Source organism: Bactrocera oleae, chromosome 4 (genome assembly GCF_042242935.1).
Source record: "Bactrocera oleae isolate idBacOlea1 chromosome 4, idBacOlea1, whole genome shotgun sequence".
NCBI lineage: Eukaryota > Metazoa > Arthropoda > Insecta > Diptera > Tephritidae > Bactrocera > Bactrocera oleae.
In genome coordinates this window covers 31664623-31736711 of record NC_091538.1, presented here as the reverse complement: position 1 = coordinate 31736711, position 72089 = coordinate 31664623, and the positions used below count along the sequence as shown (strand labels likewise).

Below are 72089 nucleotides of genomic sequence, written 5' to 3'. Positions count from 1 at the left end.
AGTAATTATGTGATGGGCAGTATTAGGGTGCGCCAGTTTTTGCCGAGAAGAGTGGTGTGTTTAAACACTGAGGCTTAGCTCTTTTAAACAAGCAGGATTGCGCAAAATAAGTGAGCTAAAACAAATTGAAAAATTATATAAAAATTCAACGATAAACAAAAAAAAAATACATATATGCACGGTTATAACAAATACAGGATATGTTTATTCCGCAAAAGAAATTCGTATATACATAGATACACAATTTGACCAATAAATACAGGTAAGTTCATTTAATATGCATACGTATTTATACATATAAAAGTTTTCAAAAAAATTAAGCTATTTACAAAGAGATCAGTTGATCCCTCAGGTGGCAGCCCATCGACTTGGGAATACTTTACGTTAACGCCACGAAACTGCGGAAATTTCCCTTCTCTCTAGTGCAGGAGAAGTACAAATTTTTCCTGATAAATTAAGAAATTTAATTTTAACATTTTGTTATGATAAACAAATTTTATGTTTAAATTAATTATTTTGTTCTGGATCCGATTGCCCTTGTGGGCAAGCGCTTTCGAAATTCTTTTGCAATTGCAACTATTTCGTATATATGCTGTTATTTACAAAATTGTGCAAGACGAAAGAACATTTTTTTCTTCCGTATCTTTAAATTCATTTTTTTAGCTTTAACGTTTTTGTTAATATTTAACTAATAGTATCTTCATCAAGAAGAAAACAAATACAACATCTTTGAAAGCTGATAAATCCAATTTTGTAACACAATCAGTTTGTTATTTGACTCTCAATAAGCACATTAACTTACACAACGTTTAGAATTATGTAAAGCAATAAAGGATAATATTTCATTAACTTACATATCTACATACTAAGTATATTATATTTTATATACTTTTTGCATATACGCAACTAACCAAGTTATAAAGCGAATCATTTTTTTTTACATACATACACGAACGATACGAAAACAAAAGTGCATACCTGCACCTTATCAATTTTCTTTTCCCGCGTCCTTCCTACAGCGAAACTAATAAGGATATATATACATACACACGGCATAAAATTTGACTATGTCTGTATACCCTACATAGAGAGGGTACAATATTTAAAATTATTCCTAATAATAATAAGCCCCTTAAACTCAATAATAACAAAAAACTAACCGTTGCGGTACATATATAGGAATTATTAAAATTTTAAATTGAAATAAAATTTATTCGAAGAAAAGAACAATCGGTTTATGCAACAAAAAAGGAAAAAAAAATTAGTTATACTTTGTGCGAATAGCGCTTAATTAGTGGTACACACACAATTGTACATATATTCAAAGTTCATATCGGCACGTTTCTGGCAATACCCCTATGCAAACAAACCCAACGCCAATCCAACCACCAAGATCACACCACACATGACTACACACTATACACCAAACCGAAGGAAGTAAAAGAAAAAAAACGACGAGCGACCACCACCTCTCTTGCGCAACGTCATCAGATACATACGCCATACACGACACCCTCTTTACATCCGTAACGGCCTTCCTTTTGTACTCTCGGAACATGTTGCTACAGAGTATAATACAACAGTTTTGTTCACCTAACGGTTGTTTGTATCACCTAAAATTAATTGAGTTAGATAAAGGGTTATGTATATATAAATGATCAGGATGAAGATACGAGTTGAAATCCGGGTCTCTGTCTGTCCGTCCATCCCCAGATGGGCGTAACCGGACAACTGTCACGCCCACAAAACGCCAATAATCAATAACAAATAAATTGCCATAATTAAGCTCTACAATAACACACAATACTGTACTAAGTAACCCCCACTAAACTATATTAACAAAACTCATTAAGAACAAATTTTTTTAGCACCTCTATCGACGGTGTGAAAATGGATGACGGTTGGCAACTCCGCCCACTCCTCATAGAACGGTACTGTCAAAAACTACTAAAAGCGCGATAAATCAATCACTAAACTCTGGGACGGTATGAGATGATATTCTAGGAACCGCATTCAAAATTAGTCAGTGGGCGTGGCACCGCCCACTTTTAGGTGAAAGCCCATATTTTAGGATCTGCTTAGCCGATTTCAATCAATTTCCGTAGATAACATTCTTCCCATATTTCTATATTTTAGCGTGAAAACGAACGAAATCGGATTACAATCACGACTATTTCCTATCTAACACCATTTAGCTTCCATCAGAATTTTTCACTTTCCACTATGCAAATCACGCAACAATGATTGTATCATTCACTTTGCGTAAATAATGCGTTTAAAGTATGCCACCCTGTGACCAAAAATTGCCTAAATCCAACCAAAACTGTTCAAGCCCATAGGTACTGAATATGTGGACCCCACTGCCTATAGTTGACTTTTTACCGAAAATATCGGTCAATGTGTAAGATATCGTATTAAAATGATTATAATAAAGTAAATAAACAAAACTCTCGATAATAGTATGTTTTTGTGTCAAAAATGGACACTTGAAATAATTTCTCAGTCTTTAATCCTTGCAAGTTGCAAGAGTATAAAATGTTCGGTTACATCCGAAATTAGAAGTTCCTTACTTGTTATAAATATAAGATAATTATACTAGTTTCTTTTTATAAATAAAATTGTGAACTCCCTTTAAAACAAAAAAAAAAACTAAATACAGCCCGGTTCGTCAGTGAAGGTTAAAATGTCTACGGTGAGTGGTAACAAAGGTGGTGTATAATATACTTGCTCTTATAGCACATGCTAAGGTTTTGCCCAACCCTACTCATAAGTAACTACATTAACATGGGAAGGATCCATGTTTAAAATACGCCCATTAACTTGTGGACTCACAGGTGTAGTTGAATATTCTGCACCAAGTTGGGAACTAATGTTTTTTTTTTGAGAAAATTTCCTATTATAGTCCCTGTGGACTTTAGAGAAAGGTTTAATTCTCCAGCAATTAGGACATTTTGATTGCACAAGTCAGAAGTAAGAACTTCTTGAAAGAGCAGAATTTCTGTATAGAATCAAAATATTAATATTTACACATTTAAACAGAACGGCATCTATGCGGCCTGAATAAATTTTCTTTATAACCTTTGATTATACAAGGTGCGTTCCAAAGTAAACAGTAAAAAAGTAACAAAGTAAACTCTAGTGGCGCCATCTATATGTCGACTAGGGTATAGAGCTAGCAATACCATACTTGCATATATTATTATAATGCTTTGATTGCAGTTGTTTGTCCCCGTGCTATAAAATTATCCATAATGAAGAGTCCTTCTGCAATAGTAGCACGATTACGACATACATATATCGAAGCTCTAGGCATTCTGGGTCGAGTATGAACTATATACAACATTTTATGTGGCATCCTGACTTCTATGAATAGTTATTCCCTCAGTTGGAATAACTGGAAATTGATTTCTTTCAATTGAAATTTGTTCATTTCTTTTATATTGAAAATATTTCAAACCTTTTTTAATTGGTGGCCAAGAACTTTTTAGAGGATGAGGCTTCTTTGATCATGCTATCAAACCAACAGAAGGTTCAAAAAATTTAATCCACAGAGTTTTTGGAAAGGAACATTGGAAATCAATATGCATAAGTTGCCCAGTTATTCACTGTAGTCATATTTTTGGCACAGGTTTTTAATGTCAACTCATAGGGCAAACCCTGCGCTTGAGACATTTTGTTTCAGTTGGGATTCGACTGAGCTTAAGGGCATTGAAATTATTTGTCTCTTCATTGGACCAAAATAAATGTGTTGAATTTTGAAAACGAATTTTTGAATTGTTTCTGTAAGAGGTAACAATATTTGTGTTGAATTCATTGGTGGATAAGGTGTACCAAAACGATAAAACTGTCCTCTTATTTCCCTAGTACAAGACCGACTGTGGTTATGCTTTTGATAACACATTTAATTTTCTAAGTTGCTATGTAGAAATATAATTGTCAATGAAACTGTTGACACCAGGAAATGTCTGAGGATCTTGAAGGTTGATCCTAGGCGGATTATTAAGCCAATACATGAGGGAAACCGTTGAAACTGTTGAAACTCTACTCCCCAGTAAAAGGTTTTAAAAGAATGCTCTCCAAAAATACCGATATGATCTTTAAATAACTTTAAGATTTTTCGATAGCGGTAGTTAAAATATCTTGCTTAAGTAACCGCATCTGAATTAAGAAGATGATACCTTTCTTGAGTTGTTAAACTGTTGACTTCCTCTTCCGAAATATCTTTAGAACCAACAGTTTTAGAGAGAATAACCGAAAGCTTAACACACTCAAATTCAGCAGCTGATAAAGTGATAAAGAAGGTTGGAAGCCCAATTTGGCGAATCATAGTGATTGCCTTTTGTTTCTCAGCTTCCCACTGCGCAGGAGAGGATCCAACGCCTTTCAAAAAAAGAAAATTAATATTTAAAAAATCGTTTAATAGATTTTCAGCCGTAACTTTGATGTAACCTGAAAACTTGTTCCAAATGACAACTCTTCGGAATTATTATCTTGAATAATGTCAATTGGTTTTTATCCTTCCCCTGACGCTATAACTAAACGGTTATAGTCCAAGTTTTCCACAGAAATATTGTCCAAAAGGGTCTCTTGACCGTGCGAATATTATGGTCTGAGGGATTATCATGGGAAGTCTGTTCCGCTTGAAGAGATTGAATCAATCTGGCATATTAAATATAATCATGGATATATTCCAAACGCCTTCTTAAATGAATTTGTATTACATGAGGCTCATCAAAGGACTTCGGTAGAGATGTAATAATATTGCTAATAGAAATAAGTATATTAACAACAGCACCTTGATATCTGAAAGGACGGATTGTCATAAAAGGCAATCTAGGCATTTTTCAACTGGGGTTAAATCTTTTAAACAATCTAGTATTTCAGGAAAGTCAAAACCATTTCCTAAACATTTCTTTGGAATGATTTTTTTGGCAATTGCATTTTTGCAAGTTGCACAAAAATTGTAATTTCCATCTTTAGAAGAAAAATTTTGCATTAAAAAAGGCGGATGCAGCATTCGGGTGGCATTGCGCAATAGTTTCGAAATTTAGCTTGCGCACTTGGTGTGAAAACCATAATCCACCTCCGTTGCATTCCTTTCCTCTTATTTCTGAATATCTTCTTGCATGTTCTTACTGCGTTTGATCAGACATGCGCTCTAAATTCCTATACTCGGGATTTCTTTCTCAAAGTTCTCTACGACTTCGGGTATCTCTATGTCACTCTACTGTAGAAATGTATGAATTATTTAACCAGTTGTCTGGTATTTAACAGTTTTTTTAGTTTTAGGTTTCTTTTGTGTTCATCTTCTTTTCTTTTTCCTTTGAAATGAATTTAAAACTCCTTTTGGTCTTCGAGAATTTACTGTGTTTTATTTGTAACAACTAAAATCTACATAACGAAGTTGTGAATTTTCCCTTCTAGTCACACAACAGTATTTATAATTTGTTCAAGAGACCGTACCGCCGGATTTTCCCGCCTAGTTCTATGATGAACAGTATTTTTACTTTGCTCAACAGACCTTATGTCGGTATTTTCTTGCCGAGATCTATGTTCACGAGTATTTCTAATTTGCTCTTCAGAGCGAATTTGGAGATTTTCCCGCCTAGTCTTATGTTGAACAATATTTATAACTTGGTCAATAGACCGTACCTTTGGATTTTCTCTTACAATCCTATGTTAAACTGTATTTACACTTTTCTCAACAGACCTTACCTCGAAATTTTCTCGACGAGATCTATGTATTTCTACTTTGTTCTTCTTCTTCCTTGTCCTAAGTTGAACTTTATTGATATTTTGTTCGGACCGGCGTACTTCGGGATCTAATCTGCGATTAGCATGGCTTTCAATATTATGAGCTTACTAACTCTGTACAATGAGTTTGCCCGAAGAATTCGCATCCGTCTTTGATTTTCAAGCGACTTAGTGCAATTGATTTTTTACTTAACCTAGGCATTATTTATTTTTAAAAAATGGCTTACCAAAATATTTAAAATATAATAATTGTTTTCCGATTTACGATTTTTTGGATCCGTCCGTTCAGATGTTAAAAGTATGATTATACGCCCGCTCTGCTTTTGAAGTATTTTGATCCTTGTTATGGTTCTGATATTGCTCAGCTTGAACCCTTGTTATCGTGCTGTTACTGCTCTGTTGTCGAGGTTATTGAACCCTTTACATTGTTTTGACACTATCCGGTTACAAGCCGTTTTAGCCGTAAATCTTATGTCATAAACACAATATACAAGTTGTATATTTAATAGTATATAGTAAAACTGTTTGAGTAAAGCTACTTCTTTACTGCTTAAGGTATCTAACGTAACTAAAAATGTATACTCAGTGTACTTATAGTTATGGTATATGTATACACATGAACCTACAAGTATGTACAACAAACAATAGATATTCTTTACCATAATACAATATATAATATTTAGATACATATTTTTCTTAGAAATTTGTAATTTGTTTCATTGCATTGCAACTTGGAAATTATAAGCTGGGAAACCCCTTCCGTAAATTGCATTTGTTTAACTCTTTCTAAAACAGTGACAGCTACCTATTTTGGAACCTCTTCCCAGGTCTTACGAATATCTGCTTGATACATATAATATGTACATATGTACGTGGATCATGTACTCGTATGTATGTGTATTTACCTAAACTAACGGCGCTAGGTAAACTCCGGTTTTTCTTAAAAATCACAACAAAAACTTGTATTCATCTATGTGTTTACATACGAGTATATGTACACGTTTGTATGAATCTACTTAAAAATGTAATTTTGTTCAGATAAAAGTTCATTTCATGAACTTTATATTATAATGCGTCGCAAAACTGAAATAATTGATTATAGCATTTAAACAGCTGGAGTCACAGTTTATCTATTAACACATCTTAATGTGGAGCTTTAATAGGGAAAGTACGAGTATTGACCCGATGTAACCACTTTATGCCTTCAGGGCACAGTGATATCATTAAAATATCTTACAAATTGCCCGATATTTTCGGTATAAAGTCACTGCCCATATATTGGATATCTGTGGGCTTGTGAAGATACTTAGAAGATACTAGATCGATATATTTGGCATAAAGTTAGTATAAAGTATAATAGTATAAAGTCTAAAATATAATAATGGAAATCAATATGTATGCTATTTGGGAATCGCTTTTACATATTTTCTGCATTAAACTGAAGTATATCCAATATTATATGTTGACTTAATTTAGCTAAGATATCATACATATCGACTTATATGAGCCAATTATAATGCACGACTTCTTCTGTTAGCAGTCTAATTTATTCTGTCTGTCGCTTTTATATTATTTTGCTCATCATGCTCAGCTTCATTATTAATGAGTGAACCGACTTCCAAAGGTCCGCATTACTGTTGCCGCCAAAGGGAAAGATAAAAATCAGTTAGTCACTCAATGTTACCCCACAGTGTTGTTGCAGCTTAACTGACTAATAATACTCCAACCAAAACAGGTTTTATGCTGTGATTACACTCACTATTTTTGTTGTGGCGGCGCTGAATGATAACTATATCCTATTGGGCGCAAAGTAAGTCACTCATAGTAAAAAGAGAATTTCGCATATCACCACAACTACCCACTTGTTAAGTCCAGATCATCGTGCGGGAGTCTATTTAAACACTTCACAAATTTTAATTATCATAATTGTTTGCAACTTTGGCGGCTTGTTAAGCATAATTGAGCATAATTTACACGGTTTTACCATTTAAATATCTGTAATTCAAATAGCTATAGTACAAATCGTTAATTTGTTACAATTTCAACTTGCAAATGTAATGAAAAATAATTTATAATTTGCTTCAATGACATTTAAAATTGGTTTACAGTTTGATTACCTAACGATACAATAATATATTTTGGTATTTTGTTTATATGTAATAATACAATATACAATACGAATAGCTTAAGACAAGGCGTTATATTAATTTATTACAGATTTTATTTTTTGTTGTTCTTGTAAATATTCGAAATTGATGAAATGAAAAAAGAGTTCATTAATTGTTCTTGTGACTTTATTTGCATGTGTGTTAATTTATGTTACTGTTAGGCATTTGAGGAAAATTAAAATACTCATATAATATTACTTTTGTGGACTTTTTTTCTATCTATTAAAACCGTAGTACTTTAAGTAGTTTAACAAAAATGTTACTAATTTTATTTCCCAATCTTTTGTTTCTTTTCTAGGGTCTTTGCCTGTGTTTTAACCAATCTTTCGTGGACTTCAAATAGCATTTCAGGTGAACAGTTGTAAAAAATATCAGGCCAGGCCCGCATTTGTTGTAGAGTGTATGGTATGGTTGTATTTATGTGTCGCTAAAAGAAGGAGATCTACATCCATCTCCATAAGAGTTGAGTGAAATCTTTCGATTTGCCCGTTGGTTTCACTATGCAATGTTGGGGAAAAAATTGCGTTATTGAAAAATTATCTCCTAAGATGGTTTTTATTAAATTGGATGGAAAGCTTTTTCATTATCTGAAACATTTAATTTTGTGTTTCGGAATATAAACTGCATTTCGAGTAGGGTATCCTTAATATCTAATGAAGATCGGGACGAAATAGGTTTCACAATGCAATATTTTGGAAACTTATCAATGCTTGTTAGAAAATGCCGTTTATTTGTTATAAAAATATAGAGTTGCAAAATTTCACCAGGATATCTGGGAATTGGTGTTTTTCCTATTGCTAAATTGATTGGTTTACGCTGATACTTGTTCTGAAGTCATATATTATCGTACAATTAACAATTATAGGTTTTAAAAACTTTTTAATGTTGGGAAAGTAATAGTCGCTAGAAATTTGCTTGAAATTCTCTTGCAAGCAACGATGAGCGCGGTTATGCTCAGTGGCAACCGATTCTAATTGATCATTTTTGTTTGTTAAATTTATTACCAGTAGTTCTGTATGTAAAAATTTTACTCCAGGATAAGACCATACTAAAAGATTTTGAATTTTTGCTAATGTTTCGAGATGACAATGTATTGCGTTAGTCGTATTTGGGTTTTATCACATCTTTTAAACATAATAACAAGTTTTCTATAGTGTCGAAACTAATTGTGTGGCAAAAAAATAGTCGCTAGAAATTTGCTTGAAATTCTCTTGCAAGCAACGATGAGCGCGGTTATGCTCAGTGGCAACCGATTCTAATTGATCATTTTTGTTTGTTAAATTTATTGCCAGTAGTTCTGTATGTAAAAATTTAACTCCAGGATAAGACCATACTAAAAGATTTTGAATTTTTGCTAATGTTTCGAGATGACAATGTATTGCGTTAGTCGTATTTGGGTTTTATCACATCTTTTAAACATAATAACAAGTTTTCTATAGTGTCGAAACTAATTGTGTGGCAAAAAAATAGTTAGAAAAGAATTTTTGTACGTTTGTTTACAGTTGTGCCTTTTGACAACATCAACTGGATTCTGAAGTGATTTACTACGGACTTTATTGTTTTAATTACGTAACTGAGAGATTGTTCTTTATATACTGTTACGCTCAATTCACTAAAATTGTTAATGAATTGCCTAGAAAGGACATTAGCCAATATGTTTTCCATTCCTGGATTATAATGGAAGGTTGGTGAAAACGCCTCAACAAAGGCACGCCATCCCTTCATTTTAGTATTTGGATTATTTTGGGAAATTGAAAATATAAGTGGTTGATGATCGGTAAAAATGTGCATGTTTTTAATACCATATAGATAGTGACGTGAAGTGTTTTTAAAGCCCAACCTATAACTAGCGTTTCGCTTTCATTTCTAGCAAAATTTTGTTCAGGGTACGCGAAACCATTGTTATGGGCCGATTATTTTGGAATAACACTGCACCCGAAGCGTTAGACGAAGCGTCGGTCGTTAATTCATATGGCTGATTCGAGTCATGATTTCTTGATTTTAACAAATGCAGACAAAGCTTCTGGATCTAAAGTGATTTTAATTTTTTTTTATGTATTTGTTCCGACGTGACCATTTTTCCCTCGTAAATATTTTGTTAAAGGCTTAACAATGGCGGCATAATCCTTGACAAACCTACGATAGTAGCCTGCAAGACCGAGGAAAGAGCACAAGCCGCGTAACGTCTCTGGTGTTTTGAAATTAATAATATCCCTAATCTTTCTAGGATAAGTCTTTATGCCATTTTGCGAGACTCAGAATCCCAAAAACCCTAGTTCCGTTTTGAAAAACATGGTCTAAATGTGATTCCGCATCGGGAGAAAAAATAATGATGTCATCGATATAAACATGACGTATTTTGCCAATATATTCTCGCAGAACATCATCTATTGCGCGTTCCTTACGCCGACTTTCAAGCGAAAAAAAGGCGTATTTGCCATTACATTGAATACAGTCTTTTGCCTATCTCTTTCGCGCATATTAATTTAATGAAATTCCGATTTCAAGTCTAGGGTAGTGCATTAGCGTGACTTGCCTAAATTTACTAGTATGACAATAGTGTCAGGTATACAGTAGCGATCAGAGATTGTTTTCTCGTTGAGTTTTCTAAAATCAATTACCATTCGCAACTTCTGCTACTTCTATGCGAATTATTCCATCCTTTAGGAGGGCATCGATATCTTTGTTAATAAATTCAGAAGCTGACATTGGGTAGGGATAGCTTTTACTATAAATGGATTCCTGAGAGTGCAAATACAATGGTACTTTTGTGTTGTAAGGTAAAGCTCGGTTCGGATTCACGAACGCATTTATGTTATTATTTATCATTTGTCGAAATCGGGTACGGATATTTACGGGAACAGACTCTTTTGCAATTGTTATAAAATTAACTTGATGACAATACAGATGCTGAATATTGAATTTTAATTAATGGTGTTAATTCCGTTAATTGATTTTAAAATAAATGGTTTTTGCATAAACTGAATTCCCTGTAGGAAAGGAAGATCTTTAATGTAATTTTTAGAAGTTCCGGTATCAATTAGTATTCGCAGCTGCTGACCATTGGTAGTTTTTTTTGTTATGAATGGAAGTAGAATTCAATCTGAAAAATTGATCTCGTTGATCAAATTACTAACGTCATATTGGAGCTCAGCATGGTGCCCATTATTAGCGCGCGAAAGGCAAAAATGATCGTTATGCCCCTCGTAACTGGACTCGTCATACACTGTAGCTTAGGCTGAATTAACTTTGTGACTTTGCATTTGGTTTGGGTCCCTGTTTAAATGAGGTAGGGGATGGCGATGAATCGAAGTGTTGTGATCGATTTCCATTGAAATCGGGTGCGAATTTGGAGCAGCTAACTACCTGCGATACGGTATAATTGGCGTAGTTCTAGATGGGCTTATTGAGTTTCCCATGGCTAATGTGTGTGCGAAATTATACCGTTGGTTATTCGTTTCCAACTCTTGTGCGACAACTAATGCTGTAGGAAGCTTTTGGTCGTGACGAAGAAAGGATATCACAGAGGAAGCAATGGAGACCAGAGATAAAAATGCGAAGTACTTTTTCTCTTGCTCGCTCGTTAAGAGCTTCAAGCATTTCATTATTTTCTCCATGAGTCATAATTTATTTATTAATTATGGGTGTTAAATGTATATCGACCGCATCGTAATAATCCGTGATAGAAAAGTCACCCTGTCTTAGAATACTCATTTCATTTTCTAAGATATAAATTTGACATTTATCTGCATATTTATGGTCGGGTAACAATGGCAAAATTGGCTGCAGAGCGCCATGATGGGTAAGAGGAAGCTTCACCACTAAACTCAGGTGAGGACTTAATCAAATAAAACTAAAGTTACTACTCATTTTGCTTGCAGAGGACGGAAAAGTTCAGTATAAGTACAAGATATTTAAACAAAATTTATTGTGCTTGTAAATTTGGTACAAGCATATACATACATACAATTTCACTTCTGACAACTTACAAGCACATGTGAACTTAGTTATAGACAATTTTCTGTGTTAAATGCATTATGGCTAAATGAGTTCAGCTTCCCGCCCTGATGCAGTCAACAACACCGCACCACACACCATTCACACAACAACACAACACACCACTCACAAGACAACACTGGCACACCACACCTGGAAACATCATTACACCCACACACCACGCACCAAGGCAACCTTGCTGGAAGCAGCAGCATACACCCACACACAGGAGAATAACTCTACACACCAACATGAACAAAAGGAGAGAGGGCGATCGCGCCGGGATTCTTAATATTCGAAAGAAAGTATTTCGATTTTATTTTAAAATCTTGTATTTAAAAACAAAAAAACATCTTTTATACACGTGGAGTTATAAGTTTTACAAAACTTAAGTAAATTTATTTAATATAACGTTTGCGAAGTTTTCTGACTCTCAGTTTCATTTGGAATTTTTTTACAAATCGGTTAGCGTTTTAATGAAGGAAAAGATGAGGTGAACACATAGTTTAAAAAGACGTGAACATATGGTCCTTCGAGCCTAAACAAAAGGCATTATCGCTTTATACAAAAAAAAAACCAAAAAATTACATATATGACAAAATCAGTAAATTAATTATAGATATATGTATATAAAGTGACCACAGTACGGTGTAACCGTAAAAAAAAAAAAAAAAAAATTAAGGAAGGGCTAAGTTCGGATGCAACCGAACATTTTATACTCTCGCAAAGTCAAATGGTATACTCGTTTTAGATTTCTTTGTGGATCTTGGCGCCTTGTTCTATGTTGACCGATATTTTCGGTAAAAAGTCAGCTATTGGCACTGGGGTCCACATATTCAGTACTTAGGTTCCTTAAATACAGGATCGATTCAAAAATTTATTATTAGGAATAAAATTTTCTATGATGAATAGACCTTCTGCAGTAGTAGCTCGACTGCAAGCGACATATATTGAAGCTCTAGACATTCTGAGTCGAGTATGAACTACAACTTTATTATTATGTGGCACCCTGACTTTTACGAATAGTTACTTGTATTCCCTCAGCCGGAACAACTGGAAACTGATTTCTTTCAATTGAAATTTATTCATTTATTTTATATTGAAAAGATTTTAAAACTTTTCAATTGATGTCCAAGAACTTTCTAGAGGATGAGGCTTTTTTGATCGTGCTATCAAACCAACAGAAGGTTCCAAAAATTTAGTCCACAGAATTGTTGGAAAGGAACATTGGAAATCAATATGTATAAGTTGTCCAGCTGCCCCATTAACCAAACCATCACACGTGTTTATTTCAGTGTAATCATATATTTGGCGGATGGTTTTAGTGTCAATTCATAGGGCAGTCCCTGCATTTCAGAAGTTTTGAAAAGTTTAACTCTTTTCAAAATGTTCTCATTTTCACTTATACCAATTCCTTTAACTGAGTCTTTTGCAGTTGAAAGGAAAGCTTCAGTTGGGATTCGACTGAGCTTAAGGGCATTGAAATTATTTGTTTCTTCATTGGACCAAAATAAATGTATGGCATCATCGGGAACTTCCTCGAAATTAACTCCTCGAATTTTCGTTATTCAATTGATTAACAGGTAAGGGTAATATTTATTAAAGGGTCATTCCACCAATTCCGAATGCTGCTTTACCCGTAGGTGCGCAAAGAAGAACTTTTAAGGAACTTAGATTGGATCCAGGCGTTGAATTGTAACGTTGGTTAAGTGCTTGATATATTGCAGATATCAAACGACTCTTTTCTACACCTGCACCGCCGCCAATGAACTCATAAAATGGGTGATTTGTTTTTAGCTGGTGCGTCAAATGTGTTAAATAGGTTCTTTGCCTAGTATTTAGACTTTGAACTAAATTCCTCAACTGGAATTAAAGGGGGTAGTTTAATAAGTCTAATACGATTTAATAAGATTCAGTGCCAGTATCTGTTGAATCTTCACCATGCAAGTCCAGCAAATTTATATCTGCGTTTATTTCTGGAAGTGCCAAAACTCTGAACTCCTTTTCCACTATAGGTAGTTCAATTTGAGCACCTTCCTCTAAGTCTATTTCATTATAAAGACTTTCTAAACCATTTTCAAGTTCTCTTTGCTCAAAACATCATATTTTCTTTGATATTCCTTAATTAGAATACGATGTGTTATTCAAGTCTGCTCATTATCGTTTACAATGAGATATTGATGTTCATTCCGCCATGGGTAGTAAACCATTACCATTTCGCGGAAATACTCAACTCTGGCCAAATTTGGGTTAAACCTTCTATACCGAATAATGCAAGGTTTGGTACGTTTCTTTACAAAACCGCTACCGTCTTTAAGAGGCATGACAACCCCGCTTTCTGGTAAATTATCGTTTTCCCTCTCTTCTCCCTCTCTAAGCAAAGAGTTTCTAACTGATCGGATCTTTAAACATAACGGTCTAAAGTACCGGCTACGAATATTTCAGTCGAACCTGAAGGAAGGTTCTGAAGTTCTGCTCTAGGTTTCACCATTCGAACACGTTCCTCAGGTCGAGAGGTATTTATAAATATTTCTGCATTACGTGCTTCCGAAAGATGGAGCCCAATGCAGCAATATACTGCTTCTTCTGCAGATATATATGTGCCTGATAAAAATTTGTGACCTATATGTTTAAATTTTTGCTTAACAGTATAATTTCCAGCATTTACCTCTGATATAGCTTCATTTAAGAGCCTAGAAATTCCTCTGTTAGACTTGTTAATATAATTAATTATAGGTATATGAACAGCAATCATACGCATCCGGTATATATTGGATATCCATATTTGCTCTATGGAGTTTCAAAATCAGAGGACTATAAGTGTTTATAAAACGATCCTGTAATTTTCTTTTTGAAAAACCTTTGGGTTTTGATAAATTTGATCTAAGGGCTAACAAATAGTCATCAAAAGACATATTAATTCTACTAAAAGACAGGAAATGTTCAAAATCGGTTAAATTACAAATACCTTATGTAGTCATATTTGAAGTTAAAACGTTTTGAATTTTGAAAAAGTTTTCCTTGTGTCTTTCTGAATTTTGACTTGTTTCTGTAAGAGGTAACAGTATTTGTGTTGAAGGCATTGGTGGATATGATATACCAAACCGACAAAACTGTTGACCTTTTATTTCCTCAGTACAAGACCGACTGTGGTTATGCTTTTGATAACCCCAATAATTTCCTAAGTGGCTAACCGAACCATCTGTAGAAATATAATTGTTAATATAACTAATGACATCAGGGAATGTCTAAGAATACTGAAGGTTGATTCTGGGAGCATTTATAAGCCAGTACATGCCATATACATGAGGGGAACCTCTCTGTTGAAACTACACTCTCCAGTAGAAATTTGTGACAAAATGATCTCCAAAAAATGACAGCATTATTATTTAAAAAGCTTAAGAATTTGTCGATAGCGGTAGTCACAATATCTAGCACAAGTAACCGCATCTGACCGAATTAAGTGATATCTATTTTGGGTTGTTAAACTGTTGGCTTCCTCTTCCGAAATATCTTTAGAATCAACACTTTTAAAGAGGATGACCAAGAGCTCAACCCACTGAGATTATGCAGCCGTTAGAGTGATAGAGAAGGTTGGAAGCCCAAATTGGCGAATCATAGCGGATGCCTTTTTCTTCTCAGCTTCCCAGTGCGCAGGTAAGGATCTAACGCCTTTTAAAACCTTGTAACCATCATCGTGTTGAATCAAATTTTCGTTTAATAGATTTTGGGCCGTAACTCGGTTGCGACCTGAAAACTTTCTAAGGCAAATGGATGTAATGCTCTTAATTTGTAGCAGTTCTAATTTTCTGTAATCATAGAACAACTTTGGAATGGTACACGCTCTTCTGTAAAAACGGCGAATTTCAGAACGTATTATCTTGCTATATTTTTCAGACCATGTACGTTTCTGCCCAACGTATATTGTTCCAAATGACAACTCTTCTGAATTATTGTCTTGAATTATGTCATTTGGTCTTTGTCCTTCACCTGGCGCTATGACTCAACGGTTATAGTCCAAGTTTTCTACAGGAATATTGTCCAAAAGAGTTTCTTGACCGTCCCAGTCTTCAAACCCTTGTAACCACCATCGCGTTGAATCAAGTTTTGAACAAAATTTTCGGCCGTAACTCGGTTGCGACCTGAAACCTTTCTAAGATAAATGGATGTTATATTCCTAATTTGTAGCAGTTCTAATTTTTTGTAATCATAGAACAATTTTTTAATGGTACACGCTCTTCTGTCAAAACGGCGAATTTCAGAACGTATTATTTTGCTATATGTTTCAGAGCATGTATGTTTTTGCCCAACGTATATTGTTTCAAATGACAACTCTTCTGAATTATTATCTTGAATTATGTATTTGTCCTTCACCTGGCGCTATAACTAAACGGTTATAGTCTAAGTTTTCTAACGGAATATCATGATAAGTTTGTTTCGCATAAAAAGATTGAACAAATCGAGAATCCACTGCAGATGCAACAAACGGAACTTCTTCTTGGTCATTAAATTCTGAAATTCAGTTCTCATTAATATATATATTGTACTCACGATACAGAGGGGTATTTACTAGGAATTGCAAAGCTTCCATAATCTTTGCGGGGCGTATGGTATCGATCATGTTCTCATTAATATATATATTGTACTGTATCGTGAGTATGGGCGTATGGTATCGATCATGTAATCATGATTGTACTCCAAACGCCTTCATAAGTGAATTTGTATCATATGAACCTCATCAAAGGACCTTGGTAGAGATATCACAATATTGTTAACAGAAATTGGTATATTACCAACAGCACTTTTGAACAAACTCTGACCTTGATATCCTAACGGACGGATTGTCATAAAAGGCAATCTATGCACAAAAATTGTAATTTCCATCTTCCGAAGGAAATTTTTGCATTAAATAGAAGGCGGATGCAGCATTCGGGTGACCTTGCGCAATAGTTTTGAAATTTAATTTGCGAACTTGGTGTGAAAACCATAATCCGCCGCAGCAAATACATATTTCAGTAGGGCCCCCTATTTATAAATGTTTTTGAAATCTGTTGCCACTATAATCATTTTCTATAACATTAATTTCTCTCGTTAATCGGATTCGTTGGGACTGTCTTTCGTTTTCAATTTGCCTATTGACCAGGTTATCTCTACAAAGGCGAACTTGACTTTGTCTAAGACGTCTCTGATTCAAAATTTCTTTCCTCATACCCCTCCTACTAAGCTCTCGACGTTGTGTTTCTCTATCAGGCTCCTCTCTTCTTATTCCAGGATTTCGTCTTGCATGTTCTCTTTGCATTTGATCACGAATGCGCTCTAAATTCCTATACTCAGGATTTCTTGCGCGAAATTTCTCTATGATCCCTAGTGTTCCTACTTTGCTCAGCATAACGTACCTCGGGATTTTCTCAACTAGACCTACGACCTCGAGTCTTTCTTATTTGCTCTTTTGAGCGGATTTGAGGATTTAGACGTCTTGCCCTATGTTGAACAGTATTTAAATTTTGTTCAAAAGACTGTACCTCGAGATTTTCCCGCCTGGTTCTATGTTGATTTGTATTGATAATTTGTTCGAACAGACGAACATCGGAATCTAATCTACTATTAGCGTGACCTACAGTATCTTGTGACTGCTCACTATCTCTATATAAAGAGTTTGCACGAAGAACTTTCATACGTCTTCTATTCTGAAGACGACTTAGTAATATAGATTTTCTACTTAATCTAGGCATAATTAATTAATAATAAATGGCTTAATATATAAAATACTTATATATAATACTTATATAATTCCGTCCGTTTGGATCTGAAAAGTTGGATCCTAGGTGCTGCTCTCTTTCACTGTAATTGAATCCTTGCTATGACTCCTTTCCTGTTCGGTACATAGGTACTATGGTATACTGGTGCACATATGTATATTTGTTTGCTCGCCATTGTATATAATACGATTTTGCTTTTGCTATTTTTGCCACTGTATATAACAATAGCTTAAACACTATATAACTAATACACTGAAATTAGTTTGAATACAGCACTTTGCTGGTCAAGAAATCTAGTGTAACTGAAACTACAAACAAAGTGTACTGATATTTAATATACTCTTGCAACATGTTTCTACAGAGTGTAATAGTTTTATTATGGTATATTTTTGTACACACAGCTTACGTACTTTTGTATACCTATATATTACATAGATATTCCCTAACATAATAATACAGATTATTTAGTTATATTTATATTTTAGAAATTAGTAGTTTATTCCATTGTATTGAAATTAAGTGCTCGGAAAAGCCCTCTGTAAATTGCTTTTGTCTAACGCTTTTTAAAACAGGGATCTATGTATAAAGTAAAAGTAATATCTGAACCTTTCATAAGCTGGGTAAATCCCAAAAAGTACTTAAATGTAATTTTCTTGAGCTTACAGTTCACCTCATGACCTTCATATTTAAATGTGTCGCAAAACTGAAATAATAGATAATAGAATTTTAACCGATGGGGTCGCAGTTTATCTATTACCACATAAAAAGGATCTTTAGCCTTTTTGATACTACACTACTAATATTTATCTCACGCGATTTTTTCTAGAAAGATATATTTGCTCTATACAAAGTCCAGCACTCTAAGAAGCTTTTTTACATTGTTGTCTGGTATATTTTGTTATAGGTTCAACATGATGGCTGAGAAAATATACCTAACCACTGATTATCACCAAATATTAGAAGAAATATTTGTATGTAGAAATCTATATCTCTCTAGACCAATTTCATTCATAAATCATCATTAAATTATAAAACTAACGAAATAAATTATACCATAAGATTATACCATATAGTAGTACATGTATGTAGTACATGTATGCTGTGGAAATTCGTGGATCGATTTTACACATTTCTGGCATTAAACTGTTGTATATCTAATATTTTACGTTTATATAAAACCAAACGAAAGTTTGAATTTTTTACATAAAGTATGTTGGAGCTAAGGTCAATATATACCCGATAATGGGTACTAGGGCGTAACCAAGAATTTTATACTCTTGTAATTCGCAAGAATCAAAGGCCAGGAAATTCCTTCAGGTGTGGCAAAGTTGAGAAAAAATCCATCCATTATTAAATAAAATCGTGATTAAATTAAAATCAAATTTGGTATCTTCTTGACCTATATTAAAGGCCATAAACTTAGTCTCAGTTTTATTGCTATATTTTAGTTTGCGTCAGCAAAAAATATCTTGAAGTGAGATATACATAAGTATAAATGTGATATTAACTCGACCAAAGTGGCTAAATTTTATATTATAAGCTTGTGTCGAAAACGTCAACCAGAGAATCGGAACTCATTATATGAAGGTGTGAGGTTTAGATTAATGTATATACTTATTTCATTCCAATTCAGCGTCAAACCACATAATTTTTAAGAAAACTTATCCACTTAATTACTGTTTATGCGACTTCTAATCCCACGACAACTAAGCTCACAACCCACCGTACAACATCATACAATACAACATAACCAACGCAACATCATACACCACCTACAACACACCATATCACTCACCAACACAACCATATACAATTAACCAACCACACTCTACATCTACACTATACACCCACACTGCAACCACCGTCTTTTCCACCACCCGAATGATCAAAAGGGACCAGTCAGACCAGAATGGCTCTCTTTTTCGCTTTCATCCGTGACCTATAAGGTTATACATCAAAACGTTCCCGGCCGAGTGATTTTCATCGAAGTGAAGTACAAGTGAATTTAAAAAACTGAAAGTGTATGATTGATTATTTAAAACCTTAAAGCTAAGAACGTGAACTTTTTAATATTATAAAGTGTCAAAAAAAATATATATATTTTTACAATACTAAAGTTTAAAAAAAAAATTAAATAAAGAGTTTTTTACTAAAAGTAGTACAATTGTGACAAAAAGTGAGTATAACACCGCACCCAAGGTGAAAGAATAAGTGAAGTCAACAAATGGTCCTTCGAGCCTCTTTGAAAGGCACCTAATAAAAAAAAAAAGGAAAAACGTAAAAATTAAAGTGAAAAGTATAAAAAAAAAGTTCAAAAACGAAAAGTACAAAAGTACTAATATATGTACATATGTATATGCATACCTAAATACATACTAACAGTGGTTAAACAAAATTACTACAACGGGCGCGAAATCAATTGATATACAAAACTAACACAAAAAATCACCAAAAATTAAAAACGGGCGCGATTTAACCAAAACTAATAGAAAAAATCAACAAAAAGCACGGGAATTAAATCCACCAAGCACGCAGAGAGGAGGACAATAACGCACAGGAAAAACGCCGGAGACAAGAACAAAATTAAACCAGAGAAAAACGAGAAGAAGCATACACATTTTTAAGTATTACTCCCAAAAACCCTTGGCGGAAAAAAAAGTGAGTCCATTCCAATTACATTTTAAAATAGAGGCATTTTATGCACATATGTATGTTGATTTACAGTTTTATCGGTATTTCGTTAGAAATAAATAACCGAACAAAATAACTGAAAAAGAAAACAATATACGGTATCTGCCTCAGCTTATTTTGTGTCTCCAAACACACCGTTCTATTCTTTCAAAAAAAAAAAAATTTTTGCAAAGTCAAGTATTCCTACTTGCAATATTTCCAGCGATACCCCTTGGGCTAATCAAGCAACAAGCAGGATCGCCTAGAGCACATAAGCAGAGGCTAAGAAAAACAAAAAATTTAACATATTACAGGAATACATACATACATATGTGCATATACCTATAATTTAAATACAAAATTTTTTGAACTTTAAAACTTTGCCTTTTGCTATTAATCGCAAGTAACATCTTTTCTAACATGCGTACATAATCATATGGTACATACATAAATTAACTACTTCTAAAAGTTCAATTAAAAAAAATGTTACTGTTGTTCAAATACCTGCCTGCTTAATTCGTGTCTCCAAACACACCAAAAAAAAAATACAAAAAAATGTATAAGTCAAGTTCATCGACTTGCACACTTTCCAGCGATACCCCTTGGGCCAATAAAGCAACAAGCAGGATCGCTTAGAACATATAAGCAAAGGCAGGAAGAAAAAAAAAACAACAATAACATTATCGGCATTTATGTATGTACACATATTTTCTTAAACATTGGCATATTTCCCCCGCTACATATATACCGCAACCCAACCTTTTTGCTCTTCTCATTTCTCTTATATATTCTCTTAAAAAATATACATAAAAAAGTAATATATTTACAACTATATATATATAAATATAGGCACTCAACAAAACTTACAAAAACGCGTTACATGTATGCTTGTATATATATATATACATGCCAATATAACTAAAAAGTATACGGTCAAAACGAATTAGCATATACAAACATATGAAAATTAAAATTAACATACATAGGTACGCAGATATATATACATTTGTTGTTAAGAACAAATTTATTTTCGCGTTCCTTTTAAACAAATGTATATAGATACATAATAAAAACGAATATACATACATACAAAATATACAAATTATTCGCGAGTGAAACGAATACCCAGTAAGCAATTTCGGCAATTTTTAAAATAATAATAATACGGACATAAATTTTAATAAAATAAATTGACTTGTCCGATAAAAAAAAAAAATTAAAAAAGACTAATTTTACAATCATTTTCAAAAAAAAAATTTGTTTTAACTACAGCTTTGGGCAGCAAACTAAAATTTTTTTTACTACAACCGTATTATAGCAAATATTTAATACAAAACTATTTTAATAGCTATCTAATAGCTTTCAATTTAATTCAAAGAGTTATAAATGCAATCTGATAAATCAAAAGAGGTTAAACCACGAACACCTCTATCATTAGAAATTCCAAAAATGGCTGATGATGATAAATCACAAAGCACACCCGCAGAAGCTACACGCTCAAAGCAGGGTGCAAAACAAAAAAGAACCAAAGACAATTCACTGTCAAGGTTCATAACTGAAAGTGACAGTTTTATTAGATACTGCACACGGTTTTCGGCTTCGCCTATTAACGACAATACAGAATCAGTCCTAAATTTAAAAATTCAAAGCATAGATAATATATGGGCACGCGTTCTGACAGCGTACGATACAATATTAGATACTGACGACGCTGAACTTCCAGAAAACATTAAAGCTTCGGCGTCAGCCAAATATGAAAACTGCCTCGATCAGTACGAAACTACGAAGGCAATGATATTAGACCAAATAAATTTATTAAGGCCATGTAGAGCCACTACTCCTCCTCCGAGAGTAGTTACAAATTCAAAAGAAAACCTAGATACAGGTATATTTTTAAAAGTACCAGCTTGTGATACTGAAGTTTTTCATGGAGGTTATGATCAATGGCCGTCCTTCCGGGACATGTTCACTGCCGTGTATGTCAACCATCCTAAACTTTCACGAGCACAAAAGCTGTACCATCTCAGGTACAAAACAAAAGGGGAAGCAGGCAGTATTGTCAAGCGTTTCGCTTTGAATGACGAAAATTTTAATCTGGCTTGGGATGCACTGGTCGAAAGATACGAAAACGAAAGAGTATTGGTAGATAACCAAATAACTATTTTAATGAATTTACCAAAAATTCAACAAGAAACCAGCCAAGAATTTCAAAAACTATACTCGACAGTGACTAATTGCTTATCTGTGTTAGAAACACAAAATGTATCCACAGAATCGTGGGACCCTATCCTAGTAAATATTTGCGCAGCGACACTACCTGATGCTGCTTTGCTACGATGGGAGCAATCACTAGTGGCAAGAAAGAAATCGCCAAAATGGCATCAAATGAAAGAATTTTCAACAACTCAGTACGAAATAGCTGAGCTAGTAGATAAAAAGGTAGTTAAGCCAAAAGGTCATCAAAATGACTCAAATAAAAACTTTTTTAAACCCCAAGTCAGTAATAACACACAATATAATAGACACGTTAATAGAAGCCAAACATTCGTGTCAAATCAAACAAACCATTGGCAATCATTATGTGAAATCTGTAAAGGAGGACATAATATAAGATCTTGCGAGAAATTTAAAAAAATGTCCGTTTCAGATAGAAACAATCTTGTCCGACAACATAAACTTTGCATCAACTGTCTGTCCAACTCTCACGGGACAAAAGACTGTGAAAGCAAATTCAGTTGTGTGTACTGTCAACGACGACATCACTCATTGCTTCACATAACCAATTTTACAAATATGAAGCAAAATCATATACATAAAACCACGGGCCTAGTCGCGACAACCAAATCAGGTAATCCCGAAATCCCGAATCCCGAAAATAAAGAGGAACACCCATGTTGCTCAAAAGCAGCAAAAGTTCAAGCGCTTCATTCAGAGAATGAAAGCAAAATTCTTTTACCCACAGCGGTCATTGCTATAGAACATAAAGGAGATTTATTCAAATTAAGAGCATTAATAGATCAAGGCTCTCAAAGATCCTTTATATCATCAAAAGCTCAGAATCGGCTAAAATTGCCAGTCAAAAATTCTAGTTTCCAAATTTCGGGAATGGGCGGAAGAATTATACAAAATTCAAATAAAGTTTGCCCAATCACCATAGTCTCTCCAAACGCGGATATACGAATAGATGCACAAGCCATTGTTCTACCGCAGCTCACTAATTTGCTTCCAAGCTATGAAGTAAATAAAAAACAGTGGGAAAAATGCTCATATCTCAAATTAGCAGATCCCAACTGCCATACTCCATCACAAATCGACATATTATTGGGCAGCGACTTAATACCTCAAATAATTCTTGAAGGTATAGAGAAAATCTCTAATAAATTATTAGCCCAAAACACAATCTTTGGATGGATATTAAGTGGCCAAGTCACAGAAAAAATTAACTCCTTCACAACTCAAGTTGAAAATATTTCAAACGAATATTTAAATAATCAACTCAAAAAATTCTGGGAAGTAGAAGAACTACCCCAAATCACAAAACCTTCAGAAGAAGACCTGGCATGCGAAGCCCATTACCAGTCCACAACAACAAGAAACGAACATGGTCGTTATGTTGTGCGACTCCCATTCAAGCCCACCTTTCCAGAAAAGATAGCTCTAGGCCACTCGAGAATATCAGCAGTCCAGCAATTCCTAAGCTTGGAAAAAAACTTGATAAAGAAAAGCGAGCTTAAATCAGCATATGATGACGTGATGGATGAATATCTTGACCTCAATCATATGGAAGAAGCTGTACCATATGAAAAAATATCTAAAGGTAGATATTTATCTTTTTATCTTCCACATCACGGGGTAATAAGACCAGATAAAATCACAACAAAAAGTACGAGTTGTTTTTAATGCCTCAAAGTGTACGAGCTCAGGCAAATCACTCAATGATGTACTATACACAGGGCCAACATTACAACCTGATCTCATGCTGCTAATACTAAATTGGCGCATGTTTAAATATGTTTTCAATGGAGATGTAGAGAAAATGTATAGACAAATTTTAGTACATAAAGATGACCAAGATTTCCAGCGGATAGTCTTCCGAAAATCAAGTAATAGTCCAATCAGCGACTACAAACTTAAAACAGTTACCTTTGGCATCAATTGTGCACCCTATTTAGCGATTAGGACATTACATGAAGTGGCAAAAACCTGTCAAACAAATTTGCCTTTAGCAACTTCTGTGCTACAAAAACAAACATACGTTGATGATATTCTATCAGGTAGCCACAGCCTCTCATTAGCTTGCGAATCACTATCTCAAGTGATCAAAGCACTAAATTCAGCCGGGTTCCCCCTAAAGAAAATTACATCAAATCATCCTGAGATAATAAAAAACATAAAAGGGGAAGACTTATTAGATACTAACTTCCTTAAATTTGAAAAGGCCAGTACTACAAAAACTCTCGGGATTCAATGGAATGCGATAACAGATCAATTCTCATATACAATTGAGTCAATATCTGCAATATCCGCCATAACTAAACGTCAAATACTTTCCTCGGTGGCAAAACTTTTCGACCCCGCAGGATGGCTTTCGCCAATAATGATTCAAGCAAAAATCCTCATTCAAGAACTGTGGCAAGACGGCACTGAATGGGATGAGCAAGTAAAACCCATACGTTTAACAAAGTGGGTTCAATTTGCAAACAATCTACATACCATCTCGGAAATTCGAATTCCTCGATGGGTTAATTTCGCACCTGACTATGATGTAGAATTACATGGCTTCTGTGATGCCTCTGAAAAGGCCTATTGTGCAACAGTTTACGTACGCACTGAATATGATAACAAAATATCTTCACGTCTTTTGGTAGCCAAAGCCAAAGTTGCTCCCCTGAAGACACTAAGCCTGCCACGGCTCGAACTGAATGGTGCACTTCTGTTAGCAAAACTAGTCTCAATTGTCCAAACTCATCTGAAACTAACCAATCACAAAATGTACCTTTGGTCAGATTCAGAAATAGTTTTAGCATGGCTAGAAAAACCACCATATACCTGGAAGACTTATGTATCTAACCGTATATCTCAAATATTAGACTTAGTTGGCCCAGCACAATGGCAACATGTTGCAAGTGCAGATAATCCAGCGGATCTTGGGACAAGAGGCTGCAAACCACTTCATCTCACCAGCACTACACTCTGGTGGAACGGTCCTACGTGGTTAACAGAATCACAAGAAGTCTGGCCAAAGTCTCCCGCTCGCAATATAATAGCTCCTGAAACTCGGAGAATTGAAAACTTTCATATCACTCCTGATGAAGATGATATATTACATCGATTTTCATCATTCCCAAAAGCACTAAGAGTAGTCGCTTACATGTTTAAATTTATCCAAAGACTCAAACAAAAGGTTAAAGGAATAACCAATGATCCTTCCGTACAACTAACGCATTCCGACATGCAACATGCAAAGGTCATCCTAATTACCTATACACAAACTCGCTATTTCATTCGGGAGAAATCAAAGTTAGTCGAAAGACGACCCCTCGATAAGGGAAGCTCACTTCTCGTTTTAAATCCTTTTTTGGACACAAAAGGATTAATCCGGGCACATGGAAGACTAGTGAATTCCAGCCTTAATTATATCTTCACCAACTTACGTTACATGGTGAGCATCGCTTGATGCAACAAATGGTCCGACTAGAATTTTATATACCGCGCCTAAAGCCACAGATTAAAAGAACGATTTTTATGTGTAAACAATGCACATTGTACAAGCACAAAATACGCACGCAGATCATGGCAGCTTTGCCACCTGAACGCTGCAATTTTGCTCTTCCCTTTACCATTACTGGGGTCGATTTTGCTGGACCTTTCCAGATAAAGGCCTCTATGTTAAGGTCTTCCTCATTCAGGAAAGGGTATGTGGCTGTCTTTGTATGTTTCACGACAAAGGCAGTACACCTCGAGCTATGTTCGGATCTGTCTACTGCGGCTTTTCTCGCAGCATTTGCACGCTTTGTCGGACGACGCGGATTTCCATCAAAAATGATCAGCGACAATGGGAAAAACTTTATCGGAGCTCAAAGAGCCACAGAGAAAGAGTTTGTAAAATTTACTAAAGAAGTCTCCCCAGAAATTGTTAAAAAATATGCACCACAAGGAATCGATTGGCAGTTTATACCCCCTTGTTCTCCCCACATGGGCGGACTCTGGGAATCAGCTGTAAAAAGCTTTAAGTCCCATTTAAAGAAAACGGCAGGTAATCATAAATTTAATTATGAGGAATTTACCACACTACTCGCACGTATAGAAGCCGTACTAAATTCAAGACCCATCTCACCACTCTCGCAAGATCCCTCCGATTTCACAGCTCTTACACCTGGACATTTCCTCAGAGGAGCTCCACTTCTCGCCATACCTGAGGCAGAAGGAGACTCATAGACCGATGGGAAAAAATTAAGGTACTTCATCATGAATTCAGCCATAGATGGAAGGAAGATTACCTTAAAGATCTCCATAAGAGACATCGGTGGAAAACGATCCAGAAGGAACCAAATACGGGCGAATGCGTCATCATACATGATGAATGCCTTCCTCCAACAGAATGGCGACTAGGCCGCATTGAAAAGGTCCATCGGGGACGAGATGGTCACATAAGAATAGTAGACGTACGAACCCAAACTGGTATACTAACTCGACCATTAGTAAAATTGTGTTTTCTTCCGAACACCGAAGAACCGATTACACAAACCCCGCCAAGACAAGCGCATAAATAAAATCAAAACCGACAATTAATTCGTTTAACTCGAAATACTACCGTTTTATAATTCGTACATGCAAATCTAACACTAACAAACGCGATTAAAAATTAACCACAACATATATAGTCACATATACATATATATATATATATATATTTTTCAAACCAAGTAACAAATATCATAATTCAAAATTATGAGCCAAACCATATTTTAATATTATATATTCCTATTCCAATGGAAATGGACGTAGAAGATATACACAGCGCTCCCAAGACTGTGAGGTCCGTAATTGCTGCGCCTAGAGCATCTGGTCCACACATCGCAGCACCAAGGATGCAAAGCGCCACGGTACCACACAGCCAATCATCTGCAGCAGCATTAAGGGATGCAAACGAGGAGCAGTTTGATGAGCATCTGCCTCCACGATGCAGTCTATGCCATCGACCTCACGTCCTGAAGAGGTGCACCATCTTCAAAAGCATGAAGCCCGCTCAACGCCAACAGATCGCCAGAGCCCACGGACACTGTATGACTTGCTTGGCAGATAGTCACTCCACCTTTGAGTGTATAACCGACGGATCGTGCCAATATTGCCAACGACCGCATCATACTCTGTTCCATCGATTCCCTCGACGAGCAACTCCGTCCACCACGCAGACCAATCACCGGCACAGACAACAAGGGAATCCCGTCCAGCGCCAAAGAATACATCGCCCGAAGCCATCCAGAGGGGCACGCTCGCGGCCACCTCCACCACCCTATGGTCATCGCAACCAGCGGCAAAGGGCAACCGGATTGAACGCCGTAGTGAGCACTCTGCAACAGTTGCAGAGACTTCTAGGCAATTAATTCGCCTAGGGGGGCCGGGATGTTCATGCGACTTCTAATCTCGCGACAACTAAGCTCACAACCCACCGTACAACATCATACAATACAACATAACCAACGCAACATCATACACCACCTACAACACACCATATCACTCACCAACACAACCATATACAATTAACCAACCACACTCTACATCTACACTATACACCCACACTGCAACCACCGTCTTTTCCACCACCCGAATGATCAAAAGGGACCAGTCAGACCAGAATGGCTCTCTTTTTCGCTTTCATCCGTGACCTATAAGGTTATACATCAAAACGTTCCCGGCCGAGTGATTTTCATCGAAGTGAAGTACAAGTGAATTTAAAAAACTGAAAGTGTATGATTGATTATTTAAAACCTTAAAGCTAAGAACGTGAACTTTTTAATATTATAAAGTGTCAAAAAAAAAATATATATTTTTACAATACTAAAGTTTAAAAAAAAAAATTAAATAAAGAGTTTTTTACTAAAAGTAGTACAATTGTGACAAAAAGTGAGTATAACACCGCACCCAAGGTGAAAGAATAAGTGAAGTCAACAATTACATTAAAATATCACATTTTGATCAACCGGAACGGTTTAAAGTCAAGAGGAAAGACGGAAATCATATATATATATATTGGAGATAGAGAAAGATATTAATTTTGACATTGCTCAGCTATACTCGAGAACATATTTTGAAGCAATTTTATATATAAAAAAATGTTTAGTACTCACTGACCGACATACGAGAAGTATTATAAGTAGTATATGGAAGTAGAGGGTAGCATTAGCCCGATTTTATCAATTTTTGCCAATACTACATATTACTAACATGCCACAGACTAATAAAATGCTCCCACAGTTTCATTAAGGTACCTCACATACCATCACCAATCATATAAAGTAAAGTCAGACGAATGTTCGAAAATCCTAATATTACTTACATGGGGGCCAGGTAAAATTTTCACTCGATTTCATTAAAACAGCCTCTCTCATTTTCATTGAGATAACTCACATATTGGCCGATATATGCGATATAAAGTCACCCGGAAGTTCAAAAATCTTTATATTGATTCGATTGAACCCATATTTTGACACAAACATACTATTGTCGAGAGTTTTATTTATTTATTTTATTATATGAATTTCAATTAAATGTCTTACACATTGACCGATATTTTCGGTAAAAAGGCAAATATAGGCACTGGGATCAACAAATTCAGTACCTAGGGACTAGAATAGTTTTGGTTCTATTTAGACTATTCTGGTCACAAGCTGGCATCCTTAAAGGCATTATTAGTGCAAAGTTTTAGCCCAATACAATCATTGTTGTTTGATTTGCATAGTGGAAAGTGAAAAAATCAGATAGAATTTAAAATAGTGTTATATGGGAAATAGGCGTGGTTGTAATCTTATTTCGCTCATTTTTACACTATAGTATAGAAATATGAGAAGAATGTTATGTACCGAATTTGGTTAAAATCGGTTAAGCAGATCTTAAGATATGGGTTTTCACCTAAATGTGGGCGGTGCCACGCCCATTGTCTAATTTCGAACCCGTCTCCTATAAAGTCAGCACATACGATCTCTGTGTTAAAATTTAAAGTGTTTTGTGCTTGATTTATCGCGCTTTTAGTAGTTTTTAACAGTACCGTTATATGTGGAGTGGGCGGGGTTGTAACCGATTTCACCCATTTTCACATATTTAGATAGAGATGCTAAAAAAATTTGTTCTCAGTGAATTTTTTTATTATAGCTTTAGCAGTTTAGGAGATATGCACATTAAACCTATTAGGGGCGAAACAACTCCTACTTTTTAAAACAAAATGTAACTGCAGATGCCCCTTCCTAATACGATCTTGTGTGAAAAATACCAGCCTTGTCTCTTTTTGTGGAGCTTAGTTATAGCAATTTATTTGTTTTTGACTAATGGCGTTTTGTGGGCGTGGCAGTGGTCCGATTACGCCCATCTGCAATACCAGCCGTCTTACGGTATCAAGAAACATGTGCATCAAGTTTCATAAAGATATCTCAATTTTTACTCAAGTTTCAACTTGCACAGACGAACAGACAGTCACCCGGATTTCAACTCGTCTCTTCATCCTGATCATTTATATATACATAACCCTTTATCTAACTCAATTAGTTTTAGGTGATACAAACAACCGTTAGGTGAACAAAACTATTATACTCTGTAGCAACATGTTGCGAAAGTATAAACAGTTACCTTTGGCGTCAACTGTGCTCCATATTTAGCTATTCGAACACTCCACGAATTAGCAGTAAACACAACGTCAAAATTTCCTCTGGCAACCGAAGTGTTAAAAACTTAAACGTATGTAAACGATATCCAGTCTGGAAGTCACAGTCTTCCGCAAGCATACGAATCTTTATTTTATATTAATAATAATCACCCAAGGATAGTAAAATTATACCAAAAGAAAATTTGTTGAACTGGTTTGAAAACTGGTCAGATATCGTATTCCAAGAGTTTTTGTTGTACTTTCCTTTTCGAATATAAGAAAATTAGTTATATTCGAAAAGGAAAGTACAACAAAAACTCTTGGAATACGATATCTGACCAGTTCTCATATACTACAGAGTCAATATCAGCCTTATCCGCCATAACAAAACGCCAAATTTTATCATCTGTGGCAAAACTTTTCGACCCCGCAGGATGGCTTTTGCCAATTATGATACAAGCCAAAATCCTACTACAAGAATTGTGGTTAGATGGAACCGACGGGGATAAACAAGTAAAACCACTTCGTTTAGAAAAGTGATCCCCGTTTGCGAGCGATCTTAATGATATCTCACAGATACAAATCCCTCGATTGGTAAATTATGCCCCGGAACACAAAGTCGAACTACACGGCTTCTGTGAGGCCTCTGAAAAAGCATATTGCGCCACTATATATGTTCGCACACAAAGTGATGGTGGGACCACAAGCCACTTACTAGTGGCAAAAGCAAAAGTAGCTCCTCTAAAAACAATAAGTCTACCAGGACTTGAACTCTGTGGCGCGCTCCTACTTTCCAAATTAGTATCCATGATGCAAATGCATTTAAACATGGCAAGATACAAATTATATCTGTGGTCCGATTCTAAATTGTATTAGCATGGTTAGAAAAACCACCACATGAATGGAAGACGTATATTTCCAATCGAACGTCTCAAATCCTTGACCTAGTAGGATCAGCCACTTGGCGACATGTAGCCAGTGCTGACAATCCTGCTGATCTAGGTACAAGAGGATGCAAAGCCCTGCATCTTGCCACCACCACCCTCTGAATTTTGGCCACAATCGCCCATGCGCAATAAAATTACACTAGAAAGTCGAAAAATCTACTCTTTTCACGCAACAGTGGATGATACCGACATCCTCGAACGATTTTAATTATTCCCCCGAGCCCTCAGAGTAGTTGCTTACATGTTCAAATTTATAGAGCATTTCAAAACTAAAGTCAATGGATCAGCAAACTCCCAATGCGATACAGTGAAGCAGCTAACCTTACAACAGGCAAAGGTCGCTCTTGTCGTATATACTCAAGCGCGCTACTTCAGCCGCGATATATCACTATTGAGAGAATCAAAACCTATTGATAAGAGAAGTCCACTCTTAGTTCTAAACCCATTCCTCGAAACGAAAGGTATTCTTCGTGTGAATGGTCGGCTCGCCAATTCAAGCCTAACGTATAACGAGCGCCATCCCATAATTGTAAGTAACAGTTGAAAGAAAAGCTTCAGTTGGGATTCGACTGAGCTAAAGGGCATTAAAATTATTTGTCTCTTCATTGGACCAAAATAAATGTATGGCATCATCGGGAACTTCCTCGAAATTAACTCCTCGAATTTTCGTTATTCAATTGATTAACAGGTAAGGGTAATATTGATTAAAGGGTCATTCCACCAATTCCGAATGCTGCTTTACCCGTAGGTGCGCAAAGAAGAACTTTTAAGGAACCAGGCGTTGAATTGTAACGTTGGTTAAGTGCTTGATATATTGCAGATATCAAACGACTCTTTTCTACACCTGCACCGCCGCCAATGAACTCATAAAATGGGTGATTTGTTTTTAGCTGGTGCGTCAAATGTGTTAAATAGGTTCTTTGCCTAGTATTTAGACTTTGAACTAAATTCCTCAACTGGAATTAAAGGGGGTAGTTTAATAAGTCTAATACGATTTAATAAGATTCAGTGCCAGTATCTGTTGAATCTTCACCATGCAAGTCCAGCAAATTTATATCTGCGTTTATTTCTGGAAGTGCCAAAACTCTGAACTCCTTTTCCACTATAGGTAGTTCAATTTGAGCACCTTCCTCTAAGTCTATTTCATTATAAAGACTTTCTAAACCATTTTCAAGTTCTCTTTGCTCAAAACATCATATTTTCTTTGATATTCCTTAATTAGAATACGATGTGTTATTCAAGTCTGCTCATTATCGTTTACAATGAGATATTGCTGTTCATTCCGCCATGGGTAGTAAACCATTACCATTTCGCGGAAATACTCAACTCTGGCCAAATTTGGGTTAAACCTTCTATACCGAATAATGCAAGGTTTGGTACGTTTCTTTACAAAACCGCTACCGTCTTTAAGAGGCATGACAACCCCGCTTTCTGGTAAATTATCGTTTTCCCTCTCTTCTCCCTCTCTAAGCAAAGAGTTTCTAACTGATCGGATCTTTAAACATAACGGTCTAAAGTACCGGCTACGAATATTTCAGTCGAACCTGAAGGAAGGTTCTGAAGTTCTGCTCTAGGTTTCACCATTCGAACACGTTCCTCAGGTCGAGAGGTATTTATAAATATTTCTGCATTACGTGCTTCCGAAAGATGGAGCCCAATGCAGCAATATACTGCTTCTTCTGCAGATATATATGTGCCTGATAAAAATTTGTGACCTATATGTTTAAGTTTTAGCTTAACAGTATAATTTCCAGCATTTACCTCTGATATAGCTTCATTTAGGAGCCTAGAAATTCCTCTGTTAGACTTGTTAATATAATTAATTATAGGTATATGAACAGCAATCATATGCATCCGGTATATATTGGATATCCATATTTGCTCTATGGAGTTTCAAAATCAGAGGACTATAAGTGTTTATAAAACGATCCTGTAATTTTCTTGTTGAAAAACCTTTGGGTTTTGATAAATTTGATCTAAGGGCTAACAAATAGTCATCAAAAGACATATTAATTCTACTAAAAGACAGGAAATGTTCAAAATCGGTTAAATTACAAATACCTTATGTAGTCATATTTGAAGTTAAAACGTTTTGAATTTTGAAAAAGTTTTCCTTGTGTCTTTCTGAATTTTGACTTGTTTCTGTAAGAGGTAACAGTATTTGTGTTGAAGGCATTGGTGGATATGATATACCAAACCGACAAAACTGTTGACCTTTTATTTCCTCAGTACAAGACCGACTGTGGTTATGCTTTTGATAACCCCAATAATTTCCTAAGTGGCTAACCGAACCATCTGTAGAAATATAATTGTTAATATAACTAATGACATCAGGGAATGTCTAAGAATACTGAAGGTTGATTCTGGGAGCATTTATAAGCCAGTACATGCCATATACATGAGGGGAACCTCTCTGTTGAAACTACACTCTCCAGTAGAAATTTGTGACAAAATGATCTCCAAAAAATGACAGCATTATTATTTAAAAAGCTTAAGAATTTGTCGATAGCGGTAGTCACAATATCTAGCACAAGTAACCGCATCTGACCGAATTAAGTGATATCTATTTTGGGTTGTTAAACTGTTGGCTTCCTCTTCCGAAATATCTTTAGAATCAACAGTTTTAAAGAGGATGACCAAGAGCTCAACCCACTGAGATTATGCAGCCGTTAGAGTGATAGAGAAGGTTGGAAGCCCAAATTGGCGAATCATAGCGGAGGCCTTTTTCTTCTCAGCTTCCCAGTGCGCAGGTAAGGATCTAACGCCTTTTAAAACCTTGTAACCATCATCGTGTTGAATCAAATTTTCGTTTAATAGATTTTGGGCCGTAACTCGGTTGCGACCTGAAAACTTTCTAAGGCAAATGGATGTAATGCTCTTAATTTGTAGCAGTTCTAATTTTCTGTAATCATAGAACAACTTTGGAATGGTACACGCTCTTCTGTAAAAACGGCGAATTTCAGAACGTATTATCTTGCTATATTTTTCAGACCATGTACGTTTCTGCCCAACGTATATTGTTCCAAATGACAACTCTTCTGAATTATTGTCTTGAATTATGTCATTTGGTCTTTGTCCTTCACCTGGCGCTATGACTAAACGGTTATAGTCCAAGTTTTCTACAGGAATATTGTCCAAAAGAGTTGCTTGACCGTCCCAGTCTTCAAACCCTTGTAACCACCATCGCGTTGAATCAAGTTTTGAACAAAATTTTCGGCCGTAACTCGGTTGCGACCTGAAACCTTTCTAAGATAAATGGATGTTATATTCCTAATTTGTAGCAGTTCTAATTTTTTGTAATCATAGAACAATTTTTTAATGGTACACGCTCTTCTGTCAAAACGGCGAATTTCAGAACGTATTATTTTGCTATATGTTTCAGAGCATGTATGTTTTTGCCCAACGTATATTGTTCCAAATGACAACTCTTCTGAATTATTATCTTGAATTATGTATTTGTCCTTCACCTGGCGCTATAACTAAACGGTTATAGTCTAAGTTTTCTAACGGAATATCATGATAAGTTTGTTTCGCATAAAAAGATTGAACAAATCGAGAACCCACTGCAGATGCAACAAACGGAACTTCTTCTTGGTCATTAAATTCTGAAATTCAGTTCTCATTAATATATATATTGTACTCACGATACAGAGGGGTATTTACTAGGAATTGCAAAGCTTCCATAATCTTTGCGGGGCGTATGGTATCGATCATGTTCTCATTAATATATATATTGTACTCACGATACAGAGGGGTATTTACTAGGAATTGCAAAGCTTCCATAATCTTTGCGGGGCGTATGGTATCGATCATGTAATCATGATTGTACTCCAAACGCCTTCATAAGTGAATTTGTATCATATGAACCTCATCAAAGGACCTTGGTAGAGATATCACAATATTGTTAACAGAAATTGGTATATTACCAACAGCACTTTTGAACCAGCTCTGACCTTGATATCCTAACGGACGGATTGTCATAAAAGGCAATCTATGCACAAAAATTGTAATTTCCATCTTCCGAAGGAAATTTTTGCATTAAATAGAAGGCGGATGCAGCATTCGGGTGACCTTGCGCAATAGTTTTGAAATTTAATTTGCGAACTTGGTGTGAAAACCATAATCCGCCGCAGCAAATACATATTTCAGTAGGGCCCCCTATTTATAAATGTTTTTGAAATCTGTTAAATTGCCACTATAATCATTTTCTATAACATTAATTTCTCTCGTTAATCGGATTCGTTGGGACTGTCTTTCGTTTTCAATTTGCCTATTGACCAGGTTATCTCTACAAAGGCGAACTTGACTTTGTCTAAGACGTCTCTGATTCAAAATTTCTTTCCTCATACCCCTCCTACTAAGATCTCTACGTTGTGTTTCTCTATCAGGCTCCTCTCTTCTTATTCCAGGATTTCGTCTTGCATGTTCTCTTTGCATTTGATCACGAATGCGCTCTAAATTCCTATACTCAGGATTTCTTGCGCGAAATTTCTCTATGATCCCTAGTGTTCCTACTTTGCTCAGCATAACGTACCTCGGGATTTTCTCAACGAGACCTACGACCTCGAGTCTTTCTTATTTGCTCTTTAGAGCGGATTTGAGGACGTCTTGCCCTATGTTGAACAGTATTTAAATTTTGTTCAAAAGACTGTACCTCGAGATTTTCCCGCCTGGTTCTATGTTGATTTGTATTGATAATTTGTTCGAACAGACGAACATCGGAATCTAATCTACTATTAGCGTGACCTACAGTATCTTGTGACTGCTCACTATCTCTATATAAAGAGTTTGCACGAAGAACTTTCATACGTCTTCTATTCTGAAGACGACTTAGTAATATAGATTTTCTACTTAATCTAGGCATAATTAATTAATAATAAATGGCTTAATATATAAAATACTTATATATAATACTTATATAATTCCGTCCGTTTGGATCTGAAAAGTTGGATCCTAGGTGCTGCTCTCTTTCACTGTAATTGAATCCTTGCTATGACTCCTTTCCTGTTCGGTACATAGGTACTATGGTATACTGGTGCACATATGTATATTTGTTTGCTCGCCATTGTATATAATACGATTTTGCTTTTGCTATTTTTGCCACTGTATATAACAATAGCTTAAACACTATATAACTAATACACTGAAATTAGTTTGAATACAGCACTTTGCTGGTCAAGAAATCTAGTGTAACTGAAACTACAAACAAAGTGTACTGATATTTAATATACTCTTGCAACATGTTTCTACAGAGTGTAATAGTTTTATTATGGTATATTTTTGTACACACAGCTTACGTACTTTTGTATACCTATATATTACATAGATATTCCCTAACATAATAATACAGATTATTTAGTAATATTTATATTTTAGAAATTAGTAGTTTATTCCATTGTATTGAAATTAAGTGCTCGGAAAAGCCCTCTGTAAATTGCTTTTGTCTAACGCTTTTTAAAACAGGGATCTATGTATAAAGTAAAAGTAATATCTGAACCTTTCATAAGCTGGGTAAATCCCAAAAAGTACTTAAATGTAATTTTCTTGAGCTTACAGTTCACCTCATGACCTTCATATTTAAATGTGTCGCAAAACTGAAATAATAGATAATAGAATTTTAACCGATGGGGTCGCAGTTTATCTATTACCACATAAAAAGGATCTTTAGCCTTTTTGATACTACACTACTAATATTTATCTCACGCGATTTTTTCTAGAAAGATATATTTGCTCTATACAAAGTCCAGCACTCTAAGAAACTTTTTTACATTGTTGTCTGGTATATTTTGTTATAGGTTCAACATGATGGCTGAGAAAATATACCTAACCACTGATTATCACCAAATATTAGAAGAAATATTTGTATATAGAAATCTATATCTCTCTCGATTAGTTTTAGGTGATGCAAACAGCCGTTTGGTGAACAAAACTATACTCTGTTGCAACATGTTGCGAAAGTATAAAAATGTTGCCAAAGAATTCAACATTTATTATTCGATTATTATTTGGTATCTTATTAACTTATGTTATTAATCATAGATTTACTATTTTAGATAGATACTATTTTTTCCCCGAAATGTTAACTTTAACACAAAGAAACTATTTAACTCAAACATGGTATATGTGATATAAACTGAACCAAAGGGGTTAGATTTAATATGTGGGGTATATGAGGTTGCTGTTGTACGAAAGCATCGGAAATCAGTATATTATGGTTATAAGGCTTAAACAAAGGTCTAGACCAATTTCATTCATAAATCATCATTAAATTATAAAAATTAACGAAATAAATTATACCATAAGATTATACCATAAGTAGTACATGTATGCTGTGGAAATTCGTGGATCGATTTTACACATTTCTGGCATTAAACTGTTGTATATCTAATATTTTACGTTTATATAAAACCAAACGAAAGTTTGAATTTTTTACATAAAGTATGTTGGAGCTAAGGTCAATATATACCCGATAATGGGTACTAGGGCGTAACCAAGAATTTTATACTCTTGTAATTCGCAAGAATCAAAGGCCAGGAAATTCCTTCAGGTGTGGCAAAGTTGAGAAAAAATCCATCCATTATTAAATAAAATCGTGATTAAATTAAAATCAAATTTGGTATCTTCTTGACTTATATTAAAGGCCATAAACTTAGTCTCAGTTTTATTGCTATATTTTAGTTTGCGTCAGCAAAAAATATCTTGAAGTGAGATATACATAAGTATAAATGTGATATTAACTCGACCAAAGTGGCTAAATTTTATATTATAAGCTTGTGTCGAAAACGTCAACCAGAGAATCGGAACTCATTATATGAAGGTGTGAGGTTTAGATTAATGTATATACTTATTTCATTCCAATTCAGCGTCAAACCACATAATTTTTAAGAAAACTTATCCACTTAATTACTGTTTATGCGACTTCTAATCCCGCGACAACTAAGCTCACAACCCACCGTACAACATCATACAATACAACATAACCAACGCAACATCATACACCACCTACAACACACCATATCACTCACCAACACAACCATATACAATTAACCAACCACACTCTACATCTACACTATACACCCACACTGCAACCACCGTCTTTTCCACCACCCGAATGATCAAAAGGGACCAGTCAGACCAGAATGGCTCTCTTTTTCGCTTTCATCCGTGACCTATAAGGTTATACATCAAAACGTTCCCGGCCGAGTGATTTTCATCGAAGTGAAGTACAAGTGAATTTAAAAAACTGAAAGTGTATGATTGATTATTTAAAACCTTAAAGCTAAGAACGTGAACTTTTTAATATTATAAAGTGTCAAAAAAAATATATATATTTTTACAATACTAAAGTTTAAAAAAAAAATTAAATAAAGAGTTTTTTACTAAAAGTAGTACAATTGTGACAAAAAGTGAGTATAACACCGCACCCAAGGTGAAAGAATAAGTGAAGTCAACAATTACATTAAAATATCACATTTTGATCAACCGGAACGGTTTAAAGTCAAGAGGAAAGACGGAAATCATATATATATATATTGGAGATAGAGAAAGATATTAATTTTGACATTGCTCAGCTATACTCGAGAACATATTTTGAAGCAATTTTATATATAAAAAAATGTTTAGTACTCACTGACCGACATACGAGAAGTATTATAAGTAGTATATGGAAGTAGAGGGTAGCATTAGCCCGATTTTATCAATTTTTGCCAATACTACATATTACTAACATGCCACAGACTAATAAAATGCTCCCACAGTTTCATTAAGGTACCTCACATACCATCACCAATCATATAAAGTAAAGTCAGACGAATGTTCGAAAATCCTAATATTACTTACATGGGGGCCAGGTAAAATTTTCACTCGATTTCATTAAAACAGCCTCTCTCATTTTCATTGAGATAACTCACATATTGGCCGATATATGCGATATAAAGTCACCCGGAAGTTCAAAAATCTTTATATTGATTCGATTGAACCCATATTTTGACACAAACATACTATTGTCGAGAGTTTTATTTATTTATTTTATTATATGAATTTCAATTAAATGTCTTACACATTGACCGATATTTTCGGTAAAAAGGCAAATATAGGCACTGGGATCAACAAATTCAGTACCTAGAGACTAGAATAGTTTTGGTTCTATTTAGACTATTCTGGTCACAAGCTGGCATCCTTAAAGGCATTATTAGTGCAAAGTTTTAGCCCAATACAATCATTGTTGTTTGATTTGCATAGTGGAAAGTGAAAAAATCAGATGGAATTTAAAATAGTGTTATATGGGAAATAGGCGTGGTTGTAATCTTATTTCGCTCATTTTTACACTATAGTATAGAAATATGAGAAGAATGTTATGTACCGAATTTGGTTAAAATCGGTTAAGAAGATCTTAAGATATGGATTTTCACCTAAATGTGGGCGGTGCCACGCCCATTGTCTAATTTCGAACCCGTCTCCTATAAAGTCAGCACATACGATCTCTGTGTTAAAATTTAAAGTGTTTTGTGCTTGATTTATCGCGCTTTTAGTAGTTTTTAACAGTACCGTTATATGTGGAGTGGGCGGGGTTGTAACCGATTTCACCCATTTTCACATATTTAGATAGAGATGCTAAAAAAATTTGTTCTCAGTGAATTTTTTTATTATAGCTTTAGCAGTTTAGGAGATATGCACATTAAACCTATTAGGGGCGAAACAACGCCTACTTTTTAAAACAAAATGTAACTGCAGATGCCCCTTCCTAATACGATCTTGTGTGCCAAATACCAGCCTTGTCTCTTTTTGTGGAGCTTAGTTATAGCAATTTATTTGTTTTTGACTAATGGCGTTTTGTGGGCGTGGCAGTGGTCCGATTACGCCCATCTGCAATACCAGCCGTCTTACGGTATCAAGAAACATGTGCATCAAGTTTCATAAAGATATCTCAATTTTTACTCAAGTTTCAACTTGCACAGACGAACAGACAGTCACCCGGATTTCAACTCGTCTCTTCATCCTGATCATTTATATATACATAACCCTTTATCTAACTCAATTAGTTTTAGGTGATACAAACAACCGTTAGGTGAACAAAACTATTATACTCTGTAGCAACATGTTGCGAAAGTATAAACAGTTACCTTTGGCGTCAACTGTGCTCCATATTTAGCTATTCGAACACTCCACGAATTAGCAGTAAACACAACGTCAAAATTTCCTCTGGCAACCGAAGTGTTAAAAACTTAAACGTATGTAAACGATATCCAGTCTGGAAGTCACAGTCTTCCGCAAGCATACGAATCTTTATTTTATATTAATAATAATCACCCAAGGATAGTAAAATTATACCAAAAGAAAATTTGTTGAACTGGTTTGAAAACTGGTCAGATATCGTATTCCAAGAGTTTTTGTTGTACTTTCCTTTACGATATCTGACCAGTTCTCATATACTACAGAGTCAATATCAGCCTTATCCGCCATAACAAAACGCCAAATTTTATCATCTGTGGCAAAACTTTTCGACCCCGCAGGATGGCTTTTGCCAATTATGATACAAGCCAAAATCCTACTACAAGAATTGTGGTTAGATGGAACCGACGGGGATAAACAAGTAAAACCACTTCGTTTAGAAAAGTGGTCCCCGTTTGCGAGCGATCTTAATGATATCTCACAGATACAAATCCCTCGATTGGTAAATTATGCCCCGGAACACAAAGTCGAACTACACGGCTTCTGTGAGGCCTCTGAAAAAGCATATTGCGCCACTATATATGTTCGCACACAAAGTGATGGTGGGACCACAAGCCACTTACTAGTGGCAAAAGCAAAAGTAGCTCCTCTAAAAACAATAAGTCTACCAGGACTTGAACTCTGTGGCGCGCTCCTACTTTCCAAATTAGTATCCATGATGCAAATGCATTTAAACATGGCAAGATACAAATTATATCTGTGGTCCGATTCTAAATTGTATTAGCATGGTTAGAAAAACCACCACATGAACGGAAGACGTATATTGACCTAGTAGGATCAGCCACTTGGCGACATGTAGCCAGTGCTGACAATCCTGCTGATCTAGGTACAAGAGGATGCAAAGCCCTGCATCTTGCCACCACCACCCTCTGAATTTTGGCCACAATCGCCCATGCGCAATAAAATTACACTAGAAAGTCGAAAAATCTACTCTTTTCACGCAACAGTGGATGATACCGACATCCTCGAACGATTTTAATTATTCCCCCGAGCCCTCAGAGTAGTTGCTTACATGTTCAAATTTATAGAGCATTTCAAAACTAAAGTCAATGGATCAGCAAACTCCCAATGCGATACAGTGAAGCAGCTAACCTTACAACAGGCAAAGGTCGCTCTTGTCGTATATACTCAAGCGCGCTACTTCAGCCGCGATATATCACTATTGAGAGAATCAAAACCTATTGATAAGAGAAGTCCACTCTTAGTTCTAAACCCATTCCTCGAAACGAAAGGTATTCTTCGTGTGAATGGTCGGCTCGCCAATTCAAGCCTAACGTATAACGAGCGCCATCCCATAATTGTAAGTAACAGTTGAAAGAAAAGCTTCAGTTGGGATTCGACTGAGCTAAAGGGCATTAAAATTATTTGTCTCTTCATTGGACCAAAATAAATGTATGGCATCATCGGGAACTTCCTCGAAATTAACTCCTCGAATTTTCGTTATTCAATTGATTAACAGGTAAGGGTAATATTGATTAAAGGGTCATTCCACCAATTCCGAATGCTGCTTTACCCGTAGGTGCGCAAAGAAGAACTTTTAAGGAACCAGGCGTTGAATTGTAACGTTGGTTAAGTGCTTGATATATTGCAGATATCAAACGACTCTTTTCTACACCTGCACCGCCGCCAATGAACTCATAAAATGGGTGATTTGTTTTTAGCTGGTGCGTCAAATGTGTTAAATAGGTTCTTTGCCTAGTATTTAGACTTTGAACTAAATTCCTCAACTGGAATTAAAGGGGGTAGTTTAATAAGTCTAATACGATTTAATAAGATTCAGTGCCAGTATCTGTTGAATCTTCACCATGCAAGTCCAGCAAATTTATATCTGCGTTTATTTCTGGAAGTGCCAAAACTCTGAACTCCTTTTCCACTATAGGTAGTTCAATTTGAGCACCTTCCTCTAAGTCTATTTCATTATAAAGACTTTCTAAACCATTTTCAAGTTCTCTTTGCTCAAAACATCATATTTTCTTTGATATTCCTTAATTAGAATACGATGTGTTATTCAAGTCTGCTCATTATCGTTTACAATGAGATATTGCTGTTTATTCCGCCATGGGTAGTAAACCATTACCATTTCGCGGAAATACTCAACTCTGGCCAAATTTGGGTTAAACCTTCTATACCGAATAATGCAAGGTTTGGTACGTTTCTTTACAAAACCGCTACCGTCTTTAAGAGGCATGACAACCCCGCTTTCTGGTAAATTATCGTTTTCCCTCTCTTCTCCCTCTCTAAGCAAAGAGTTTCTAACTGATCGGATCTTTAAACATAACGGTCTAAAGTACCGGCTACGAATATTTCAGTCGAACCTGAAGGAAGGTTCTGAAGTTCTGCTCTAGGTTTCACCATTCGAACACGTTCCTCAGGTCGAGAGGTATTTATAAATATTTCTGCATTACGTGCTTCCGAAAGATGGAGCCCAATGCAGCAATATACTGCTTCTTCTGCAGATATATATGTGCCTGATAAAAATTTGTGACCTATATGTTTAAGTTTTAGCTTAACAGTATAATTTCCAGCATTTACCTCTGATATAGCTTCATTTAGGAGCCTAGAAATTCCTCTGTTAGACTTGTTAATATAATTAATTATAGGTATATGAACAGCAATCATATGCATCCGGTATATATTGGATATCCATATTTGCTCTATGGAGTTTCAAAATCAGAGGACTATAAGTGTTTATAAAACGATCCTGTAATTTTCTTTTTGAAAAACCTTTGGGTTTTGATAAATTTGATCTAAGGGCTAACAAATAGTCATCAAAAGACATATTAATTCTACTAAAAGACAGGAAATGTTCAAAATCGGTTAAATTACAAATACCTTATGTAGTCATATTTGAAGTTAAAACGTTTTGAATTTTGAAAAAGTTTTCCTTGTGTCTTTCTGAATTTTGACTTGTTTCTGTAAGAGGTAACAGTATTTGTGTTGAAGGCATTGGTGGATATGATATACCAAACCGACAAAACTGTTGACCTTTTATTTCCTCAGTACAAGACCGACTGTGGTTATGCTTTTGATAACCCCAATAATTTCCTAAGTGGCTAACCGAACCATCTGTAGAAATATAATTGTTAATATAACTAATGACATCAGGGAATGTCTAAGAATACTGAAGGTTGATTCTGGGAGCATTTATAAGCCAGTACATGCCATATACATGAGGGGAACCTCTCTGTTGAAACTACACTCTCCAGTAGAAATTTGTGACAAAATGATCTCCAAAAAATGACAGCATTATTATTTAAAAAGCTTAAGAATTTGTCGATAGCGGTAGTCACAATATCTAGCACAAGTAACCGCATCTGACCGAATTAAGTGATATCTATTTTGGGTTGTTAAACTGTTGGCTTCCTCTTCCGAAATATCTTTAGAATCAACAGTTTTAAAGAGGATGACCAAGAGCTCAACCCACTGAGATTATGCAGCCGTTAGAGTGATAGAGAAGGTTGGAAGCCCAAATTGGCGAATCATAGCGGATGCCTTTTTCTTCTCAGCTTCCCAGTGCGCAGGTAAGGATCTAACGCCTTTTAAAACCTTGTAACCATCATCGTGTTGAATCAAATTTTCGTTTAATAGATTTTGGGCCGTAACTCGGTTGCGACCTGAAAACTTTCTAAGGCAAATGGATGTAATGCTCTTAATTTGTAGCAGTTCTAATTTTCTGTAATCATAGAACAACTTTGGAATGGTACACGCTCTTCTGTAAAAACGGCGAATTTCAGAACGTATTATCTTGCTATATTTTTCAGACCATGTACGTTTCTGCCCAACGTATATTGTTCCAAATGACAACTCTTCTGAATTATTGTCTTGAATTATGTCATTTGGTCTTTGTCCTTCACCTGGCGCTATGACTAAACGGTTATAGTCCAAGTTTTCTACAGGAATATTGTCCAAAAGAGTTTCTTGACCGTCCCAGTCTTCAAACCCTTGTAACCACCATCGCGTTGAATCAAGTTTTGAACAAAATTTTCGGCCGTAACTCGGTTGCGACCTGAAACCTTTCTAAGATAAATGGATGTTATATTCCTAATTTGTAGCAGTTCTAATTTTTTGTAATCATAGAACAATTTTTTAATGGTACACGCTCTTCTGTCAAAACGGCGAATTTCAGAACGTATTATTTTGCTATATGTTTCAGAGCATGTATGTTTTTGCCCAACGTATATTGTTCCAAATGACAACTCTTCTGAATTATTATCTTGAATTATGTATTTGTCCTTCACCTGGCGCTATAACTAAACGGTTATAGTCTAAGTTTTCTAACGGAATATCATGATAAGTTTGTTTCGCATAAAAAGATTGAACAAATCGAGAACCCACTGCAGATGCAACAAACGGAACTTCTTCTTGGTCATTAAATTCTGAAATTCAGTTCTCATTAATATATATATTGTACTCACGATACAGAGGGGTATTTACTAGGAATTGCAAAGCTTCCATAATCTTTGCGGGGCGTATGGTATCGATCATGTTCTCATTAATATATATATTGTACTCACGATACAGAGGGGTATTTACTAGGAATTGCAAAGCTTCCATAATCTTTGCGGGGCGTATGGTATCGATCATGTAATCATGATTGTACTCCAAACGCCTTCATAAGTGAATTTGTATCATATGAACCTCATCAAAGGACCTTGGTAGAGATATCACAATATTGTTAACAGAAATTGGTATATTACCAACAGCACTTTTGAACCAGCTCTGACCTTGATATCCTAACGGACGGATTGTCATAAAAGGCAATCTATGCACAAAAATTGTAATTTCCATCTTCCGAAGGAAATTTTTGCATTAAATAGAAGGCGGATGCAGCATTCGGGTGACCTTGCGCAATAGTTTTGAAATTTAATTTGCGAACTTGGTGTGAAAACCATAATCCGCCGCAGCAAATACATATTTCAGTAGGGCCCCCTATTTATAAATGTTTTTGAAATCTGTTAAATTGCCACTATAATCATTTTCTATAACATTAATTTCTCTCGTTAATCGGATTCGTTGGGACTGTCTTTCGTTTTCAATTTGCCTATTGACCAGGTTATCTCTACAAAGGCGAACTTGACTTTGTCTAAGACGTCTCTGATTCAAAATTTCTTTCCTCATACCCCTCCTACTAAGATCTCTACGTTGTGTTTCTCTATCAGGCTCCTCTCTTCTTATTCCAGGATTTCGTCTTGCATGTTCTCTTTGCATTTGATCACGAATGCGCTCTAAATTCCTATACTCAGGATTTCTTGCGCGAAATTTCTCTATGATCCCTAGTGTTCCTACTTTGCTCAGCATAACGTACCTCGGGATTTTCTCAACGAGACCTACGACCTCGAGTCTTTCTTATTTGCTCTTTAGAGCGGATTTGAGGACGTCTTGCCCTATGTTGAACAGTATTTAAATTTTGTTCAAAAGACTGTACCTCGAGATTTTCCCGCCTGGTTCTATGTTGATTTGTATTGATAATTTGTTCGAAAAGACGAACATCGGAATCTAATCTACTATTAGCGTGACCTACAGTATCTTGTGACTGCTCACTATCTCTATATAAAGAGTTTGTACGAAGAACTTTCATACGTCTTCTATTCTGAAGACGACTTAGTAATATAGATTTTCTACTTAATCTAGGCATAATTAATTAATAATAAATGGCTTAATATATAAAATACTTATATATAATACTTATATAATTCCGTCCGTTTGGATCTGAAAAGTTGGATCCTAGGTGCTGCTCTCTTTCACTGTAATTGAATCCTTGCTATGACTCCTTTCCTGTTCGGTACATAGGTACTATGGTATACTGGTGCACATATGTATATTTGTTTGCTCGCCATTGTATATAATACGATTTTGCTTTTGCTATTTTTGCCACTGTATATAACAATAGCTTAAACACTATATAACTAATACACTGAAATTAGTTTGAATACAGCACTTTGCTGGTCAAGAAATCTAGTGTAACTGAAACTACAAACAAAGTGTACTGATATTTAATATACTCTTGCAACATGTTTCTACAGAGTGTAATAGTTTTATTATGGTATATTTTTGTACACACAGCTTACGTACTTTTGTATACCTATATATTACATAGATATTCCCTAACATAATAATACAGATTATTTAGTAATATTTATATTTTAGAAATTAGTAGTTTATTCCATTGTATTGAAATTAAGTGCTCGGAAAAGCCCTCTGTAAATTGCTTTTGTCTAACGCTTTTTAAAACAGGGATCTATGTATAAAGTAAAAGTAATATCTGAACCTTTCATAAGCTGGGTAAATCCCAAAAAGTACTTAAATGTAATTTTCTTGAGCTTACAGTTCACCTCATGACCTTCATATTTAAATGTGTCGCAAAACTGAAATAATAGATAATAGAATTTTAACCGATGGGGTCGCAGTTTATCTATTACCACATAAAAAGGATCTTTAGCCTTTTTGATACTACACTACTAATATTTATCTCACGCGATTTTTTCTAGAAAGATATATTTGCTCTATACAAAGTCCAGCACTCTAAGAAACTTTTTTACATTGTTGTCTGGTATATTTTGTTATAGGTTCAACATGATGGCTGAGAAAATATACCTAACCACTGATTATCACCAAATATTAGAAGAAATATTTGTATATAGAAATCTATATCTCTCTCGATTAGTTTTAGGTGATGCAAACAGCCGTTTGGTGAACAAAACTATACTCTGTTGCAACATGTTGCGAAAGTATAAAAATGTTGCCAAAGAATTCAACATTTATTATTCGATTATTATTTGGTATCTTATTAACTTATGTTATTAATCATAGATTTACTATTTTAGATAGATACTATTTTTTCCCCGAAATGTTAACTTTAACACAAAGAAACTATTTAACTCAAACATGGTATATGTGATATAAACTGAACCAAAGGGGTTAGATTTAATATGTGGGGTATATGAGGTTGCTGTTGTACGAAAGCATCGGAAATCAGTATATTATGGTTATAAGGCTTAAACAAAGGTCTAGACCAATTTCATTCATAAATCATCATTAAATTATAAAAATTAACGAAATAAATTATACCATAAGATTATACCATAAGTAGTACATGTATGCTGTGGAAATTCGTGGATCGATTTTACACATTTCTGGCATTAAACTGTTGTATATCTAATATTTTACGTTTATATAAAACCAAACGAAAGTTTGAATTTTTTACATAAAGTATGTTGGAGCTAAGGTCAATATATACCCGATAATGGGTACTAGGGCGTAACCAAGAATTTTATACTCTTGTAATTCGCAAGAATCAAAGGCCAGGAAATTCCTTCAGGTGTGGCAAAGTTGAGAAAAAATCCATCCATTATTAAATAAAATCGTGATTAAATTAAAATCAAATTTGGTATCTTCTTGACTTATATTAAAGGCCATAAACTTAGTCTCAGTTTTATTGCTATATTTTAGTTTGCGTCAGCAAAAAATATCTTGAAGTGAGATATACATAAGTATAAATGTGATATTAACTCGACCAAAGTGGCTAAATTTTATATTATAAGCTTGTGTCGAAAACGTCAACCAGAGAATCGGAACTCATTATATGAAGGTGTGAGGTTTAGATTAATGTATATACTTATTTCATTCCAATTCAGCGTCAAACCACATAATTTTTAAGAAAACTTATCCACTTAATTACTGTTTATGCGACTTCTAATCCCGCGACAACTAAGCTCACAACCCACCGTACAACATCATACAATACAACATAACCAACGCAACATCATACACCACCTACAACACACCATATCACTCACCAACACAACCATATACAATTAACCAACCACACTCTACATCTACACTATACACCCACACTGCAACCACCGTCTTTTCCACCACCCGAATGATCAAAAGGGACCAGTCAGACCAGAATGGCTCTCTTTTTCGCTTTCATCCGTGACCTATAAGGTTATACATCAAAACGTTCCCGGCCGAGTGATTTTCATCGAAGTGAAGTACAAGTGAATTTAAAAAACTGAAAGTGTATGATTGATTATTTAAAACCTTAAAGCTAAGAACGTGAACTTTTTAATATTATAAAGTGTCAAAAAAAATATATATATTTTTACAATACTAAAGTTTAAAAAAAAAATTAAATAAAGAGTTTTTTACTAAAAGTAGTACAATTGTGACAAAAAGTGAGTATAACACCGCACCCAAGGTGAAAGAATAAGTGAAGTCAACAATTACATTAAAATATCACATTTTGATCAACCGGAACGGTTTAAAGTCAAGAGGAAAGACGGAAATCATATATATATATATTGGAGATAGAGAAAGATATTAATTTTGACATTGCTCAGCTATACTCGAGAACATATTTTGAAGCAATTTTATATATAAAAAAATGTTTAGTACTCACTGACCGACATACGAGAAGTATTATAAGTAGTATATGGAAGTAGAGGGTAGCATTAGCCCGATTTTATCAATTTTTGCCAATACTACATATTACTAACATGCCACAGACTAATAAAATGCTCCCACAGTTTCATTAAGGTACCTCACATACCATCACCAATCATATAAAGTAAAGTCAGACGAATGTTCGAAAATCCTAATATTACTTACATGGGGGCCAGGTAAAATTTTCACTCGATTTCATTAAAACAGCCTCTCTCATTTTCATTGAGATAACTCACATATTGGCCGATATATGCGATATAAAGTCACCCGGAAGTTCAAAAATCTTTATATTGATTCGATTGAACCCATATTTTGACACAAACATACTATTGTCGAGAGTTTTATTTATTTATTTTATTATATGAATTTCAATTAAATGTCTTACACATTGACCGATATTTTCGGTAAAAAGGCAAATATAGGCACTGGGATCAACAAATTCAGTACCTAGGGACTAGAATAGTTTTGGTTCTATTTAGACTATTCTGGTCACAAGCTGGCATCCTTAAAGGCATTATTAGTGCAAAGTTTTAGCCCAATACAATCATTGTTGTTTGATTTGCATAGTGGAAAGTGAAAAAATCAGATGGAATTTAAAATAGTGTTATATGGGAAATAGGCGTGGTTGTAATCTTATTTCGCTCATTTTTACACTATAGTATAGAAATATGAGAAGAATGTTATGTACCGAATTTGGTTAAAATCGGTTAAGAAGATCTTAAGATATGGATTTTCACCTAAATGTGGGCGGTGCCACGCCCATTGTCTAATTTCGAACCCGTCTCCTATAAAGTCAGCACATACGATCTCTGTGTTAAAATTTAAAGTGTTTTGTGCTTGATTTATCGCGCTTTTAGTAGTTTTTAACAGTACCGTTATATGTGGAGTGGGCGGGGTTGTAACCGATTTCACCCATTTTCACATATTTAGATAGAGATGCTAAAAAAATTTGTTCTCAGTGAATTTTTTTATTATAGCTTTAGCAGTTTAGGAGATATGCACATTAAACCTATTAGGGGCGAAACAACGCCTACTTTTTAAAACAAAATGTAACTGCAGATGCCCCTTCCTAATACGATCTTGTGTGCCAAATACCAGCCTTGTCTCTTTTTGTGGAGCTTAGTTATAGCAATTTATTTGTTTTTGACTAATGGCGTTTTGTGGGCGTGGCAGTGGTCCGATTACGCCCATCTGCAATACCAGCCGTCTTACGGTATCAAGAAACATGTGCATCAAGTTTCATAAAGATATCTCAATTTTTACTCAAGTTTCAACTTGCACAGACGAACAGACAGTCACCCGGATTTCAACTCGTCTCTTCATCCTGATCATTTATATATACATAACCCTTTATCTAACTCAATTAGTTTTAGGTGATACAAACAACCGTTAGGTGAACAAAACTATTATACTCTGTAGCAACATGTTGCGAAAGTATAAACAGTTACCTTTGGCGTCAACTGTGCTCCATATTTAGCTATTCGAACACTCCACGAATTAGCAGTAAACACAACGTCAAAATTTCCTCTGGCAACCGAAGTGTTAAAAACTTAAACGTATGTAAACGATATCCAGTCTGGAAGTCACAGTCTTCCGCAAGCATACGAATCTTTATTTTATATTAATAATAATCACCCAAGGATAGTAAAATTATACCAAAAGAAAATTTGTTGAACTGGTTTGAAAACTGGTCAGATATCGTATTCCAAGAGTTTTTGTTGTACTTTCCTTTTCGAATATAAGAAAATTAGTTATATTCGAAAAGGAAAGTACAACAAAAACTCTTGGAATACGATATCTGACCAGTTCTCATATACTACAGAGTCAATATCAGCCTTATCCGTCATAACAAAACGCCAAATTTTATTATCTGTGGCAAAACTTTTCGACCCCGCAGGATGGCTTTTGCCAATTATGATACAAGCCAAAATCCTACTACAAGAATTGTGGTTAGATGGAACCGACGGGGATAAACAAGTAAAACCACTTCGTTTAGAAAAGTGGTCCCCGTTTGCGAGCGATCTTAATGATATCTCACAGATACAAATCCCTCGATTGGTAAATTATGCCCCGGAACACAAAGTCGAACTACACGGCTTCTGTGAGGCCTCTGAAAAAGCATATTGCGCCACTATATATGTTCGCACACAAAGTGATGGTGGGACCACAAGCCACTTACTAGTGGCAAAAGCAAAAGTAGCTCCTCTAAAAACAATAAGTTTACCAGGACTTGAACTCTGTGGCGCGCTCCTACTTTCCAAATTAGTATCCATGATGCAAATGCATTTAAACATGGCAAGATACAAATTATATCTGTGGTCCGATTCTAAATTGTATTAGCATGGTTAGAAAAACCACCACATGAACGGAAGACGTATATTGACCTAGTAGGATCAGCCACTTGGCGACATGTAGCCAGTGCTGACAATCCTGCTGATCTAGGTACAAGAGGATGCAAAGCCCTGCATCTTGCCACCACCACCCTCTGAATTTTGGCCACAATCGCCCATGCGCAATAAAATTACACTAGAAAGTCGAAAAATCTACTCTTTTCACGCAACAGTGGATGATACCGACATCCTCGAACGATTTTAATTATTCCCCCGAGCCCTCAGAGTAGTTGCTTACATGTTCAAATTTATAGAGCATTTCAAAACTAAAGTCAATGGATCAGCAAACTCCCAATGCGATACAGTGACGCAGCTAACCTTACAACAGGCAAAGGTCGCTCTTGTCGTATATACTCAAGCGCGCTACTTCAGCCGCGATATATCACTATTGAGAGAATCAAAACCTATTGATAAGAGAAGTCCACTCCTAGTTCTAAACCCATTCCTCGAAACGAAAGGTATTCTTCGTGTGAATGGTCGGCTCGCCAATTCAAGCCTAACGTATAACGAGCGCCATCCCATAATTGTACCAGAGAAGTCTCGACTTGCCACAATGCTCATCAGTTATATCCACATATTAATGCTTCATGCCGAACATCGTCTCATGCAACATATGGTCCGCCAGGAATTTTACATTACCCGACTTAAGCCCCAGATAAAGAAGTGCATTTTCTTGTGCAAAATCTGCACGACTCATAAGCAAAAGATGCGAACAAAGATTATGACAGCATATTCCCCGGAACGCTGCAACTTGGCTCCGCCTTTCTCCATCACAGGTGTCGATTTTGCTGGGCCTTTTCATATAAAGGCGTCCATGTTAAGGTGTCCCACTCTGATGAAAGGCTATGTGGCTGTTTATTTTCTGTTTTACCGACGACAAAAGCAGTACACTTTGAGCTTTGTACTAATCTGACAAAGGAGGCTTTCCTTGTGGCATTTGCTCGCTTCGTCGGACGACGCGGTTTTCCATCGAAGATAATGAGTGATAATGGTAAAACATTTATCGGCGCTCAAAGAGTCGCCGAAAAACAATTTGTGGACTTTATCAAACAAGTCTCACCTGAGATTGTACAAAAGTACGCACCCCAAGGCATTAATTGGCAGTTTATCCCCCAAGCGCTCCTCATATGGGTGGTTTATGGGAATCAGCTGTTAAAAGCTTCAAATCCCACTTAAAAAAAGTAGCTAGAAATTACAAATTCAATTACGAAGAATTCACTACATTATTAATTCGATTTGAAGCCGTTCTCAGTTCACGGGCTCTCCACCCATTCTGGCCATATATGAGCCAGGCGTGGAGTCGCTATCCTTATTAAATCGATGGGAAAGAATTAAAATACTACATCACGATTTCAGCCGCCGATGGAAAGAAGAGTGCATAAAGGATCTCCATAAAAGATAACGTTGGAAGACTACTGAACAAGCGCCAAAGCTTGGATATTGTGTCATTATTCATGATGATTGTCTACCCCTTACCGAATGGCGGCTTGGTCGCATAGAAAAGCTACATTACGGCTCCGACGGTCATATAAGAGTAGTTGATCTCCGTACCCAAAGCGGAACGTTAACCAGACCGCGATAAACGATAAAGCAAGTGATAAACGATAAACCGATAATAATCCCGAAAACGTAATTCATAACCGCTTCAATAAATCGACAAAAAAAAACGAAAAGACAATAACTCCTAAACTCGACAACAAAGCGTATATATAAGTATATAAACTAAAAAGTCGATCAATAGGACGACCCCTTCATGCTACCAAGAGTTGTAGAATGCCTATTTCAACTTATATCTTACAACTTTATAAAGCCCAATAATCTTTTCTACACAGATAACTATGGACGCAGATGCACCTATGCCAACGCCTGCTATTCGGTCAGCTATCAATGTGCCGCAACCTGGGGTTACTCCAGCGCTCCTAGAAGTGGCGCGCGACCATCACCAACACCAAACATGGAACCGCTGCGCGTCTGGTGCATCATTTGCTGCCGCCCACACCGACTAGAACACTGCAACATTTTTAGGGGCATGCAACCGATGCAACGCCAGCAAATTACCCAGGCTCATGGGCCTTGTCTCAATTGCTTGACAGCGGCACACAATACTCAGGAGTGCACAATACTCTAAATGACCTATAAGCCTTCCTATCCCTATACAAGCACCACACACCACTTCACAAGCAACACATACATATACATACAGATACATTCCAACACACCACAACATTATCATTCACTCCCGAAAATACCACACATCAATACATGCAACTTCACACAACTCACCGAGGGATACCAACACACACCACACTCACAACCTCACCACTCTACCCAGCCAACAAAAGGGATCGACGACTGCATACGGGCCCTTTTTTCGATCGATCGCCGTCGCAAGTGCATCAGCCGAGTCCTTTTCTGCGCCACCCCGGAGACCTACACCGTTTTGAAACCATTTTATAATTTCAAAGGTTTTTAATTCTGTAAATCGATTTTGTTTAAGATATTAAATTTGCGGATTTGAAACACTTTATATACATAGTTATATTTATTCTTTTGATTCGGGAGCAAGTGGAAGTGAAAGTGGTCAGTGTTTTTGGTGCAAATTAGCATCAAACTAATTAAAAGGTTTCAAAAGAGCATAATTAAAGAATATAAGCCGAATTAAAGAAACTGCAAAAAAGTTCCGCTAATGCAGAAATAATAAATAACCGCCAATAACAATAACGTATATACAAATATCACATAATAATAGTTTGTCAAGCCAGAAAATTCATATTAGGGGCCATCTATAAATTACGTCACACGAATTTCAGCCCTTTTAACCCCTCCCCCCATTCTTGTCACAAGTTGTCACATTGTGAAAAACCCCTCCCCCCTGACGTGACGTCACACATTTTCCAATTTTATGGATATCTTATATTTATTGAATAATCTTTAATAAAATCAACATTTAGTTATATTCAAAGTATAGAGACAACAAATGACTAGTTAGAAAATAATAGACACTTACTTATACTATTCAAAAATATAAAACTTAATCATATTGTGTCCATGGACTTTAGACCCATTCCTTTATATTATTTATTACTGGTAAATCAGGCACTTCATTTTCGTTCTGAATATGGAAGTCAGGAACATCCTTCGTATCAACATCGTTTTCTTCCATCCATAAAGCATCGTCATCATTCATTTAACAGAGAATTTCTCGACACTAGGAAAGTAACTATCATATGGAACTTGTTTCAGATGGGATGATGCTCGGAGATTTATTGTTTATTAGCACTACATTTCTCATTTAACACTCAAAATGCTGAATTCTGTTATTTTGCGCTCCGCAGAGGTAAAACTCTGGTGAAACCCGCTTATAACCTTTGTGGTAAAATCCTCTTAAGTTGGTCAGTAACCCTCCGTCAAGCGGACCATTTTGACAATCGGCACACCATGAACCTACTCTATGATACACGTTCTCTTGTCTTGCAAACAACCTAAGCACAGGCAGATAAAAAAATGAGCAAGCACTTGCCAACAACTAAAACCTACCCAAATCTTTACTACTGAGAACTCTCGTAAAATTTAGTGGGTTACTCGCATTACAACACCGTTCTAAAAGTTGAATACTGCATGAGACATAGTTTCATGGTCAATGTACTTAAGTAATAAAAAATAATGATCGCGTTTGTCAATGTTTAATATTTTTTTGTTTACCTATAAATTTTGCGTTTGGACATCATAAATTTTGAAATATGATGTCACAAAGCTTTTGACCCTTCCTACCGCTTGTCACACAATGTCACATCCGACAATTTTTAACATACTACAAAAATGATGAATGTGGATAAAAATCAAAAAACACCTTCAGAAGATACACGCTCAAGACAGGTTGCTACAAAGCAAATAAAAGGCAAAGATTTAACCGCCCCCAAATTCACTTCTGAGAGAGACAGTTTAATACGACACTGCACTCGATTTTTATCTTCACCGATCCAAGACAACTCTGAATCGTTATTAGAAATAAAAAAGCAAAATCTTAACACTTTTTGAACTCGCCTCATGACGCCATAGTAGAAACTGAGTCATCAGATATACCAAAATATTTTAAAACCTCGGCTTTCGCCAAATATAAAAAAATATAAAAGCTATTGCACCTACTCCACATCCGGCGGCAAGTTCCGGCATCCACCTCGAGGTGCCCGCATGTGACACAGAAACATTTTATAGAGAATATGAAGAATGGCCGTCCTTCCGGGATATGTTTACAGCCGTTTACATCAACCATTACAAATTATCAAGAGCGCAAAAATTGTTTCACCTCCGATACAAAACTAAAGGTCAAGCAGGCGTAATAGTAAAAGAGTTCGCACTAAACGACGATAATTTTAAGTTGGGGAGCTCTTAAATCTAGATATGAAAATTAACGAATATTGGTCGATAACCAAGTAACGATACTAATGAACTTGCTTTAGATTCAAAAGGTAACAAGTGAAGAATTTATAAAACTGCAATCCACTGTTTCTAATTACTTGTAGGTTCTATCGAGACAAAATATTCTCACAGACAGCTGGCACCCAATACTGATAAATATATGCAGCTTTACCAGAAAAATCTTTACTTTTGTGGAAGCAATCGCTCTCATCACGAAAAAGTGCCCAACGTGGCAACAAATGAAAGACTTTCTAATTACCCAATACGAAATCACAGAGAGGGTATACAAAAAACTAATTAAAAAAAAAAAAGCTTCAATAGACCCCAGGCTAGAAGCAAAAACTATTTAAACTAATCAAACAGAAATTTTTACAAAACACAATCGTACACATCCGAATAGAAAAGGCATACGTCATGCAAATTATGCACAAGTATGTACAAATTACTTGTCACATGCGCCGCACAAACCGCCACCTCGCCCGGTTCCATAATCATTGAGAGAACCGGTGATATGTCCTACAGCTACATTTTAAGGACGGTTAGGAAAAATGACACACTGCAGAGACTGGGGAAAATGTGTAAAAATTAGAAAGGCGGCCAAAGGACAATTCTTGCTTGAGTTAAAGGAGGCTCAAATGAAGACCACGGGAGATTTCAAGATGAAATAGGGAAAGTGCTAGGAAACCAAGCGCAGATAAAAGCACTAATCCATGAAACAGTGGTAGAAATACGAGATCTGAACGAAATCACTAGCAAACAGGACATAGCCGACGTTATACGCAGTCAAATAATAGAGATGAACCAGTTACACACAAACCCGATTAGGAACATCAGGGCGTCATACCGAGGATATCAAACTGCGGTCATAAGCCTACCCGCGCTGGAGGCAAGGACGCTTCTGGACGCACATAAAACTAAAATATGCTGGGTAGTGTGCAGAATAAGAGCGAATTAAAACTTGAGGAGGTGCTTCAGGTGTCTCCAATATCGGGACTGAATGCAATAACTACGACGATAGAAGCCAGAGTTGTGTCAAGTGTGGAGAAACTATTTTTCAAAGTCATGCGACAAAAAACCGTCGTGTAGCGTGAGTAAGAGTAAGGAAAGGGAAAACACTGACCACCAAAGGTAGTAAGAAATGCCCCCTGTACCACTGCAAAGCTGCACAAGAGTTCCTTAAACGGACTGTATACGAACAGAAAGTCGATGTTGCCTTACTCAATGAACAGGACAAAAACATAAGCGATGGAACATGGATCTCCAATTGCACGAACAAAGCTGCCTTATGGGCATGTGGAGGAAAAGCTTTCCAAGATAAGCCGCTGTTAGGGAAATCCTTCTACACTCGAGCAAAAATCTGTGGGGTCAACTTTTACAGTTGCTATATCCCACCAAGCGTATCTCAAAATGATATTTAAAAAATATTGGCTGAACTGGTGAGAGAAGCGCTAACTACCACAATGAACCCTGATGCGGACAGCAAGCTGGCAGGTGTGTGACCTCTTCACTCACAGTGACCGGGCACCCAACCACCCAAAATCGAAGGAGAACGCTCGCAAAATGGTTACAAACGTGAGGGTGAAAGGCCGAAGCCTTAGACGAAGAACTAATTAAGCTGTTGCTAGATGGCAACATGAGTTCTGCGGAAGACGCAGATCGACAGGCGGAGATGCTGGTAAGACTTCTATATGCAGAAGGAAAAGTGGAGCCTACATAAAACCCGTATACTGGTGGAGTAATGAAATAAATACCCTAAGATGTTAATGCCATAAAGCAAGGAGGAGCTGCCAAAGGAATCGGAGATCAACGGAGCATACGGAACTACGCGAATGCTACAAAAGGAAGAGCAATGCCCTTAAAAACAATAAAAAAGAGTAAAGCATGTGGCTTCAAAGAACTTTGTGGAAAATCGACGAAAATCCGTGGGGCGATGTTTACAAGATAGTAATGTCAAAATTAAAGGCGGCAAATGGCAAACTAGAGGTGTCCACTTAGAAATTACATCGATGTTTTTTATATATTATATATCTATATATATATCATCGTCACACTTCGCCGTTTTCCAGCACATGTGGACTAATTTGTGAAGATCATCTCACAAAGAAAAATGATCTTCTGGTTTGTCAGAATGATCTGAAGAATCAGATTCCACTGTCTCATTGTGTTTTGTAGTTGTCATACATGTTTAGACTTTTGCCACAGCTGAAGAGCAAGTAATTAGGTCCGTAAAATGCATTTTTTTGAACCTTGGATCTAATACCGTGGCTATAGCAAGAGGAGACACTTTTTCTAAAACATTCATTCTTTTGTCAATATTTTTAAGAATCAGCGACTGCAAGCTATCTTTGGCAAGAGATTCTTCGAGTTTAAAAGGTCTAGTTTTTAATAGAAGGCAATGGATAAGTGGTATTACCTTGCTGCTAGTACAATACTTATCACCTGACACTTCTTTGGTTGCAGCTTCGACCGGTCGCAGAACTTGTAAAACCGAAGAAAGACTTGACAGTTTTAATGCAGTAAGCATTGGTGGTGCATTTTTGTGACGAATGATTATGTCATTAACGATGATGCGAAGCTCTAAAAATATTTCGATCATATAATATGTACTATTTCATCTGGTCGGGACCTCTTGAATCAATTTAGTTTCTTTCTGGGATAATTTACGTAATTCGTTACTGGCTATATTGCTTTGTTTAAACCATCTTTGACTTTGGTTATCAAGTTTCGTATCAAGTTGCATACAATTTTGTGCCACTAAATTGAAAGTGTGGGCAAAACATGGAATATGTTTTTTGTTTCAACAACCTTTACAATATTGGCTGCGTTGTCTGTCACTACGGCCGAAATTTAATCTATGTCAAAACCCCATTCAGTACAGGTTTTAGCAGCATTTCAGCAATGTGTTCTGAAATTCATACGTTCATCTGACTGGTACACTTCAAGAGTAATTGAAATTAGTTCATTACCGACACCCTAGTGTGCTGTTATTCCTAAAAATCTTCTCATGCTCATTGTTTCAGACCACATATCAGTAGTTAGAGTAAGGTTTTCAGTAGTTGACAATTTTTCTTTGAAAACTGTTGAAAATGCTGCGTATCTATCATCAACGCATCGAGTCAACGTCGTCTTACTAGGAATTTTATAATGCGGCACAATAACTTACATCAAATTACGAAAGCCTTTAAGGCATTATTTATTTTTAATGTTTTATCACCACTTGCCGAAAACGCATAAATTTCTTAAAAACTTGACATGATAGACTTTTAACGTTTTGGCGCTGGAGGAAAAGAAACGTATTCATTGTCTTTTGAAGAGTTAGGTATTTTATCGGCTTCTTTAGTCAATTCCATTCCATCAGAAGAGCTTTTATTTTTATTTATTGTATTAATATTGGATTTTTTCGAACTTTCATTATTAAAATCCCGAAAAGCGGGATGCCACAAGATTTGATTACCTTTTGACAAAGCCTACATTTCGCAGAGTTACTGTCTCCTTAAATTTTAACGTTAAACTCTCACACGCCACTCTTCTTGGAAGGTGCCATCGCTTTGTGTCTTGAACCTAAAAATAGTTAATTAATTAAAATAAATGAAGTCAATAAATTCATCAATCGATAATATTATATCACATCACTAATCATCGCTATCTAAAAAAATATAAGAGTTCTAACAATTAACAGTATCAAGACTGACAAGTTACTTTTATACACAGAATGTCAAAAAATAATTACATTTGAATAGATGATATTTTTATGTAAACATTTAATTTATTGATTTCAGCCAAATTGTTTGTTAACTTATTATCAAATTTGTACAATTTGACGTATGTTTTCGCTGAAATTTATGCAATAAAATATATATAAAATCTGTCAAAAATTGTCTTACAAATAACAAAGTATCTATTTATTCTGTCAATCAGTCAATTAAGAATTATTAACTGTCACTCCCTTTCACGTGAGAATAAATGAGTTATCCTAACCCTACTTTATTACTTTACTTACCTGCCGTATCGATAATATAAAGAAAAAGCCATAATGAGTATATGATATCCAACTCCAATCTTATTTGTTTTATGGTATAACACACTGGCAAATTCACGAATTTCATGACACCACGAAAAAAATGTAATTTAAAGTTTTATTCAGAGATCATCGAGACCACAACAGACCAGAGACAAAGCAAACAAACACTATTTTTTCTCTCACGCGTATTCAGTGTTGTCAATGTCAATTCTGAGATTCTGTCTCAACGGCCGACAGCAGCCAACTAGCGCCACCAACAAAAAAGATAGTTTGATTTTATAACTTCTAAAGTATAAGAGATTAAAAAGAAGAAAGCAGTAATAAATAGGAACAACAATATTTATCTGGTTACAATTTATTCGATGTTTTAAGAAAATATATCGATACATCCACTGAATTAACCGTTTTTCAAAACATCGGATCGGTTCGATGCATCGATGTATATCGAATATCCCTAGGGCAAACGACGACCTGCCCTAAGCTATTAAAAACCGTCGTGGAAACCCAGCACAGTCACAAGAGAAACTACAGGCTCAAGAAGAGGGACATGTTGAAATGGATGTAATAACAGTCAACGACGGCACAGAGATTTGGTAATGCTAAAGCGCCAGGCCTGGACGGCATTCCCAATAAGATCTTAAAGTTTTCCATCAATCATAATGCGAAGCCATTCACAGAATTGTTTACACAATGTCTTAGGAAAGGTGTTTTCTTGAAAAATTTGGAAAAGTCAGCGATTTTTCTTGTTATAGAAGCCCAATAAAATAACCGGCGAGCCCAGCTCTTATCGACCTCTGTGCATGCTGGATACGCTTGGCAAGATAATAGAGGGGATTATCTGTGTACGATTAGAATCGCACTTAGGAAAAGAGTACCAGAGTCTCTCAAAATCAATACGGATTTCGGAAGCGGAAGTCTACCGTTGACGCAATAAAAAAAGGTCAATGATATCGCTGGCAAGGCAATTGAAGAAAACAGATAAATGTATGGCCCAAAGGAGTACTGCGCAGTGGTAACATTGGATGTACAAAATGCATTTAACTCGGCTTATTGGCCTCGTATAATAAGCGCCCTGGAACGTAAGGCTTACCTAGTGAAAATTGTAGCCAGCTACTTGTCAGATCGAAAGTTGCTGTACGATACCGATGATGGACCGAAAAAATATACGGTTTCGGGTGGAATACCACAGGGTTCGGTGCTCGACTCACTGTTGTGGAATGTACTCTACGACGGTGGGCTGTGCCTTCCACTACCGAAGGAAGTGCAGATCATCGGATACGTGGATGACATTACGGTAACAGTGGTAGCAAAAGACTGGATCAAATCCCGAGCCTATGTAATCAGACGGCATCAAAAATCAAAGATTGGCTTACTACAACAAACCTCCAGCTTGTTGGACAAAAAAACTGAAGCAGTACTGATTACAAACGGAAGAAGCTGGAAGGCATCACACTTACTATCAGCGGCGATAGCATCACGACTAAGCGTTCATTGAAGTATCATGAGGTAACTTATTGACACTAGACTTAATTATAAGGCGCACATTGACAAAGTCTGTAAAAAAGCGACACTTGTAGCGGCGGCACTAGCGAGGATAATGGCCAACATCGGTGACCAAGTCAGAATAGGCGTGCGCTATTGGCCAAGGAATAAATCCTATAACAAGAAAGCTAAATCCGTAATTCGGTTCGGTGCCATTACAGTCACCTGCGCATTACGCACAGTATCACACGAGGCAGCGGGTATCATACCACCGGACATAATGGCCATTTAAATCAAAAGAGTTTACGATAGATCCAAAGGTTTAGGAAGGCGACTAACGGTTGCAGAGCGGAAAGATGAAAGGCAAATAAGCATCACTGAATGGCACAAACAATGGGACATAGCAACGAAGGGAAGATGAAATCACAGGCTTATTGGAAGCGTGCAAGCATGGGTAGAAAGGAAACATACAGAAACGGATTTCTACCTGACGCAGTTTTTGACGGGGCACGGTTGTTTCAGAGAATATCTTACAAATACGGCCATGATGACAGAGCAAATTGTTCCTTCTTTGACAGTAGCGGAGAAAGCGTGCAGCACATCTTCTTCTCCTGCCCGAAGTATGGAAATGAGAGAGCAAATTGAGAGAAGCTAATAGCGGAGCGAGTGACGCCAGATAACCGTTTGAGTCACATGATTAAGTCGAAACTGATGTGGGATAGAGTAAGGGTGTGGTCTGCGATAGTTTCTGCAAGAACTAAGAACGAAAGAGTGCCAACGGAGCGAAAGTATAGGGATGAACGAGAGATAGGCCTGAAAGGCGTGACTGATGAGCCGGATGGCTACGCTTGGCCTCACGATGTAATGCCTGACGGTAGTTCCGTGGGCCATATACAAGCACTGATGATAGAGTTAAGGGTTTAGTACCTAGGCGCGTTGTTCCGAATGAGGTGAACCCTTAGCGGACAACTCGAATGGTTCATGTTTTTGCCCTAAAAAATTACTATATCTTGGAAGATTCCCCCTCCAAACACACAAAAAAAAATACGCATACTCATAAAGAATGCAAAAGTAAATTCAATTGCATCTCTTGTAACAAAAGATACCATTCAGTGCTTCATTTTATCAAATTTCCCAGGCACGGTTTTAATTGCAAAAGCGTCCCGAAAAACGAAATCTTAAAAACTGCCAAGAGACACCATGTTGCTCAAAGGCACAAAAATCTCAAACGCCTCACAGCGAAATACAAAATTGGGTATTACTCCCCACAACATAGAACACCGAGAAGAACTGTTTAAGCTAAGGGCCTTAATAAACAAAGGATCACATCGATCTTTCATAGCGTCTAAGGCACAAAATAGGCTACAACAAAACAAGCCAAATTTGAATTTACAGGAATAGGCGGAAGACTAGTTCAAAACTCTAATAAAATCTGTCCCATTACCCTGATTTCCCCCAAGCGGATAGAAGATTTCAAGCAGAAGCTATAACCTTACCTTAACTAACAAATATGTTCTCAAGCTATCATATAAATAGCAAGCATTGGGAAAGGGTTTCACACCTCAAGTTAACAGATCCCAACTACAACACCCCCGCTCAAATAGACATTCTATTAGGTAGTGATCTCAGATAATACTCGAGGGTGTTGAGAAAATTTCGAAAAACTCTTGGCACAAACTACTATTTTTGGTTGGATCCTAAGTGGACTAGTTACGGAACCAGTTACCACCATGAAAACTCAAGTTAAGGACTGGAGAAAGTTTTGGGAGTTAGAAGAACTTCCCCCCCATTTCAATTACAACCCCAGAAGATCAGTATAGTGAAGACTTTTAGAAAGTCACAAGTACTAGGCCAGATAATGGCCGGTACGTCGTACGACTACCATTAAAGCCACAATTTTCCAACACTCCACACATTGGCACAAAAAACCAAGTCAAAGCTTGTTTTTTGGTCACAAGATGTCATAATTTAAACGCATTATTCAAGCAAAGTTTTGCTCCGATACAAACATTGTTGCTTGATTTGCATAGTGGAAAGTGAAAGAGTCAGGTGGATTAAAATTGTGGTAACTGGGAAATAGGTGTGGTTCTAATCCGATTCCGCCCAATTTCGCGCTATTACATAGAAGGATGCGAAGAATGTTAAGTACCGAATTTAGTTGAAATCGGTTAAGCTGATCCCAAGATATGAGCTATTATCTAAAAGTTGGTGGTGCCACGCCCACTTATACCATCCCAGAGATAAAATTTAATGTTTCTGGCGTGCTAAGTGCTTTAATTATCGCGCTTTTAGTAGTTTTTAGCCGTTCCGTTATAATGGAAGGCAGGGGTGGAAACAGAAATTATTCTATGCAAAAGTTCTTATAGAAGAAAACCCTAAATGGAATGTTGTAATAAATGAGGGAAAAACTGTAAGCTTTTCCTTAACCAATGAAAACCCCTCTTCATTTCTATAATAGTTACACTCTCGGTTTCTTTATATGTATTGTATCGTAATATAAAGGCGTGAAGATTAAATCGCTCTACTGTTATTGAACAGTTTACAACAGATATTGTAAATGAACTCATTTATAGAGCATCATTAAGTGAGGCCCCGGAAGAACAAGAAGTTATTGTAAATCATCTCCGTGATAAGTTAATACCTTTAAACAAGCGTAACGGTTATTTGAAATATTGGAAGGAGGCATTGAAAGTTCTCGAAATAAATGATAGCAGAATACAATTCGGACTAAAAATTTGTGATGGCACAGTATACCGCACTATGACATGGTTAATCAATGCAAACTCTAATACACCAAATGGTTTACTTAAGAAATGGCAAAGTCCGACCTTTAGTTATACAAATAAAATTAGTAAACCTCCCACCTCATGCTTGAAAATTCGTCATATGTTTGATTCGACAGAATCAGAAATCCATAATTTAAAACAAATAATAGAGTCTGCTATAATAGAGAAAGTTGGAACCAGGTGTTGTATTCAAGAAATTCAAATTGATAAAAAAAAGTTGCTGTGTTTATGTCCGTTGTTGCAGTGAATTTGATGCAGGAGTGGTTCATAACGAAATAAATGGCTTGTGGTTCGACAAGCGTTTAATTTCGATTAAGTTCTTACGTCTCCAAAGATACCTTACACGTTTTCCAGACAGCAAAACCTCCGTGTTTGCGCTATCACAATAAAACAAGTTTAAAATTTTTTGCGGTTTTATGTGTGTATATTCCTCAATTTATATATTTTAATAAAACAGCAATACTATAGTGTAATTATATATGTTTAATCAACAATTCTAATAATACAGTATTCGCCAGATATAAGCACTATCAAATATGCACGCAATTTTGTGCTTATAAGCGGGGAAAAAACCCGTTTAGAAGCACTGAGAGCGCTTATATAATATATGTATAAATCCGGCATCATCGGTGCATACAACCAAAGTTTTCCTTTATGCCAGAACAAACACTTTAATTGAATAAACATTTATAATTTATTTTAAAAATGCACGATTACAACATGTCAGTCGCTGTAGCATTCGAGAATATAAATAAAGGAGAAGAAAAATTGCCCATTTTTTATTAAAATAACGTGTTGTTACAAGAATTTACGTATTACTTGAAAAAATTTGTTACTTTAGATTGAATATTCATCGTGTTCAATTTAAAATAATAGTGCTCAATATTTCAATTTCTTGAATAAATTTGTTTAGAGGCTTAAATTTTTTACGAAGAACATGTATAAAATCAAAAACTTCTTTTTTGGGTGGCATAACTTGTACAGTTTGAACTTCCATCCCGTTCTCAGGCGTATCTTCCATCGAAAGTATTTTCGCAATTATGTTTCCCATAGCAATACAAGCCGTCGTCAAAATGGGTATAAAAGTTTTGTTAAGAAACTCATCGCTGTTGATACTATCCATTTCATCGCTGACATATGCTTCTTCTATTTAATGCTCAGTAAATGTTTCAATAAACTTGCACTCTAAAGGTATTAAGAAAAGGATAAAAATTATTTGAAGTAAGTTAAATTAAATTGCCTACATTCTCTATTAAAAATATTCGCATTTACTCAGGTGGATTGCTGTGTATAAGTTGATTGATTTTGAAAAATCTTCCATCATCATTCCTTGCTCAATTGTAATTATCTGCTTACGTGTTATTGCTTGACCATAATATGCCTTGAAAGCATGAAGGTAATTATGTACTTAATGACCTCCACTTCGAGGGGGTTGGGGTTGCAGATAGTATGTGAAGGGAGTCTGTGAAATACAATTTCAGTGGATTTAGCCGTCGGCCACCCTTCAAATAAATTATATGAAGGGTTAAAATTTCGTGAAAACAGCATATTCCCAAATTATATGATATTCAAAAATTTAGAAGTAAAATATATTTTTTTAATATTCAGGGTTTCATTTCTGTACTCTGACTATTCACACAGCCCCTTTGCCTTCAAACAACAAAAAAAAAGTCAAAGGCACTAAGAACAGATGCCCATATATCTTAGGTCATCCATGCTTTCTTCTGTAAAAAGTATAGCACTGGTAAAGTTTCCTTTTTAAAATTTTTTGGTTTCCCAATAATGTCATCCAATGCGTTGTAATGCGATCTTTTGAAGTATTGAATCCTTTTTAATTATCATTGTAACTAATTAATGTTGACGAAGGTAATGCCTTGAAAAATAATCCACTTTCGTCAGCGCTAAATATGTCTTTTGCGTCGTAATTTCTGATTAAATCAGGTAGTTGCTCGAAGAACTTTAAAGATTTGCCGATGCTCCCTCTCCATGAAGTTGTTTTACTGAAATACCTTCACGTTTCTGCCAACGCTATAACCCGCCAGCGGTGGGATTAAAATCCTTTTTCATCTTAATGGCCAATTGCTTTGCTTTTTCACGGACCATATTTCCAGATATTACAGCGCCTGATAATCGCATTTGGTTAAAGCAAATGGTTGTAGCACAATCAATTTCCATTGAATTGCTGCACCGGTTGCGGTTTCTAACTAACATACTTTCATTTTCGCCCTATGGGAACTTCTGTTGCTACAATTGTATTACTTTACCCATACACATTTAGTGGCTAGTTAACAACAAACTTCAACAGTGCCAGTGCAGATGCAAACTCAGAAATCCAAATATTTTTTACTCTTGCAACATGTTGCTACAGAGTATATTAGTTTTGTTCACCTAACGGTTATTTGTATTGCCTGAAAATAATCCAGTTAGATATAAGGTTATATAGATATAAATGATCAGGATGATGAGACGTGTTGAAATCCCGGTGAGTGTCTGACCGTCCGTCTGTCTGTCTGGGTAAGCTGTTACTTGAGTAAAAATTGAGATATCCTAATCAACTTTGTCCACGTGTTCCTTTGCAAATTCGTAGATGTGCGGATCGCCTTTCGCCCTCCACGCCCATAACACGCCAAATCCGAGAACCTATAAAATGGTATAACTGTGCACTAAATTAAGATATAAAATTGTAATTTAATACAGGAGATTGCAGTTGTAAGCGGGCTAAAAAATTAGGAAAAATGGGCGTCACCCCGCCCTATTGTACTAATGGACATATTTCATAAACCACTAAGGCGATAACAACCAAAGTCGCCTAGGGGAAATTCTTTAAGAACCTACTCCCCATATAACGGTTTTGTTAAAAGCTATTAAAAGCGCTATAAATCATTAACTAAAGGCTTCAAAGACATCAAAATTCACCCCCTATAGTGCCTTTAAGGTGTACCACCTTATGACTTAAAATTGTCCAACTCAAATCAAAACTGTTTCAAGCCCTAAGTTAACGAATATGTGGTACCTAGTTCCTATTCCGAACTTATTATCGAGAAAATTGGTCAATCTGTGAGATATATTATTGAAAACGGCAAAAATGTTTCCTTGATGGTAATATATCCTTGTGTCAAAAATGGGTAAAATCGGGTCTATACTTCCCTTAGCTTCCAGTTGAATCTATACCACATATATCGACTAATGTGCTAGTTATATTAATGAAATTGAGAGAGCATGTTTTTCTGACAACAGTGTATCCTTCTGCCTAAAATGGATAAAATCGGGGGAAAAATTGCCTTAGCCCCATGTACTCTGATACCATTATAAATTATATTAATGGTTTGGCGTCGTAATAGAATGAATTCCGATCCTTTAGTTGACCTTTTTCACATCAACTTATGTATGTAATTTATCCACTTCGGTTGTGTTTATATCACATGTATCTCATTTGAGGATGATTTTAGTAGAATTTTCGCTGAAGGAAAGTAAAATATAGTAATAAAACTAAGTGAGCCTATGATCTTCAAAATAAGTTAATATGATACCAAATTTGATTGTAATCTATTCACGATTTCTTCGAACAATGAAGCTGAACCCTTTTACTACATGTTTTAATATTTCCAACACCTAAGTATTTAGCCGGCTTTAATTCTTGCAAGAGTAAAAAATGTTACACCCGTACTAATGCCTTCCTTGTTTGCTTTTATTTACGTTAATATAAAAGGACTCTATTAAATTTTTTTGTCAACTAGTTGATAAATAGCTGAACAAAAATCCCCCATAGTACATCAGGAAGCAATTCCTTGATTGTTACAGATGTTATTTATATGTAAATATTTAATGTTATCATACAAAAAATAAGTTTAATGTTTTTTTATTTGTTATTCAAAGGCAAAACAAATATGACTGCATCTTTTAGTGGGCCGCAGGAAGCACTGCAGTGAGGAAAAACGAGAATGGATTTAATCTTCCATAAACACCGGTAAAACCTACAAGCAAGGGGAAAGACTTGTAGGGTGTGCAACAACAATGATTCGATATGCAATTATTTATATAAAAAGAGACGAAAAAAGGGGCACAAGGCGGATTCTTTCTAGGAGTTTTTTATAAAAAGTCGTAAGATTACCTACAAAGAAGGGGAAAGACTTGTAAGGTATGCAACAACAATGATTCGCAATGCAATTTTTTATATGAAAAAGACGAAAAAAGGGGCACAAGGCGGATTCTTTCTGAGAATTTTTTCATAAAAAGTCGTAAGATGTCTGTGGAGATTCGGAGCCAACAGAACAGAACAGTACCGTTATTAAATAAAATCATGTAGCACGACGCATTGAATTTGTAAAAGAACACATCACTTGACCGATTGAGAAATGGCGCAACTTCTTGTGGATCGACGAGTGAAAAGTGGTTCTATACAGCGGTAAAGGGTCCCGTCAGTATGTAAGACGCCCCCCTAAACTTTGAAGCGGTTCGAGTATCATGGTTTGTGGCTGTTTTCTTACAGAGGTGTAGGCCCAATTCACATGATTGCTGACATAATGGAATGATACGCATACGTGGATATAAGCAAAATGTTATGATATCATTTGCTGAAGGGGGCATGCCGCTGTATTCCATTGACCCAAAACCACTCCTTTGCCACCCTACCGGTGTGCTTGTGCATTTGAAGATCTTTGAGCAGACGTCTAGAAAGCCGTGTGCCATGATAAACACAAAAACAACAACGAATTGTAGACCGTACTGCAGCAAGCATGACAAAGCATACCACTGAAAATATTCCAGAGCCTCGTATATTCTATCAAGAGGCGTTGTGTTGCTGTTATCAAAAATCATGGCATACTTGGTAGTACTAAGATCTCGTATTGATGAAACTTGCAAAAACGGTCACTATTCCTTAAAAAAAATTTTAAAATTATTTTACTACTATTTAAAGCTCCCTACAATTTTCACACATAAACACATCTTTGTAAATAAACATGTCTTGCACCTATGCAAATCAAGAATTTTTATTAATAAACATAGCCTGGAAAATATGCTCCACTTTTGCATTTCAATGGATGTTAAAACTGTTTGGTATTTTTGTATAATTCAAAGATATGTAAAACTCCAACACCCACTACTACCTCACTCTTCGCAGCTTTTTTTTTTTTTTGTATAGAGGAGGAAATACATTTACGCATGCCAAGCTTAGGTGTTTCGCACTGGGTATGTCGGTCTTGAACATTAGCCTGGTGACTTGCTAATGTTAATTCCGACTAAAACCTCCCCTTTCTTACGGCCTCACATCCCCCCGGAACCGCCCCTATACATTACTTCGTGGGGAGAGGATTTAGCTACTGCTCTTCTTTCCGATAGCTAACATGTTATTTTTTCTTTCTTCTAGTTGTCTGGACCGCAAGTCTATGAGAAGTTCTGTTGCAAATATGCTGATGGCGTTCCAGGCAGTTTTTGATGACAACATTGTTTCTACTTTTGTCTCTGGTTGGATTATTCCATTTGAATTTGTTTCTAGTTCCTCTCGTTTGTGGGCGTATGCCCCGCATTTTGAATAGCGCCTGGACAGGACGGGCAGTCCGGAGAGTTATCGTGCTTGAAGCTGTGTAGATAAGACCGGAAGCAACCGTGTCCTGAAAGCATCTGTGCCAGATAATAGTTGACCTCGCCATGACTCCGGTTCAGCCAAACATCAATCCGTGGTATCAGACGGTATGTTCATCTACCCTTCCCTGCGCCTTCCCTTTGTAGTTGCCAACGCGCGATGCTCTTTTGCCTTAATCTTGTCCCGAGTTCAACAGCGCTCAGTGTGGTTGACCTTTTTCGATGGTAAAGGTTCTGTCTTTCCTCAGCAAAAGCCCAAAGTGGTAGAGTTCCGGAAATAACGCATATTGCCTCCGCAGATATTGTGCGGAAGACGCTGGCTACTCTTAAGGCACTCAGACGATATACTGGTCCAGCTTTTCGCCATGAATCTTGGGTGTCCAGCGCGTCTGCCCAGATGAATATTCCATAAGTCGGTACTGATGTGACTACTGATGACAGTAATAATCTCCGATTCTGCTTTGGACCCCAAACAATCGACATTAGTCGTACTAAAGTAGCTTTCACTACTGATGCTTTGTTGGTCACATGTTCCAGTTGTTGCTTTGAGTCGGGCGTCGAGCATCACTCCTAATTATCGGATATAAGGTTGTGCTGTGATTTCTTGGTCTCCGACTTTTAGCTTGATTGTATCCACCACTTTTCTGATAGTTATAAGCACAGCCTCGGTCTTCTGTTTAGCCAGTTGAAGGTTCATTTATCCATCCATCGGTTAACTCGATTGAAGGTGATGCTAAACATATGGCGAATCTCGTTAAGGTGTTTCGTGACGATCACTACGGCTACATCGTCCGCATATGCTACGAGTTTGTCGCTTCTTGGCAGTTTCAGTCTTAGTAGGTCATCGCACATGATATTCCATAAAAGTGGACCAAGTACTGATCCCTGGGGTACACCTCCGGTAATTTCGTACTCCTTTGGACCATTCTAATCATTCGTGTCGTATTTTAGGACTCTATCTGTGAAGTAGCTGGCCACTATCTTAAACAGATATTCTGCCACTTTTTTCTCTCGGAGACCTTGCATGATGCAGTCCCAGTTGGCGCAGTTAAAGGCGTTTCTGATGCCTAAAGCGGCCACCAGGCAATACTTCTTTGTACCACCTTGCCACCTGGTTCCTGCGATTGCCTCCTTGGCCATGGTAACAACCAGATTGATTGCGTCCAGGGTTGATCGTCCTTTTAGGAAACCATACTGATTTTCTGCTAGGAGTGGATCGACAACTGTTTCAATTCTCTGAGGAATGATACGTTCGAATATTTTACCCGCTGCGTCTAACATGCAAAGTGGACGGTAAAATTACGGTTCTTTTGGTTTTTTTTTCCTTTGGGAAGTAGCACTAATCGGTGCTCTTTCCACTTTCGAGGAAAAGTCCCTTCCTTCAGGCAGGTGTTGTAGGCGTCAAGGAATAACGCAGCCACGATTTTCTGTAAGAGTTGAGGACACGTCGGTGACGGCATTGGCTGGTTTTTCAAGTGCATCATAACTACCTTATAAGGTCTTCCCCACAAGCCCTTGTCTACCTGAGCTCTTTCCAGCAGTTCTTTTTACTATTTTTGATGGCTTTGTTTAGGGATCGACGAGCTTTTTTGTACTCTGCGATCAGAATAGCGCTGATGTGCTCGTTCCACCAGTGCACCGAGGGTCTTTGATTAGTGCCACGTTTACCTGGCATAGTGTGGTCACAAGCTTGAATTACTCTCTTCATCAGGTCCTTAGTATTTCCTTCTGCGCATCCTGTGTTTATTGGGTTACCATCAAAGGCTATTACCATCGTACTTGGATCAAAGGATTTCACCTACCAACCATTGGTGTTAGATTGCTTATTAGATCCTCTCGGGCTCTGGTCGTTTGATATTACCCAGAGGATCGCATTGTGGCCGTTTGGAGTGTAGATGTTCATCACTCTCCAGTTGCATTGTTGACCGAAACTACATCTAGTGCAGTAAAAGCGTCTAGTAGTGCTTTTCCTCGTGCGTTGGTGTTGTCCGTTGATGTTGTCTCGCATCCTCGTCGAGTCGGTCCAGAAAGTAAACAAATTCAACAATGGAGAGGCTATGTGGTGCGTAGCAGCTGTAGAAACGAATGCCATCTACTGATGCTGCTATAAAGCCGGCGCTGCCGTTGTTGACTACGCTCTGGAAGTGGAGATTACCACATGACAGCTTTGACCCGCGTCCCATGGTTGGTCAGTGAGGTGTTTATATGGCTCCGATATAAGCACAAGGTCAAGCTTTAATTCCCGTACTGTCTGCATAAGTAAGTCATGCGCAACTTCACAGTGATTTATGTTTATCTGCAGTATCTTCATGCTCGTTTGTCCGTTATCTTCTTGAGTGCCTCTTGAAAAATCGGGCATCGATTAGAGCCGGCCTGATGAGTTATATCCGTTGGGACGGGTTTTTCAGCACATAGCAAACAGTTTGCCGTGTTTGGACATCTAGCTACTTGGTGCCCTTTTCGGCCGCACTTAATGCACAGTTCCGATCGGTTAACTTCACTCAAGCATTGGGCGGCGACGTGTCTATAGGGCCAACATTTGAATCATCGTCGTGGCCTTTTTCTTTTCTACTCCTGCA

The 72089-nt window shown here is 36.3% G+C and overlaps 2 protein-coding genes and 2 long non-coding RNA genes across 4 annotated transcripts in view; 2 read left to right on the top strand and 2 right to left on the bottom strand.

Annotated features, from left to right (window-relative positions):
* The window catches only part of LOC138856861 (uncharacterized), a 7729-nt gene extending 1416 nt beyond the window's left edge, over positions 1 to 6313 (bottom strand). The window contains exons 1-2 of the long non-coding RNA XR_011395828.1: positions 5982 to 6313; positions 1 to 115 (exon numbers count right to left, since the gene is read on the bottom strand). The exon at positions 1 to 115 is cut by the window's left edge and continues 1416 nt beyond it. This is a non-coding gene — a long non-coding RNA (uncharacterized lncRNA). The remainder of the gene's footprint in view (positions 116 to 5981) is intronic.
* A 15483-nt stretch (positions 6314 to 21796) lies between these two features.
* Positions 21797 to 28374, top strand: LOC138856940 (uncharacterized). The gene is made up of 2 exons (XM_070107956.1): positions 21797 to 21854; positions 27275 to 28374. Exons 1-2 carry the CDS (start codon positions 21797 to 21799, stop codon positions 27952 to 27954), a joined length of 738 nt encoding a protein of 245 aa, XP_069964057.1. The 3' UTR covers positions 27955 to 28374.
* Positions 28375 to 55929: 27555 nt separating this feature from the next.
* Positions 55930 to 59000, bottom strand: LOC106624673 (uncharacterized). The gene is made up of 2 exons (XR_001331048.3): positions 58605 to 59000; positions 55930 to 58543 (listed from the first exon to the last, which is right to left on the bottom strand). It is a non-coding gene; the product is annotated as an uncharacterized lncRNA (long non-coding RNA).
* Positions 59001 to 60641: 1641 nt separating this feature from the next.
* Positions 60642 to 64718, top strand: LOC106624671 (inner nuclear membrane protein Man1-like). Its single transcript, XM_070107955.1, is given in 3 exon segments — positions 60642 to 61051; positions 63652 to 64135; positions 64137 to 64718. Coding segments are annotated over 3 exon segments (1074 nt in total). The 3' UTR covers positions 64317 to 64718.
* The last annotated feature ends 7371 nt before the right edge of the window (positions 64719 to 72089 follow it).

What these genes read in the sequence shown, in the direction of transcription:
- LOC138856940 (XM_070107956.1), top strand. Translation starts at nt 21,797, where the DNA reads ATGGCTGATGATGATAAATCACAAAGCACACCCGCAGAAGCTACACGC. An exon ending in AGCTACACGCTCAAAGCAGG is followed by an intron (nt 21,855 to 27,274) that starts GTGCAAAACAAA and finishes TTTCAAACCAAG; the next exon opens with TAACAAATATCATAATTCAA.